The sequence below is a fragment of the Myotis myotis genome, unplaced genomic scaffold (assembly GCF_014108235.1).
Source record: "Myotis myotis isolate mMyoMyo1 unplaced genomic scaffold, mMyoMyo1.p scaffold_m19_p_11, whole genome shotgun sequence".
Lineage (NCBI taxonomy): Eukaryota > Metazoa > Chordata > Mammalia > Chiroptera > Vespertilionidae > Myotis > Myotis myotis.
Genome location: NW_023416315.1, coordinates 37564866 through 37636954, shown reverse-complemented (window position 1 = coordinate 37636954; position 72089 = coordinate 37564866). Strand labels below are relative to the sequence as shown.

The following is a 72089-nucleotide window of genomic DNA, read 5'->3' as shown; positions in this document are numbered from 1 at the left end:
CAACTACTTTTAACCTTCAAGAGACTTTTTAGTCTGAATTTCCATCTGCTGTATATCCTGCTAATCAAATTCAGTTGCTATCTTTCAGCGTGTTTTCTGGGCCCATTCTTTCTTCCAGCTTTCATTGTCATCTTGATTAAGGCCTTTATCATACCAACACAGAAAGCCTAAAATAGTTATAGTCCAACTTCATGCTCCAGCTTCTATAGTTTTTTTTCCCTTTCTCCATAAAACCACCTTTCAGAAAGCCCCGAGATTTGTAATCTTAAATCATTGTTTTGATACTCTTACTGAAAACCATCATCGGAATTATTATTATTGATTAGGTGGGACTGGTTGTCTTATCTGACAGCCAAATGCCTTCATGACTCAGGCTCAACTTATTTTTAAAGCTTGTGCTCAAGTCAAGGGGATTACTTCCTGATTATGAAATTTGTCTTGGTCTTTTCTTTTTTTAAAATGAATTTGTGTCTTTGTTTTGCCATTTTCAATATTGAGATTGATTTCCTCTACTTCTATACTTCATCTTGTCAAATTCTACTCAACCTTTGACACCTAGATCGAAAGCCTGAGTAGTCACCTTAAAATAGAGGTTTAAAATAGTCACTGCTAAGTAATGTGACTGTAGCATAATATGAAAAAAAAAATTATTGGAATGCCAACAAAGAATAGAAGCAAGGTGGGTTTATTTTCAAGACCAAAGAGATCAAAATATCAGGACATAGATACATTTAGAATGTGACCAAGGGTGTTACTGAAGTGCTGTATAATGGAATATATCCATTCTGATTAAGAGGAAAGTGGAGGAAAACAGAAGACGTGTGCTTTTTTTAAATATGTTTTTATTGAGTTGGGAGAGAGAGATAGAAACATCAATGATGAGAGCAAATCATTGATCGGCTCTCTTCTGCACAACCCACACTGGGGATCGAGCCCACAACCCCGTCATGTGCCCTGACCGGGAATCGAACCGTGACCTACTGGTTCATAGGTCGATGCTCAACCACTGAGCCATGCCTCGTCTGGCAAGACTTGTGTATTTTTAAAAAATGGTTTATGATACTGGTGAGAGTCAGAAGGGTCTTTGATGCCTTACCTGATTACCTCAGCCAGAAATTCTCTTCATCTCACCTCACTTAGCACAATGATTTGAACTCAGCTTATCATTCTTTTTAATATTACCCACCATATTTCAGTGTAGTGTCCTAGCCTCCTAAAGTGGGCTGGTCTCACAGTATACATTGCCACATGCTTTGCCTTGTTCATGCTCAAAAATTTGTTGAATGAATGAATAAGGGAAGCAAGGAAGGAAAAAAGGAATAAAAGTAAGGATCATCTACTTTCTTTTGGCCTTTATTCAAAGGTTGTTGTCAAAACATATTTTCCTGATACCATTTCCTTTTTTTTTGCTACTTGAAGAGTTAGTAGAAAGTATTTTAGTCTTTTATTGATCAAAAGATTGAAGCATTAGATTAGGTGACTCAAACCAGCAAAACAAATGTTTTATTTGTTCATTAAACATACATTTGCACTTTTTTTATTATTGACACCATGAGGCAGAAATTGCGAAATTTTCCAGGAATTACGATTTTATCCAGAGGGCAAGTCTGGGAATGAGTCACTGGCTTGTCTGGACAGCAACAGACCATTATTTACATGGACAGCCCTGTGGCCAGGCCTGTAGCTGACCCTGAGTGGTAGCAATGGCTACTTTTCCAATTCATTTTTAGTCTTCTTTACAGCAGGATAGGACTACACTGAACATCGTTGTTAAGATAATGGCTTTCTGACTTTGAGGCTAGTGACCTGAATGTTGTTCCTATTAGACTACTAATTAGCCACCTGCCAAAATATTTCCATTTTTACCTTTGAATCTATAAAGAATATAAGTAAATCTATCCTTTATTAGGATTGTATCGATATCTTTGAATCTAACTTATATTTATTGTACCCTTTCCTATTTAAGGATATTTCATACAGTGTCAAGGATATAGTTAAAAAGTTAAAAAAATTTTAAATAAACAGCTTTTGTGGTGTTGTTTTAATGACAGAACTGAATCAATATCTGATGTTTTATTAATGAATTGAGGGAAATTTTCACTTGCCCAGATAATGTCTGTTCATTACAGAACATCTCAAGAAATTTTCATACATGATTCCTAATGGGCTAGCTGAAGTAAACAATATTATGTCCTAAAAGTATAACTTCCGTCTCTCTTTTTTTCCTGATACTAAAAGTAATCATTCTTCTTCATGATCATGATTATCATCAGGTACCTCAAGGCCACTGCCATTGTCAGCAGGTGATGTTGCTTATCTTATTTTATAAAGGCCTTATGACAAAAGTGACTTAATAATCTCTCAAAATAACAAATTCTCCCCATTGCTTTTTTGCTATCTAGTAATCTTTTGGAGATTTTCAACTATCTAAAGAAGAGTTAGTGTGCTGTGCTATAAGAGGAATAAGGAAAAGATTTGTAATCAGAGTGGTCCAGGTTTAAATCTTGGATGTCCTGTCTGTTTGATTCTGAGTGGATTATTTTGGCTTCAGTCTCTATTTCCTCATATATAAATCAAGGATAAGAATAGCTAACGGTTCATTCATATCGTTCATTCATTCAGCATCTTTCTTAGATCTCTACTATGTGCTAGGTCCTGTGAGCAAGATAAATAGTTGGTGGCTTTGTGAAACCTACAGTTTAATGAAAACATCAAGAAAACAATTTTAATTTGAGTGGCACTCTTTAAAAGCTGAAAGTCTGTACCCAGTCTACCTGGATTCAAAACTTAGCTCTGCCACTTATTAGCTAAAGCACTTTAAATTGCCTAGTCTCACTTTGACTCAGTCACCTTATCTAGAGCATGGGGATAATACTAGTATATCACTAATATCCTATCACTGTAGTGAGGATGTGAATTATTATGGATAAAGGTGGGTTCTTGTTGTTTTTTTTCTTTCTGATTAAAGAGGACTAAAGTTTAGAGAGTTTGAAATAAGGCATTAGGGGCAGTCTCCGACCCTTAAGGCAGCTTTTTAAGGAAGAAAACGTCTATCTTCCATACGCCTAAAGAGAAATAGAGAAATACTGCACTTTTCTAAATGGGTCTGTATTGGGAAACATTAGTGGGACACTCAGGTCCAATTGGAACCACTGAGCCATCACCTAAGTATGTGCTTTAGTGATACCTGATGTAATTAACTCGAAGCCTCATTCAGACAGACATGTAAAGCAGGAAAAAATACAAAAGGACTTTAATATGCAGAAAAGATTAAATACATCATACACCCTCATTTCTCTCAGAAACACATATAGTCACACCATCAGACAACCTATAGTTTTGCTGCAAAGATTGTCAGTCTATGAAAAAAGGAAGGCATTATCCATTCTTCTGGGGAGAAGAAGAAAATAGTAAAAGCATTTAAAAATAACTTTATGGCCGAACTGGTTTGGCTCAGTGGATAGAGCGTTGGCCTGCGGACTGAAGGGTCCCAGGTTTGATTCCGGTCAAGGGCATGTACCTTGGTTGCGGGCACATCCCCAGTAGGGGGCGTGCAGGAGGCAGCTGATCGATGTTTCTCATCGATGTTTCTAACTCTCTATCCCTCTCCCTTCTTCTCTCTGTAAAAAATCAATAAAATATATTAAAAAAAAATAACTTTATGACTCAAAATCTCTTTTCCTGTACTAGAGTATTCGAACAACATTAAATTTCAAAACCAAATATAAAGAAAATTGCTAAAAGAAAGTAGTACTCAAAAAACAAAAACAAAGAAAAGGACATCTATTGAACATCTAATTTTTGTCAGGATAAAAGTTAATATTATATTATAAATTTCCATAGCATGTAGTTACTTGTAGCATTTCTGACAAGACCAATTAAAAACTCGCATAATTACTTTATTAGAAACCCTTCTGCAGTACTTACTTTGTACCAGGCACTGTTCAAAGAGCTTTATGCACAGTGTTATACAATTAAATGGGAAGTTAGCTGTCGGTTTTTTTGTAGATGCCTTTGAAAAAATTTAGAATTTTCTTTTCTACTCCTACTTTGGTGGGAATTCTTAACGTTAATGAGTGTTGAGTTTCGTCAAATGCTTTGACTACATCTATTAAATGGATCTTATAATATTTTTTCATTTTGTTAATATCATGAATTGCATGGCTGAATATCTATTGCTCAATCCAACTTGGCATTCCTGGGAGAGATCTCATTGGCCATGATGTATTGTCCTTTTATATATAAAATTAGATTATTCAATATTTTGTTAAAATTCTTAAGATATGAGTTTGTGAGGGATACTGGCCTATAGTGTTCTTTGTCTGTACTATCTTTATCAGATTGGTATCCAGGTTATGCTGGTCTTCTGAAATGAGTTCAAAAGAGTTCCGTTTTCCTTTATTTTCTGAAAATGCTTGTGTTGCATTGCTGTTATTTTATCCAAAAAGTTTAATGGAAGCCATAAATGGAGAAATCTGGGGCCTGTGTTATCATTTTTTATGGTAGTGAATTCAATTTCCATGGTATAGTGGTCCTTAAGCTTTAGCATGCTTTACAATCACCTGGCAGCCTCCTTCCAAGATTCTGTAGGTGTAAGTGAGAGCCCAAAATTTGAATTTCCAATAAGTTCCCTGAGACACTGCTGTTGGCGATGGTTTTTAAAGCAAACTCAGAACTACTGCTTGAATAGAGAGCTATTGATGTTATGCTGTTCTTACTGGTCTATAGTAATAGTTATTTTAAAGCCCCAGTCTGATCATTTTTACAACTGTTTCATACCTGAATTTTTATCTATTGACTGTTTATTCTTGATTATGTATTTTCTTGTTTTTTAATGTGTATTATTATTTTTTATTGAGTGCTTGTCATTGTGTGTAAAAAAACATAAAGTAGCCCCTCTTATCTTTAGAGGATATGTTCAGATTCCTGAAACCGCAGATAGTACTGAATCCTATATGTACTATGTTTTTTTCTAAATATACATACCTATGATAAAGTCTATTTATAAATTAGACCTAGTAAGAGATTAACAATAATTAATAATATAATAGTCCAATTATAACAATATCCTGTGATAAAAGCTATGTGAATGTGTGTGTCACTCTCTCTCTCTCTCTCAAAATATCCTATGGAACTGTACTCACCCTTTCACTTAAAGCAGCAGTTTTCAACCAGTGTGCCACAAGAATTTTTAAAATATGCAATACCTGACTATTTAGTCAGGGGTACTGACCTCTTTTCTCTTAGATTGTCTAATAGAAAATGACAACAGCCACAACAATAGCCATCCAGTGTGAATGAATCAAAATTATACTTATTGTTGTCATATTGGCAAAAAATATGTTTTAGTGTGTCACAGAATTTTAGTAATTAGTTTATGTGTGCCCTGTGATGCCCTGAGCAGAGTTGATATGAAAACCAAGATGGCTATAAGTGACTAAGGGGGTAGGGACATGTACAGCCAGGAGACGCTGGACAAAGGGATGACTCATGTCCTGGGGTGGGAAGGGGGGGAGGCAGGGCATAATGGGACAGTGCAAGATCTCCCAATACTACTCAGAAGGGCAAAAAAAAATGTAAGACTTATGAATTGTTTATTTATGGCATTTTCTATTTAATATTTTTGAACTGCTGCTGGTAACTGAAACCATGGGAAGTGAAGCCACGATAAGGGTGACTAACTATATTTAATGTAGGGTAAGGAGAGCAGGAGAATTTTTGTCGTGTTTCGTCCACCCTCAGACACAAAAGGACTTAATTTTCATGCACCTTATTGTGGGTTCCTCTCAACACTCCTGCCCTTCCCTCTGGAGCAGACCATCACGGCCTTGAAGTTGACACAGACCAACACCCAGGGAAGTTATTCCTTGGTTCTCCTGCTCCTCCTTCAGTCCCTGTGGCGAAGGCAGGGCTGTTGCTCCCCGCACCCCTTCCGCATGTCTATAATGAGGCTTTGCACCGGCTGTGGTTTGTGTGGAGACTAATGTACCGAGCTTGGTTCATAGCTAGGATCTAAGGCAGTGGTTCTCAACCTTCCTAAAATGCCTCGACCCTTTAATACAGTTCCTCATGTTGTGGTGACCCCCAACCATAAAATTATTTTCGTTGCTACTTCATAACTGTAATTTTGCTACTGTTATGAATCATAATGTAAATATCTGATATGCAGTATGTATTTTCATTGTTACAAATTGAACATAATTAAAGCATAGTGATTAACCACAAAAACAATATGTAATTATATATATGTTTTCTGATGGTCTTAGGCGACCCCTGTGAAAGGGTCATTTGACCCCCAAAGGGGTCGCGACCCACAGGTTGAGAACCGCTGATCTAAAGCAATACGAAGGAGGGAATGTATGCAAAAGACTATTTTTCAATACATAAGATATTGCAGTACTGGGAAACTGTCCTTATTTGACAAGAACTCCCCCACCCCCACCCCTGAAGGAAGACTAGGAGAGGGAAAGAGATTTTCAGTTGTGTATAGAACTGCGCAACTGAAACAGGGAGGGACTGGCTTCAGAGGACTGTACAGAGTCTGATCTCAGTGCTATTCAAAGGAAATATGAAGGAGACACGAAGTCTCACCTGGGAGAGAAATTGAAAATTGGATAGAGAAGGGGAAGGGCAAGATCATAGGGGCACAGGACTGTTGGATGAGGCCAAACTTTTGTGGTGTTGTGTTTTTTTTTAACTTATTACATGTGGGTCATGGCCAGGGTCTCAGACACAGAGCAGCACTCCTTGGGGAGGTTACAGATAGTACTATGACTTCATCTTCTTTTTTAAAAAAATATATTTTTATTGATTTCAGAGAGGAAGGGAGAGGGAGAGAGAATCATTGATCGGCTGCCTCCTGCACACTCCCTACTGGGGATCAAGCCTGCAACCCAGGCATGTGCCCTTGACCGGAATCGAACCCCGCGACCCTTCAGTCCACAGGCCAACACTCTATCTGCTGAGCCAAGCCAGCTAGGGCTTCATCTGCTTTTGAGATTTGAACTAACCAGGGAGCTCTGCCACCCTGAAGGGCAGTGCCAGCTATAACAGGTGCAGCATGCTATTCCTGATCAAAGCGGCTTCTGCAGGTGAAAAAGTGCCTGACATTCCATCACAGGAATTTACAGAAAAGTTCGCATCCATAACTTTAATCCTTATAACAGCCTTGTAAAGTAAAAGTTACTCATCACATTTTACACATTAAAACAAAAATGGAGGGTCCACCATATCCAAGCACACAGATCCAATCGAAGGCAAAACGGAGGCTTTAAATTAAGATGAGTTGCATAAATCTCATTTTTCCTTCTTCTTTGTCACCAGTTCTTTCTTGCAGTTTTTAGGTATCCCAGATTGCACACTTGCACTTTAAAATGTATTTTTCCGTTTCTGCAGTTCCTTTGCTTATTTTCCTGTTGTTTGTTAGAACAGTTCCTTTTGGAAATATATCCTGGCTTGTCTGTGCTGAGGAGCGAGGGTCAGGGAGCAGGGCATTTATGGAGTTCTCCTTGGGAGACTGGATGGGGCGAAGAGACTGCTCTTACCTACCCTACGCAGGGCAGTGCTCTTACAAAAGCACAGGTGAAAATGGTAAAAAAGGTCAAAGTACTATTTAAGTGTGCCAGATATTACATTTTTAGTGCAGTTGACTGTGGGGAGCTTCTGTCTAAAAGAGCATGATGGTAGTTTATGCACAACAGAGTCCCTTAACAACAAAACAAAATAGGAACTCTAGCAGATAAAACCTAAACACTGTGCATTTAATGTAGTGTAGGCCCTGTATGATGCACTTTTAGGCTCCCAGCAAATGGAAATAATTTCATTTTTATAGTTGTGATACCTAAATATATAGTTCTCTAGAAGAAAAAAGAAGTAGAAAATTCTATTCTGTTTCAAGTACATATACATCCCTAAAAGGCCATCCTGACTCATAAACCTTGAAGTACACTTTTAACCCTTTGTAGTTACAGATTTTAGTAAAAAAAAAAAAAAAATCCAGTCTACCTCTTGAAAGACTGTTAGCATTCATCTCAATTTTACTGATTGCTTGACACCTTATAATTTCCTTGAGACTTACATTTTGGGTTCTTAATTCAAATGAGTTTTGCCACTGCTCTCAGCTTACTGATAAGATGATTATGTATTCTGCATCTTAGCGTGCTTTCTGGTGATAAATTATATTATAATTATCCCCGCCAGAGCTGCTTCAGTTAAGTGCCTGGTAGCATTTTGATTATACAAGTCATTTTTCTCCCCAAGGGTTTGTAACTTTACCCTTTTAAAATATGTTTTTGTTATTCTGTTACTAATAGAATATGCATATTGGAGAAGGGCAAAACCAGATATCCGTAATAAGTAGACCTACTCTCAACAGAGTACTTCTTTCATTAGAACTTTTATGATGGAAAGGGAGAATTCCTCCCTCTCCTTGTTAAAGTAACATCGATGGAGGTTGACTGGGTTATACCTGTTGTTGGTTTGAGAAACATGGGAAAGGGCAGAGTTTATTCCATGCCTCGGTGTTCTCTCCCTCCTACACACAAAAAATGTGTAACCAGGGACCGGCTATTGGCTGTCTTCACAGTGGTTCATCAGAATTACATAAAGGATAAAGAGAATCGGCAGGATGTGAAAAGATGGGCCGCTCATCAGAACAGGTTATTTTATGGACTGTCAGCAGGGCACAATGGGCGTATGACACCACTTTTGTTGAAGACAAAATTGAGTGCACCCAATGGAGCACAGAAGAGGAGATGGAGTGCCTGGCATGATATGAGGCATGATATGAGACAGTAGTGGAAAATCACAGATATATATACTTTGAGGAATTTCCATGTGTTTTATGTAACACCTTATCACAAATACTGAAAATGAGTTGTAGGTAGAAATTTTACAGGGAGATACATGTGTTAATATCTAAATATAACAAAATTTTTCTGACCAAACCATTTGGTCTAGATAAATGGCAACATAACTTGACATGTATACATTTATGTTTGTATATAGGTGTGTATGTATACAGGGTGAGCAAAAGGAGGTCTACAGTTGTACATGTGTGAAACATGGAGTTTATTCTTGAATTATTGTTTAATTATTGTGATTTCCATACAAACAATTGTAAACCTGCTTATTGCCATCTCTGTATTGTATATCCATTTAAATGGCCTGAAAATTAATTTCTCCTTCCTTCCTTCCTTCCTTCCTTCCTTCCTTCCTTCCTTCCTTCCTTCCTTCCTTCCTTCCTTCCTTCCTTCCTCCCTTCTTCCCTCCCTCTCTCTCTCTGTCCCTCCCTCCCTTCTTACTTACTCTCCCTTTCAATCTATCCTATCTATTTCTTTGTTTAGATTAAGTTTATACAACTGTAGTACTTATGGATGAAGATATTTCTAGTCTCATTCCTCTTCAAAAATTTAGCCTTTAGAGGCCTATTTAAAAAACAGCGTGAGATTTTTAAAGTGACAATACATACACACAAACATACATACATATATACATAAATACATATAAGCAGGTTGTGCAAAAATTTATTCCTTCAAATTCTTATGTCTGTTTACTCATATGATTATTCTTTGGTGATATTAGTATTATTCTTGGTGGTATTCTTACAAATACTAAGGTGTGTCAGAACAATTGTAGAATTTAGAATTAGACAAACTCAGGTTTGAATCCTTACTTCCTACATAAGACCACAGGATTACGCTATCCTTGGAGTTTTAGTTTGGACTTTTAGTTTTCTCATCCATAAAGTGAGTATAATAACATTTACCGTGCAGGGTTGCTATATCGAATAAAGTACCTAAGCCACATGTACTTCTGTTTGGGGCACTTTTTAGGTGAAAGAAGAAAGAGGAGTGACCAAAAGCAAGTTACTATACTGTAGCAAAGACAAGGCAGTAGATTCAGTACACAGAGAGGCATGATTTTGGAAAGGGCACAAGACAATTTTCCTCCAAGATCACAGGGAAGAAAGGAAATATGAATGCCAATGGGTGAAGAAAATTGAGGCAAAAGAAGTGATATTGTGAGAGTTTTTATCCTAACAGTTCTGCTCACAAGGAGTGGGAAGAGAGCAGTCTTCAACCTGCTGGGCAGCTTTTAAACACACCAATGCGGGATTCCACTTCCAGAGATCCTGATATTAGTACGTGTGGTCTGATGTGGGGCCCAGGTGTCAGTGTTTTTAAATATTTCCCAAGTGGTTTTGCTCAATCAGGGTTGAGAACCATGAGCTAGAGTGGAAGGCTGGGGTGCCCGTATTGTAGGAGGCAGAGAAGGTTTGAATAGCTTCTGAGGTTAAAGAGCCATGTAGGAATAACATCTTTTGACTGAAAAGTGAGGAAATGCTGGGACTGGAAAAGGAAAGAACAATGAAAATGCAATTTTATTATCTCTCTGGTGGGTGCAGTCTTTTGCATAATTCTCTTATTTATTTCACTCCCTTCTTGGGACCCCCACCTGTTTTCCTTTCTTCTGACCAAGCCCACCTTTTCTGGCGGCGTTGGCATTACCGCCTTTTTACCATTTGCTTTCCTTATAACTTTCATTCTTCACACTTTCCAACTTTTCCTAATTTGCTGCCCATTAGTTCCTTTCCACCTTTCTCCAGCCAAAGCAGCAAAAATAACTTGGGCCTGGCCAGGAACAGCGAACTCGACAGTTGTGATCCATGAGCCCTGCATGCCTGAGCGGCTGCAGAAGGAGCAGGCCTGGGGGACCTAGTGCGGCCGCAGCAACTTCAAGAAGGTGGAAGCAGGAGGCAAAGGGCTGAGGCCCGCTTTGTTCATTCATCTTCCGAGGTTGACTCTCGGGCTCTATGGGGAGAATACAGTTCCATGTACCAGTCTCCGAGCGTGAGCAAAACACTGGCGATCGGCCCCTGCTTTCTGTTCCAGTGGGAATGACTGGGAGGTTATATTAGTTGGGACTGTTTTAATTATAAGTGACAGAATGGAACTTGAAATAGCTTGAGCTAAAAAGAAAATCATTAAACAGAAATGCCCTAAGGATGCCAAATACAGATAAGGACACAAACCAGGGACTAAATTGTTCTGCAGACTGTTGCTCTGTTATTCCTCCCACCTCCATTCTGCTGTTTTTGTTTTTGTTTTGTTTTGTTTTGTTTTGTTGTTATGTTGTTGTTTTTCCATTCCCTCTTGCATACCAGTGTTCTCTGCTGCTTCTCCATCTACATGGTGGAAACTGTTCATGGAAAACTACTCCAGCCAGAGAATGTGTGTGTGCACGTGCAAGAGAGAGATGGGGAGAGAGAGAGAGAGAGAGAGAGAGAGAGAGAGAGAGAGAGAGAGAGAGAGAGAGAGAGAGAAACCTAATTTTAGCCCACTGGAGAAATAATCCAATTGCCTTCAGTGCTGGTCATCTGCAGCTAAAACATTCAACTCTTCAGTATCCACAGGGGTGCCAGGTTTGCACCCCTCTAAATGAAGGGGGGAGTGAAGAATCTGAGCCACCAAAAGACAGTTGCTTCAGAGATTGGCTTGGAATCTTGTTTGGTCACTGATGTTACTTCCCCCCAAAGGTCTTCTAAGATAGATAATAAGGATAAATATATTTGAACATCCCATTGGTAGTTTAATATATAAAATTTCTTCATTTTGAAGCAAAATAAATAATGTATTTCATAAATCAATTCAGGATTCACCCTAGAAAAATGCTGTGTTTTGAAATGTAAAGAAAACTCTATGTGAAAAAATTGCAAATGTGGTAAATTTAGACAGGCACCAAATTTCATTTCTACTCTCTGAACGTGAGGCAAAAGTTGGGGTAGGGCTTCCAGAAGTGTGTTGCACCCTCACCTCACACAAAAGTGTAAAGAAGAGCTATTTAGGGGACAATCATGTGTTTGAGGACAGGAGCACAAGTTTACACTTAATGCTTTTACTTCCCATTCCACCTCCTATTAACTTTAAACCATGTGGCTTCATTACATTTATGACATACGTATGTGCAAAAATGTAAGTAATAGTACTAGTAGCAGTAATGACAGCAAAAGAAAAGTTTTTCTTGTTCATATGTTTCAAGATTGGGTTTTGTGTCACTGGTTGAGGATAAAAAAAAGTTACCGTATTAGAAAATATGGAATGTCACTTCATTTATTTACTATATTATCCCTAAAATGACTGTTAGATCAAAGAGGAAATACAAACTAAAATTACATAATGTCTATAACAATAGTAAAACCAGTATATGTCAGAATTAGTGGCATACTACTAAATCATTGCTCAGAGATAAATACATTAAATATTTATAGCCACTTAATATAAAAAATAAAATAATAAATTATACATCCCCATAAAGAAGCTGAAATGTAAACAAAATAAACAGAAATGAGGCATTAATAGAATAAACATGGAATTGAGTTGGCAAACAACTAAACTTTTTTCTTTTTAAAATACTAATCTAATCTAATAAAAGAGAAACATGGTAATTAGTGTACGAACACTACCCTTCCCATTGGCTAATCAGGGCAATATGCAAATTAACTGCCAGCTAAGATGGCGGCCGGCAGCCAGGCAGCTTGAAACTAACATGAGGCTTGCTTGCTTCAGTGATGGAGGAAACCAACGTTCCCCACCTGCCTTGCAGGCCTCTGAGCTTGCAGTTTAAGAAACATTGTAACAAATATAGAAGCTAAACAAAACCCCAGAAACCTGCTTTCAGCAAGCCGGGATCTCAGAGCTGGAGTTATACATTGTTTGGATTATAGAACCTAAACAAACCAGATACCTTCTTTCAGCAGTGGAGGCCTAAGAGCTGGAGCCTCAGAGCTAAAGCTGGCCCAGAATTAAAAAAAAAGAAAAGAAAAAAAGGAGCGATTGGGAGCTTCCGTCACCTGCCAGCCTGAAAACAGCCCTCAGCCTCTCACCCAGGCTGGCCAGGCATCCCAGTGGGGACCCCCACCCTGAAGGGTGTGTGACCAGCTGCAAACAGCCATCATCCCCTCACCCAGGCTGGCCAGGCACCCCAGTGGGGACCCCCACCCTGATCCAGGACACCCTTCAGGGCAAACCAGCTGGCCCCACATGTGCACCAGGCCTCTATCCTATATAGTAAAAGGGTAATATGCCTCCCAGCACCGGGATCAGCGTGACAGGGGGCAGCGCCCAAACCCCCTGATCGCCCTGCGGCTCTGTGTGTGACAGGGGGCGGGGCCACAACCTCCCTATCCGCCCTGCTCTGTTCCTGACAGGGGAAGGTGCCCCAACCCCCTGATCGGCCCTGCTCTGTGCCTGATAGGGGGGAGCTCCCCAACCCCCTGATCACCCTGCGGCTCTGTGTGTGACAGGGTGCGGTGCCCCAACCCCCCCACCCCACAGGCCCTGCTCTGTGTGTGACGGGGTAGAGCCATAACCACCCCATTGGCCCTGCCCTGAGTGTGACAGTGGCGGCGCCCCAACCCCCTGATCCACCCTGCTCTGTGTGTGACAGGGGGCGGTGCCCCAACTCCCCTATCGGCCCTACTCTGTGCGTGACAGGGGGCAGCGCCCCAACCCCCTGATTGGCCCTGCTCTGTGCGTGATAGGGGTTGGCGCCGCAACCTCCCCATCGACCCTGCCTTGAGTATGACAGGGGGCGGTGCCCCAACCCCCCAATCAGCCCTACCCTGAGCATGACTGAGGGTGGCATCGCAACCTCCCAATCCGTCCTGCTCTGTGCATGACAGGGGGTGGCGCCCCAACTCCCCAATCGGCCCTGCTCTGAGCCCGACCAGGGGCTGCACCTAGGGATTAGGCCTGCCCTCTGCCACCCAGGAGCAGGCCTAAGCCAGCAGGTCGTTATCCCCCGAGGGGTCCCAGACTGCGAGAGGGCACAGGCCAGGCTGAGGGACCCCCCCCTCCCCCCCCCCTCCCGAGTGCATAAATTTTTGTGCACCGGGCCTCTAGTAAAAAAGATAAAGAGCTAACTCACTTAAGCAAGAGAAAAGAAATAGATGCTCAAACTAGCACATAGTCAGGGGAGAATAACCACAGAGGAAATACAAAGAAGAATTAGAAACGGCTTTTCTCAACCCTCTACCAATACCTTTGGAAATCTGGATGATAACTGCATTTTTCTGTTGGGAAAAGAAATCTGTTTCCTTGTGAGAGTGACCTGGAAACCGCATGTTGGAGCCAGCAAACCCTCAGGCAGCCTGGGTGCACACATGACTTCATGGAAGCGAGCTGCTTCAACAACCCGTTCTCCTGCCCAGAACTATTATGTAAGGAAAAAGTACCCTTTTATTGTGTTTGGTTAGTCACACATTTAGGAGCACTCTATTTATAGCAGTTATCCTATTTTCACTGTATTTGTTTTAAATCACTTGCATAACAAATTACTCCAAAATGCAGTAGCTTAAGACAACATAGAATCATCTCACAGTTTCTGAGAACCCAGCATTCAAGAGAACTCAGCTGGGTAGTTCTGACTCAGGGTCTGGCTTGCGGTCACAATTTTGCAGAGGCTGCATCATCTGTAGCCCTGACTTCACGGATGGAACCATTTCTAAGAAGGTTCAGTTACATGGTTACTGGTTAGTGTCTGATTTGCAGAAAACCTCACTTTTCAACATCTAGACCTCTCCACAGGGCTGCCTGAGTGTCCCAAGACATGGAAGCTTGCTTCTCTTGCAGTAAGTGGAAAGATAGATGATAGATAGATAGATAGATAGATAGATAGATAGATAGATAGATAGATGCCACCATGCCTTTTAATAATCTAATCATGAAAATGACTTAACGTCACTTCTGCTAAATTCTCATTGACACAGGTTATCCCGGGCACAGGCAAAAGGGAAGGGCTTATTTCCCGGGCTTCCCATTGATGTAGCTGTAGATGCCCAGTGCTCAGAGGGCATCACATTTGATTTACACGCTCCATCTTTAAAATCTTAATTTATATTTGAATTTATGTTTTGTAGGTGAAGTCTGATGGAGCAATTTACAATCTGTTCAGACCGCAGACAGGAGAAATATGTGATTATTTGGTAACAAGGGTCTCCAACAGTGAACAGCTTTAGGAAGGATCTGACTTTCCTGGAAAAAATGCTTACTCCCCTAAGGAATACCCCTCCGTTGTAAATCGTTGTAACTTGGCTATCTCTTTCCAGCTACCTATAAAACAACTAAGCTCTTGTGTTTGTTTACTGTAGCATTGGTGGATATGAGTGACCAGGAAGGAGACCTAGATTTTAGACCACTTTTTTCTTTGGATGGAAAGACTCGTTTATGACCTGCTTTTGTCTGGAAAGCAAAAAATCCTTGAGTCATAAAAGTGAAGACAGTCCCTTTAAAGTATACTCACTTCATGTGGTTAATTTTCTACTTCCTTCAATTTATAACACTGAAATCTCGTGAAACATAACTTTTTATTTTTGTGGTTACTTTAATGATTTATGTTTATTTTTCATATCGCTTATCTTGATTCCCCATCATTTTGAAAATGACAGTGTGTTCTTTTCCCACTTGGTTTATGATTTTAAATGCCTTAGTCAGCCTCACTGAGTTCAGCTATGAATTTTAACCTTGACCTGCAGGAAATTTAACATATTATTTTAAATCAACCTTGGAAAAAGTCAGAGTACCCAAATATATATTAATTTGATGAATATCTATAAGTTGTTTTTCTTTTGTTTTTGCAGGAAGAGTATAAATTAATCACTCTCAGTCAATGGCTCTTTGTAAGTAAAATATCTAAATTCATAATTTCTTCTACAAAATTAGTGTTACACAAGAGCATTTGCATTAAAGATATTTTACTCTGAAATAAAATTTTGTACAGTCCAGCATTTGTGAAGGAGGTAAATAGGTGGGTTTTGCAAAGACCTTTGTTTAATAGAGGGGGGGAAATAAATAATTAAAATTAGTGGAAAATTGGGTTTCCTCTCTGGGAAATGCACTCATGCCTGGCATCCCTCTGAACAGTCAGTAAGCACCTCCTCTTGTCGGGCAGAGTGGCAGTGCATGAAGGAGCTAATGAATGCATAGCCAAATTAAATCTCTTTGCTTGGCAGATTTTCCTCCATTTCTATTAGCCGTTGAGAGAAAAACACTTCTTTTGACCTTTTAAATAGCTAGACTTCAAAATAACGTTAGAATTTGCATATTTTGCACTTTTTTTTCCTGAACCCCAAGTACTAGTACCTATACCAATCTAGAGTCATAATCCTTACCCTGTTACTTCATTCTACCAGTAAATAACAAAAATGGGATAGTGAGCACCCTGAGACAGGGCATACACCTTATTCACTTGGGTGTGCTCACAATGATGATAGTGGCCAGCACATAGAAAACAGTTCAAAAATACTACTTGGATTATAAAATAGATGCATCACCTCAAGAAGAAGAGAAAAATGAATTTACAAATAACAACTGGGCATAGATGTGTTACATAATATCTGGCTTTTGACAAATAAAAACTTAATCGGGTTTTTAAAATTCAATCATTCTTGTTAAAGAATTTATTTTAGTGTCTCCTGTTGAATACTAGCTGGAAGCTATAGCTGAGTGGTGAATTTTCAAAGTGAACATAGAAAGCTTTTAAGCGACAGGACATAGAACAATAGGCCTTGTCTGATTCCTGCAAAGGAGAGATGCCATTATCAAAACATTTAAAGTAACTGTTCCTCATGATAACAATCAATGAGGGTGTTTCTGTAATGTTATTAAGCAAATACCTTGGCAGAAAGAATATTGCACAATATTAAGACAACTCCCACTAACTACACCTAATTGATAAATCCAATAGACTTAAATGTATAATGCATATACTGTAAGTCATATTTAAACAGAAATAGCTATAGAATGTAATATATATTTAGATGCTCCTGTTCCCCTTCACACTTTATCTGCAAGCCCAGATTTGTGTAAGCCCAGATTTGTGTTTAATAACATATCCTCAGACCCGCTGAAAGCAATGTAGCCCTTTGGTGAGGAGAGGGCTGCCACACAATGAGGTTCAAATCTAATAATCAAAAAATCACATCCTGTTTCAAATGCCTTAGCAAACAATAAATCCAAGTCCAGGCCATCAATACAGGAAATTTATTCCTGCTTTGAAATTTGGTGACAATACAGAATTTTTCTTAGAATAACAGTTAATGCTAAAATAAAAATGACATGAAAAGCTTCCAATTCAGGGAAGAAAAGAATCAGTATATGCTTCTGCTTATCTAAACAGCCTCACTTCCTTCTGCAGTTCCCTTGTGCATCAGACCTCTTAGATTTCAGGGATCAGGCTAGTCAACCTTTTCTGGAAAGTTAGAGCGACCCTCTGTCCAGGTATTTCTAAGACCATCCCTGAATATGCTTTATGGTCCCTGCATAACTCACTAATGAGGCCCACATTCACTCCCCAAATTCTCTCAGTCTGGGCAATAAATGATATAGTTACCCTATTTGTGGTTAAGGCAACAAATAGGAAATTTTATTAATGATATGGGTGTGTTTCTAATGAGATGTAACTAAGAAAGTTTTAATAATATAGCAACTTTCCATGAAGTAAGCTGACTTTTAAAGGGGCAGGAAAATGCTTTATTAAATAAAATTCCTTTTGATATTTTGCAGTTATTTGCAGCAGCTGTGATTCTTTAAGTCAAATTTGTGGGGATAGGGAGAGCAATTGAGAAAATTCCTGTAAGAAGCTTTGTTTTTCTTAAAATCAGGCTTTTTTTGAAGCATCGAGTTCTGATTGTTGTTCCTTCCTACCTAGAAAGGAAGGAACAAGTCGTTGGCCATAATTCTGCTGTAGACACTAGTGCAGTGATGGCGAACCTTTTGAGCTCGGCGTGTCAGCATTTTGAAAAACCCTAACTTGACTCTGGTGCCGTGTCACATATAGAAATTTTTTGATATTTACAACCATAGTAAAACAAAGACTTATATTTTTGATATTTATTTTATATATTTAAACGCCATTTAACAAAGAAAAATCAACCAAAAAAATGAGTTTGCATGTCACCTCTGACACGTGTGTCATAGGTTCACCATCACTGCATTAGTGTATTATTCTGTTCGTATGTGCTTGAGTATGCAGTGTTAGCACTAGAATGTGAGTTGCCATCCTTCTGAGACAAAGTTTATTTCCCCTGTGTTAATGTCCATGACAATGCCAAAGTAGCTGGGCGACAAAACCAATATACTTGAAATGCTATCCCTAGAGTTGGCTTCAAGGCAAAATATGTTGAACCACATATAACCACAGTTATTTTCTCATTCAATGCCAGGCATTTCAACACAAAATTTTTATTTGATCCTAATAAGAACCTGTGAGGCATGTATTACTTTACAGATGGGAAAATAGAGAGCCAAAGAGATTAAGTGACTTCCTTAAAGTCATTTAGCTGGTAATTGATAGACGGTTGATTCAAATTAAGGTTGATTGATTCAGCATGTGTGTTCCTTCTGCACTCCCCACCCCTGCTTATGTCTCTACCTCCAGTCTTTGATATCTGGCTGAGAAGAGAGTTTTCAGATGAGTAGAAAACCATTTCTTAATAAGAATCCTTATATGGAAGTAAAATAGAATATTCCTATTTTGTTTGAAAAAAAATCTTCAATGCTTGCCTTAGAAAAAAAGTGGGCTGACAGCATCATCCTTATCTTTTCTTTTCCCATCTGCCCCTACCAATTTTATGAAAGTTATTGTACATTTCAGGCTCTCTTTTATTGTAGCCTCAAGACAGCCTTATCTTCCCCATTTTATTCACTTATTTTTTTTGAAGCTGTAAACTGGCGTTCTTCAGTCTTTTCAACTTCAAAATGAAAAGTTGGCTCCAAAAGTAAAGAGTATCAGGAGTCCGAAGAAGAGTGGGAAAAATTGAGATTCTTTTCATTTCGTTTTTAAGAATCAATGAGTCGTTTGGTTTATAGAGCTATTTGAAGTGTAGTTAACAGATATCAAAAAAAGTCCTGGGCTTCTTGCAATCATGGCTGCCACAGATGTCAAAACTTCTTCGCATGTGGGATGAAAGATTGCCCAAACTTCGGAAACAATCCAGAGCCTGTTAAAGACTCTGCAGCCTTGCTGCTGTCTGAGAGCCTGCCATTTCAGAAAGCCTCTCACGCTGGTCAACAGGCTTGGGTAGTCCTTGGATCATAGCCACTGATGTCCCTGCAGTGCTGCCTGATGACTAAAGCCTAGGGACTCGCTTGCCTCTAGGGAGGTTTTGGGAGCTTCAGTTCCCCCTAGCTCTTTGACCTACAAAAAAGCAGGTCATTCCCATCACACCAGAACTAGCTCTGGGCAAGCAAACAGTGGATTAGACATTTTAACAAAATATATTTTCAGGGTTGATTACTGGAACTGACCTATGAGGGAACATGGGTCGGGGTGAGGGTGTTGAGCGGGGATGGGAATGATTCATATGCATATACACCCTTACATTGTAAAGAGCTGGTGGCTATTGGTGACGGGGAATTTAGCGGTAAGGACACCGGTCTTGAGGCTTCCTACACACACCCCTCATCATGGGCCCTGAGTCCTGTGATGAGCACATGAAAAGCAAGAGGCCAGGGAGGTGTATCTTTTTTTAAACAAGACTGCTCTGGAGCGTGCCACACACGGGCTTCTCAACTCGCTTTGGAGACTGGGGGTTGAAGGTACATGTGTGTTCTATATCTCGACTGTGGTGGTGGCTATAAGACTATGCATTTGTCAAAATTCACAGAATGTTACAGCACAAAGAATAAATTATATAGTATGTAAAGTGTCTTTTAAATCCACCAGGATGTGAATGAACCCCAAATGGGATAGAAACTGTAGCAAATGAATTTCTAACTGTATTACAGATGGGTAAAATAACACTGAAGAAGATGAAAAAAGAAAGAACTAACCTAACTTTCTTTCCAGGACTTTATTTTGAGTGAATTGGTGTAAAGCTAAAGATAAAAAAGAACCAAACACAAATAATGTACTTCGTAAATTTGTTTCTCACATGGGCATGGGTTCATAATTCAGAAACTATTTCTGTGTATACTGGAGATAGGCAAATAAAAACATATATTGTAGACAATGAGAACCAGTTTTCTGTCAATACTTGAAAGAAGTGAAATATAAGGATAGGGGGAAGACTAGAGTAAACCCATATATGGTGTTGTATTGGAATTGTAGGCATCCGTATGACCTTATGGTTTTAATATCTATACAAATATTAGATTCAGAAATAAATTTGGTCTGTGTCTACATATAGGTTAGTATACATACATATATTCTCAAGCTCTGTCAATTGAGAGGGACTAGGAGTGACACTCAAGTAACAATGCGCATATGCTACAACATGGATCTTGGTTTTTAACACCATGATCTACTAAAAGGAACCAGGGCTTTCGCAGGGATTTGGTTGGTTGCAGGCCTGGGACAGAAAATGTGCAATATGAGTTGCTTACCTACTGCAGTGGCAGAATGAGAGGCAGTGCTCTAAAAGAGATAGAGGCAGGTTGAAAGGGCACTGGAGCCCAATGGAAAAGATTCCCAATGGTCAAAGCTAGAACAATTTACAAAAGAAAAAACTGAATTGGAGTACAGCCCATAAAATTAAATAAATATCCGTAAGACGATACTGATATCAATAAGCATTTGAGTAAATATATAAATGGAGAAGAGACAGCTCTTCCTTAGAGAAGGATCCCAGCTAATAGATTTAAAAAGTAATGAAGGAAATAGAAAATCACCCTTAGAACACTACAGCAAATTACTGCAGGCAAGCTCCACCGATGGATCCTAAAGTTAACGGTGAAAGTTTGAGGAGAAACACAATATTTGCATTTGAAAGTACCTCTTCCAAAATATGTATTAATTACAAAGGGGGAAATCTTAACTATAGAATGAAGAAACCTGGCAGACACCACTTTTACAAAGTGATGAAGGTTAACGTAACCCACACATGATGACACTGTATGCTCCCTAATAAGATATACTGAGAGGAAACCATCGCATCTGTACTATTCTTGCCCAAAACACATAACCTCAATCTCATCAAAAGAAAGCATCAAACAAAACCAAACGTTCTGCAATGTAACTGACCAGTACTCTTCAGGAGTGTCAATTTCATCACATGTCACAGGTCAGAGGAGACCATAGAGACATGACAACTACATGCAGGATGAGATCCTGAAGAGAATCCTGGAACAGCAAAAGGACATGGAGAAATAGAAATGAAGTCTGTGGTTTAGTTAATAGTCTTGTGCTAATGCTTATTTCTTAGTTTGAGTAATTGTACTGTAGTTATGCAAGATATTATTAACCTTAAGGGGAGTGGTGTGGAGGATATTAGTTTACTTTCTGTGCTGTCTTTGCAACTTTTCTATAAGCCTAAAATTCTTTCAACGTGAAAAGTTTTTAAAACTGGAACAAAATGTGCCAGAATATTAAGAGTAGATATCTTTGAAAAGTGAAAATATAGACTATTTTTATTTTCCCTTTCATACGTTTCTGTTTTCTAAAATCTCTATAATGAGCATGTGTATTTAGGACAAGATAGGCTATTCTTTTTACTTTTGGTCAGGAATTTTCTTATGTGTGGCTTTATGAAAAAAGAACAAATTGGTTTTTATTTTAATAAGATAATGCAAAATTTTTCTATCACATGCTAGAAAGTATCTGAAAGCTTTAACAGCAATTTTGATAGGAGAAATATCAGCCGGGTTAATACTGTTTTTGTATAGATTCTTCAATTGCCATCGAGTCATCCTTTATGATCTAATTATAAGCAGACAGCTACCATTTTTGAAAGCTGAAATGATCCCAGATATAATGAGCATATGTGGAAAATGCTGCTTTCTCTTGAATAGTTGAAGACTGTCATGATACTGTCTTTTAATATTATGCTCAACCATAACGCCATATATTGATTTTCCGTTTTCAAAGTAGTATGTGTCTACAAAATGTACTTGTAAAAGAAAAAACTTCCTTCTTTCTTAGAAGTTTTGGAAGGCACTGTAGGATTTCACAGTACCTCGGAGTCATTATTTTGACATGTTATTATATAATTCTGTGCCTGTGACAGATGGCACTGAAAAGAGCCTGTTTCCTTTTAGGCTTCTGAACAAATGCCAAGAAGAACCGAAATTAGCAGAAACAGACTTCCACTGTTGTCATTACTTGGAACCTGAAGGATCCACTGTGGGGAAAAACATACACGTACACAAAAACCCTACATCTTAGTTTCTAAGTAATTTGAAAATTTTGGTTAAAGATGAAATAAATACAATCTCAGGAGAGTTGCAGAAAAGCCGAGCAGGTAATCAGTGGAAGGCTTATGTGACAGAAAACCCAAATCATTTTTTTAGCCTTGCTCTTCCTTATCCCTCTTATATCCAGAGTGATTTATCACATTGTGAAGGAAGGATAAACTTTGTACTTTCAAAAGTAGAGCAAAGAAAATACGACAAAGATTATTTTGAGAACTTAACTAAACAGGATACATTTGAAAGGTATCTACTTATGGTAAACATACATATATATATATAATATTCACATTAAGTGGTGTAATGACAATTTAAATAATTTAAAATAAGAATGCGTTGGTGCTATCAGCTTTATCTAGTAGTCAAGCAGAATGCAGGCAGGTTTGTACAATAGTTTTTTGGGTTACTGTAAAAGGAAAAAAATCAATTTTATTGTAATTTTTAAAATAGGAATTAGCTTAGCATTACAGTGCCTTTTTGTCTAACATTTTAGCTCATCTTGATCATCTGCGGTTAATAGATGAACACTTGGATACAGTCTGGTCTCCTGTAGATCATCTTTGTCCAAGGATGGGAACATGGGATACGGATGTGTTCACTGTTCACAGAACTTTCAGCTCAACAGTGATGGAGCAATTCTCTTTTACAGTGACTGTAACATGCTACAGAATCTGCTATAACATGTAAACGAGGATCCGACTTGGGATATTTCCTGTCTTTAATACAGGTCTGTCTTCATAAGTCTGAATTTTATGTATGCTGAATCAGGAGGCTGTTGAAGAACAACATTCATTGAGTAAATTTGAAGATTTGATGAATCAGGCAGCATCCCATCTAGCAAGCAGAAGGGCACTCCAAAGTGGAAGGATTTCATAGGAAGAAGGCTGGGGCAAGAGAACTATTAACAAAAGAAAAGGAGGAATTATTTTTAGATCAGGACAACCTTTTTGGAGGGGAAAGGGAATGGCAAAAGTTTTTATTGCGCACATTGCCTCCTTGGTTTTGACCAGAAAATTCCAGATTGGTTGATTAAGATGATGTTTCTGGGAGAGGCTGAAACAGCAATTAGGTCAAGTATTAAATCTAGGTTTAATATTTTGAGCTTTAGCCCCAGTGATGCCTTCTTTGAGCCCAGGCTTTTCTCTTTAACAGGACTAGTGCCTGGTGCTTGACAGGAGTACTTGATCAAAATGTTCCATGGAGCTTAGTGGTAGAGTTTAGTTGTTGCATCATTTAAAGACGATTCTGTTTGGATGGTCTGCGGTCTCCTGTTTTTCCCAGAGCCATTTTTCAGTAAAGTTAACAAGACACATAAAGTATACAAACCCCTCCAGGGACATCAAGCTGAAAACTTTTATAGTTTTTTGCTCAGCTCAGCCTGGATAATTTAGCAACTTTTGCTACCACTCTGAGATCGAGTAACTGAACTCGGATATTATTTTAATATGTTGTTAAATTACTTATTGTGGTGAAAACTTAATATAGCACAGGCAGTTAACTATTAATTAAATTGTAGAAAGGCAAATAGCAGGCTCCTTTTTATTTGAGTGTTCTAGAATTGATGACCTATTCCAAGATTTCACATTCCTAGCTAATTGCATTCAACATGATTTTTTTCCCCCCTTCCTTTTTGAAACGGTCTCAGGCAATTAGGCTTAAATGATTACATTACCACTAATAATGAATTTCCCTAAATGCTTTTATTGGTTGCTCTTTACTCACTAGATTTTATGCCATTGAAATTCACCACAACTGTTGTTGCATGTGCAGTGAAGCGTTTGTCTGCAAAGCAGGATGACTACCTAAGTGTGAGTAGGTGGGAGTGGGTAGAGCGGTGAGGGAGAAGCTGGATGTTCTGGAGGTGTAATTGTTTTTTCAATCCTCACCTGAGGATTCATTTTATTGATTTGAGAGAAAGAGAGGAAGGGAGAGAGAAAGAGAGAGAGAAACATCATGTGAGAAAAATATCGATCGGTTGCCTCCCATAAGGCCCCCGACCAGGGACCAGAAATAGAACCTCCAACCTGGGTGTGTGCCCTGACAGGGAATCAAACCTGCAACCTTCGGGTGTACGGGACGATGCTCTAACCAACCCAGCCACTCCACCAGGGCTGGAGTTGTTTTTTTATGTGTCATCTCATTGAGTCAGCCTCCATACTATTGCGCTTGACTATTTCTTCTGCCCAACTGGCCTTTCCCCCCAAGCTCTTAGCTTGGCTGGCTCATCTCCATTCTCACAATCTCAGCTCCTCAGAGAGGTCATTTCTGACTATTCTTCCCACGAACTCTTACTCTGATTATCCAACTTATTTACTTCTTTATCAAAATATGCTTCTTTTGTTTATCTAAGAATTTAGCTCCTCTATGGCCTGCTTTCTGTTTCATTATATTCTGAATGCCTGAGTAAAGTGCATGGCATATGGAGAGGCAAATTAAATATTTTGTTTAATGAGTGAATGAATGATCCCCTCAACAGTACTATGATATAAATAAAAGTATCCCCAGTTCAGAGAAAAGAAACAGGGCCAGAGAGATGACATGACTTGCCACGCTGATAAAATGGAAAAGCTAAAATTAAAACCTGTGTGTTTCTGACTCTAAGTTTTTCCTGTCCCACCAAAACTTCAGTTAGTTGGCTAGTAAGACTTTTGGGTAAATTACATTCTTAAAATTGTCATAATACCTTTAATTTTGTGCAGGTTATTATTCACAGGCAATTCAATTTATATGATGATCTCTTAGTTTTATCATTTTTAAAGTGGTGGCCTGGATCATATTGCCCCTAAAGCAGTGGTTCTCAACCTTCCTAATGCCACGACCCTTTAATACAGTTCCTCATGTTGTGGTGACCCCCAACCATAAAATTATTTTCGTTGCTACTTCATAACTGTAATTTTGCTGTTATGAATCATAATGTAAATATCTGATATGCAGGATGTATTTTCATTGTTACAAATTGAACATAATTAAAGCATAGTGATTAATCACAAAAACAATATGTAATTATATATGTGTTTTCCGATGGTCTTAGGCGACCCCTGTGAAAGGGTCGTTCGACCCCCAAAGGGGTCGCAACCCACAGGTTGAGAACCACTGCCCTAAAGTCTCATAACCTTTGACTTAAAAAAAAAATTATTTTACTGTTTCTTGTGATAATAGAAGCAGATAAGTGTTAGAAATAATAATTTAAAATTAACTATTTTATTTCTTGTGGAATAGAAACCTATTGTGGCTTTGATTTTTCTTAATGATACATCTTTTCTGCAGTTTAGTGGTTTTAGACTTAAGGATTTTTAAAGGTTGATATATTTAATAAATGTGTTTATTATATGAGTTAAGACTTTTATATCAATCTCTCATATATTTATAGTTCTCAACTTTTAAGAAATATTTTTCCAGATAGTGAGCTTTACTGGATACTATTGAACTTGAAAACATTTTATCTAGCCATTTAAAACATTTTAATATAAACTATATTTCCCCTCTTTCCTAAAGAGATCTTTACTAGTTACTCTGGGTACCAAATATTGTTTATTTAAATTGTGATTGTAAAATAGCGACACCTACATAACACAAAATAGTTCCAAATAATTAGATGTGGACAGTTGCATGGATAGGGATTGTGTAGAAGTATAATAACTGCTGAATGGTGATTAGGGTTAAGTCAAAGGATAGAGCCCATTTTTTCTTCAGATTGAGTACTGGAGCCAATGAACAATTCATTCTTCCTTTAAAAAAATAACATATTTTCTTCTCTGTTATTACCCAGAATCACAAATTCACAAAGATGGATTGAGAATCAAATTAGGAATAAAGCATTTTTTCTTAAAACAAAACAAAACAAAACAAAACCCAATAGCACAAACACACAGCAGCAAAGTCATTGTTTTATAATATCCAGGCATGAAGCATGTTTTATAATATCCAAGCACCTTCCCGTGTTTCTTCTCCTCAAAAAAAATAAAATAAACTAGTGGACCTAATACTTTGTGGAATAAAAAGTCTTCTATGTGACAAAAATCCCATTGATCAGTATATTTATATTTGGGCCCTTTGGAAAATAAACATTTATTTCATTACATCTTCCTTTCATTTAAGATTGGGAATATTTTTATTCTCTTTTCATTATTAAAGTTTAAATTTCTGTTGACCTGAAGATGCCAACAGACTTAGTGAATGAAAGGAAATTTAAGCACAGCTGTGGGTATACATAGAATCAGAGGATTCTATATGATAGAATATATACATTATATAATTCTCATTTCTTTTTCCCCCCTCTCCTACAGCAACCAGAGACCATTGGAAATAGCATCCAGTTTTTTTCTAGAACAATGATGTTGTGATAAAGCCTTTTAGATTACTGCAGCATATACAAGTTAGTCTGTTGATGTTTATGTATGACCCAGAGGATGTTCAGATGTTGAATTAGCATCAGTATTGTCCTAATCAGCTAAGTAAAAATAAAGTAACAACAGTGTAGAGACTAAAAACATCAATATCACACTCTCAGGAGTAAGTTACCTAGTTAAAAATGAAACAGCCTTTGTAATAAGGATACATTATCTGAAAGACAAAGTATACAATTCAGCACCATCAGATGTTGATCTGAATAGAGTCATTGCTGCCGTTACAGTCTGCATAGGTGGTTATACAGCACCACAACAGATGAGAAATACTTCTTAACAAATTGATTAATTCACCCCACAATTCACAGAACTTTTTCTTCTCCTCCAAGTTGAGGTGGCAAATATATAAGGTAAAACAGATATGTCTATTCTGTGTGTTTTCTCTTAGGAAAATTAAAATTAATATTTGAACTTGTATCACGAATGGCAAGGTATATCAGTCAGAGTTTTCTGTTAAGAACACAGCTTTGGATCACTAGAAGAGAAAATTAATCGGTTTGGATGTTGTCAACATAATCATTCTGGAAGGTGGGGGATCAGGAACAGAAAATGGATCGGGGCAATGAGAGAGCAGGAAGCACGGCCAGCCATAGCTCATGAGCACTCTGGGTTGGTTGCCACTGGCATTGCTGCTAGTGGACACCAAGGCTACTGTTTTGTTGTCTTTGACAGATTACTCAGCTCGGGATACTTAAGGCTGCTGCCACTGGACTATACATCTAGTTTGTTGAACAATTGATGCTGAGGCTTCTGCCATTGGTACTTTCTCAGCTACCTGCATCATTGGAAGTCCTGCTTGCAAGTACCCAATTGGTTAAGCTTAGATTCTGAGCCTATAGCCAGGGTTTCAGAAGGGTAAGAAGAGAGTGTCTCTAGCCCCTTTGGATTCTGGGATGGGAAGCAACATTCATACCATCAGAGTATGCCCCATAATGAGCCGAGTTGACCCCTCTACCCTGCTCCCCTACCCCAGTCTTTCATGTGCTACTAGAGGCCTGGTGTACAAAATTTGTGCACTGGGGGCAAGGGGTGTCCCTCAGCCCAGCCTGCACCCTCTCCCATCTGGGACATTCCTCTCATAATCTGGGACTGCTGGCTCCTAACCACTCACCTGCCTGCCTGCCTGCCTACCTGATTGCCCCTAACTGCTTCTGCCTCCCAACCTGATCACCCCCTAATCGCTCCCCTGCTGGCCTGATTGATGCCTAACTGCTGACCTGATTGATGCCTAACTGCTGGCTTGATTGATGCCTAACTGCTTCTCTGTCAGCCCAATTGCCCCCAACTGCCCTTTCCTGCCTGCCCAATGACCCCCAACTGCCCTCCCCTGCCAGCCCAATGGCCCCCAACTGCCCTCCCCTGCCGGCCACCTTGTGACAATGTGGGGGTGGCCATCTGGTGATGCAAGGACATGAGGGTCAATTTGCATATTACCTCTTTATTACATAGGATTGTCTGTGTCCATGGGTTATGCATATCCAGAGGCAAACCAGTTAGAGCAATATATTTTATTTTTGATAGTTAACATTTTCTTTTTTATGAATCATTTTCATGTTCTTTTATTATTAGGAATTTATAGCTCTAAAAATATAGAAAAACTGAGTATATGGGATATGTGGTCATTAGAAACTGCACAGATATTTTTTGGAGATGTACAGTTTCTAAAAATTTGCTCATTGGAAAGGAAGAAATGAGTTTTAAATACCCAATGGTACAGCTCCAAGAGAAATGTATTTACGATTCTATGTACGTACTAGAACAAAAATTTGAGTCATGAGAAAATACTCATGGTTATATGAAATTATAACCCATTTTGAGTTAACTTGGCATACATTAGTACCAGTAGGAATTGTTCAATTAGAAATTAAGTTTTCTGAAAATACACATCATCCCATTACTAGTTACAAAAGCAAAAGTATATGTTGAATAAAGCAACACTTGCACACTCAATTAAAAGGCAAACTACTTGCCCTGGCCAGTTTGGCTCAGTGGATAGAGTGTCGGCCTGCAGACTGAGGGGTCCCAGGTTCGATTCCGGTCAAGGGCATGTACCTTGGTTGCGGGCACATCCCCAGTAGGGGGTGTGCAGGAGGCAGCTGATCGATGTTTCTCTCCCATCGATGTTTCTAGCTTTCTATCCCTCTCCCTTCCTCTCTGTAAAAAATCAATAAATTATATTAAAAAAAAAAGAAAAAAGGCAAACTACTTTACATAAAATTTTTATATTGCCTGTCTTTGGAATGGCCACATCCTTCAAAAAATTTAATATAACTTAGATCGAAAACTGTATAAATACAAAGATGACTAAAGTTTTTCTCTTTCTCAGTATTTTATATATGCATATATATGTATTATATATATATGAATATATGTACAAATATATTGAAAATATATACTTTTTTTCTTTTCACTTCCTTACATATTTAATTTATATTAAACTTTATTTCATGAGAACTTCCTGGAGATTTTAGGTTATATGAAGGTACAAGAATTAAAGCAAGCGTATTAAAATCATAGTAAATATTAAAATGCTCTTGTTTTATGAATTTTTGTAGTTTACATTTTGAAGAATAAATTAAAATTTGAAAAGTTTGAAAAGAGAACTTTGAGCAACTACCCTGAAGGCAGTACCATTGAGTTCTAGGAACCCTTCTAAATTCTTTACAAGTAATATTATCACAATAACCCTCTGATTGTGTATCACTGCTTTAGATTTAATTGTTTTTCCTCTTACAAATAGAATAACTAGAGTGGCGAGGTCATCAACCCCAAATCATCATGTGAGTAGTGGAGCCAGGATTTATGCTCAGATAGTGTGACTTCATACCTTTCAGTCTTAGCTACAATGCTAATTTGCTTCCCAATAAATATTTAGTCAGTTAATTCATCACTGTGGCCTGATGAAGTTATTTACTAACTAAATGAACCCAAATTATCAAGCACTTTTTCCACTTTCTCTACAAGGAAGCAAATTCAATACATATGATTTGAAATTTAAGAGCATAGGAAAATTAGGAAAACTAAATCATTTCAGAGAACCAAAAGCTTTCTATGGGTGCAGGTGCCAGGGTTTTCTGCTCTAGAATTCAAATGCTTAAAATGTTGCATATTTGTTTTAGATTTAACAAGTATTCTCTACTCAAGTAGTATCTAAGAATTTGCATGCTAATTTAAATTCTAGCGATAATATGTACAATTGTCCCTTCCCTCATTGTGGAGACCTATGCCTCATATCTGTATGGGATGGTGCAGATAAGTTATACCTTTTATTATTTCCAAATGTGTTAGCACACTTCCAAGGACCAACTCTTAGTGAAACAAAGTAGATATTTTGCAGAACATTTCAGACATTTGGGATTTGTTTACATTTTTATGAATTGCTTTCTGAATCTGCTTTACCATTTAAAATATGGGACTTACAGTGCGTCCCTACCACCCAAACATATGCAAGTCATGTGTGGTTTGAATAAAAATTATAATGCGAATGTTTTGCCTTTTTATTAGAATCAACTTCCCAGATACATCTAGCAATAATTTTATTTTCAGAGTTAGCAATGAGCTTGTAAAGGATTATAAAGGATTAGAAGTTTTCCATATTTGATGTTTCCCCCCAAGTTTTATTTCTGGGAGCATTATTTCCTAGTGGCTCCCCAAACACAAGGAAGAAAAGGGTGCTAGCAAATGGACCCCTGATGGGACAGGGGCAGGTCCTTTCAGGAGCTGTCTGTCAGGAATCTCAGTAAAGGCAGTGATGAGAGAGGGGTTATATGAAATACTGGTTAGGGACTTGATTTTAGGCAGTTCTTAAAAAGAATTCTAAAATAAGAAATGTTGAAGAAGGCAGTGATAACAATCACATTTACATTACCCCAAGCCCCTTATCGTCACCTCCTTGATGATACTATCCAACATTTAAATAGTGTTTTAATATATTTTACAAAGTACTTTCATATAATAGCCAATACTTAATCTTGAATTCCATCCTTGTCTTGCTATCATTGGTTTTCCTAGGGCCTTGATCTTGTTTACTTCTTATTGATTCCCTTCTGTTTCCATCTTCCAGTTATTTTTCTTTGGCCTTTTGTTCTTTTCTTTTTGCAATTTTAATTATTGCAACGATTTCTGAGTCTTCCCTGAGCTCTAGCTGTCACATAATTGACACAGAGTACATAATTAAATAATTCTTGAAAAAAATCAATCTCTAATTGTTTGATAGAAATTTCCACTTAGAGGTCCCGTCATCATCACAGCCTGAAACCAACTTATCGTCTTACCCTTAAAATAATTCCCTTTTCTGATGTGTCTATAATAATAGGAAGAACTAACATTTATTGAGTAACTATCATGAGTAAGGTGCTTTCCAATATATTATCTGTCTCTCACAATGACCCTATGAAATGGGTGATTTAATGAAGAAACAGGTCCCCACACACTGAGCAAGTAGAGGAATGGATATTTGAACCCAGGTCACCTAACTCAAACCAGTTTCACATCAGCCTCAGGTTTGTCAGGCTGTTACTTAACCCTTCTCAGCTCTGGTGTTTTAACTGTCAAGCAGAGGCCCAAATGACAACAAATCCAACCAGAAAACATAGGTATTTAGAGAAAAGTACTGCAATGATAATAGATTTATAAATAGAAATATTTGAAAATTAAATATTTTTGAAGCTGCAGTTATGATTTATCACATTTGTTTGAATAAAGTTCCGAATACAAATGTGTTAACTTTTCTTGATTTTGCTTGGAACCGGAGTTTTTAGAACCATTTCTCAGGTTCTATGTAAAAATATAAGGGACTTGAATAAAGAAACAACAAAGTTCAACTTATTTCATTAAAAATTTATTTTTAGAGCTCATAAATGAGTAAATTCCAAAACAGCAATACAGAGTATTTAAGAACATTTTAATATTTCTTTCTACTCAACATTCTACCTTTGTTTTGCTTTCTAAAAACAAATATACTGGATCAAAACAACAATACTCTTACCCCTAAGTTCAATGCTGACTACTTTCAATTATCTATTTTGAGCACATAATAATGCAGAGACAATTAATTTTCTTGAACATGTTATTTCCAGTCAGAGTTTAGCAATTACTTTAGTTTCACATTCTGTCACAAATGATAACCAAATGGCCTAAGTAGCTAAAATCATAAAGCTATTTTAAGCCAAGTCAATGGTATGCATAAAGTTAATATAAAATAACAATTATACTGGTTCACATTTGTTTTGCACCTACTAGAAATATGTCAAAATAATAAGATTTATTAAAGAATGAGGTCCTTGGGCAAAGGGGGAAGAGGAGTCATATAATCAAAAATTATTAGAAAAACATCATTGGTAAAAAGAAATCTGCCTACAATTTAACCAAATCAAGGAGAACAGGGGAGTACATCATTAGGGTTGATGTCACTCAGGAAAATGATTATCATTCCACCACAAACTGTCCACCACTGCAAGAGCTCAGCGTCAGGCTCCCCATTCTATTATTCTCCCACTAAGTTTCTTTACATGGAACATAAACTTACATTTATGAGAACAACAGAACACTATTGCTATTTAATCTGATAGCAAACAATAGAAAAACAATGGTTCGGGCTGGACTGACTTTTGGCGTTCTCAATACCCCTGAAAATAGGGGCAAAATGAGTCATTAAGCGCCCAGCCTGTTTTCCCTTCCGGACGGAAAGTATAGTGTCAGTCACCGGTGACTGGGCACTTAATGTGTTAAGAAACAGTATGCAAAGAGCACTGTATTATGTAATGTGATTTATAAAACGGGTAAAATTCTGTAACTGTTAATGGAAAAAGCCATATTTGAAAACGAGGAATGTTTTGCTGCTGATTTTTTTACCAAAGTGGTACCCCAAACCACTTAAGTTGGAACAAATTCCAAACTGACACTTACTTGCATCACCTCAGTTTAATAATCCAATAAATGACAAAAAAGACAAACAATGAAAACAGCATCATATAGCACATCAGCTTGCTTTGGCTCCCTCTGGATAAAATCTTCAGTTTTTCCATAGTTCTACCTAGAAATCCAGTTGTAGAATCAAATTGTGAATCCTATGAGGAGAAAAGAAAAACAGAATATAATGCTTAGATCTAATACTCTACATATGCACTTAAGTAATTGGATATATTGTTATTAGAACACATTCTTAATGACATTTTTAGTGTTTAATCAATTCAGAAACCTGTTTATAACTTGGATAATCAGCCCTATTATTCCATGCAAAACTGAGTAATTCTCTCAATGAATAAAAAGCTCTTTTATTATCCAATAAACATTTCTTTCAGCCACAGAATTCTTCACAGTCCTAAACTATTTAGGTCTTATTCCAATTATGTGGATTAAAAACCATTAACAATAAACATAGTTTGTCTACTATCACACAGGTTTCCCCCCACTTTTTTGGGGTGCGTGAGATCAAACCATTTTACTGAGGACCTTCAGGGGAGGGTCAAAGGGCTAGGAGGACGAGAGCTGATGTCCTGGGCCGGCTAGGCTCTCCCCAGCTTCATAGCTGCCAGAAAAGCACTTTGGTGTTTTTTTTTTACCACTTTTTGTTGGGGCATATTCTCCAAGAACAAATGGGTCTGCTTACCAGTATAGCAATTCATCCAAAATGTAATATGGTTGGTTAGCAGTTAAATGTACCTTTACTTTTAAGATCCTTTAATTTAAATAGCTGACTTTGGAGTAAAAGTTAAGAGAATATCATATAGAAGTGGTGAGACAGAGTAATAACTACAAATATGGATGGGGAAAACTACCATATTAAAACATAGCTGGAAAAGGCCTTATGATGAGGACTAGGTATGGAATAGAAATATTGCACTTTCACAGGAACTCAGTATGCTGAGATGTAAAGGTCCTGGCATTATGATAGCTTTTATATGGCTCTGGCTATGTAGCTCAAGCACTTTATACATCTACTAGGAGCCCAGCGTGTGATTCGAAATCACGCGGCGCTGCCCACCCTCGTGTCACCGGTCCAGCCCTGCCTCCCTCTCCCGCCCTTGAAGCAGCCATGGCCGCTGCTGAGCAGGGCCTTTCCCAGCGCAGGCACGTGGAGGCCCCTGCTGCCCTGCCCCCTAGGCTGCGTGCGCAACCTCCTCCTGTCCACAACCTCCTCCTGTCCACAACCTCCTCCTGTCTGGTCGGCCCATTACGGTGTCCCAGTTAATTAGCATATTTCTCTATTTTATATATATAGATAGATAGTTCTTCAGCAGCAGGGCTATGTATCAGAGTCTTCTGGGATGCTTTTTATAAAATGCATATACCTAAATCCCTTCCCCTGATATTCTGAATCAGTATATTTAGAATGAGGACCAGACATCGATATTTTCAGAAAGCACCCATGATTCTAATGCACAATCTTCATAGGAACATTGCTTTCAATGCCATATTCATTTTTGGATAGTACAATTTTAAAAGCATGTGGAGAAACTGGGGAAGGTCTGGAGAAGCTTGACATCCAAAATAAATATTTAAGAATGGAGAGTGGCTTGAAGAAGAAAAGATATTAGTATATATTGCTGAGATTGTTTAGACTAGAGATAAAAGGTTCTAGATGTTACTATGTTCAAATCCTATTGATTTGTTCAGAAGTGATCCTTAGGATATCAAGCAAAAGAAATAGGCTTACATTAAGTACAAGGCATTTGGTTGATTAGACGTAAAGTGCTTTTAGATTACTTGGCAGTCTACATGCATTGAGATCTCAAAGAACGCTCTACATAGTCATTTATCCTGAGTCTTCAACTGTGTTTTTAAACACAGGATCAAAGATACTTAGTTTCTACTTTTTCCTCATACTTATGTGTGTTAGGCAAGATGAAAAATGTAAAAATATGGCAAAAACAAACTTTGTAGCTATTCAAAACCAATTAGATATAAATGGATTAAAATCCAGGACATACGATCCCTAGATCTATTCCAAAATGGATAAAAGTTAAAATGATATTATTCCTGCTTAACATGCTAACTTTAAGAATATTAGATCTCGGTCTTAAAGTTAAAATCTTACTTACCATTTCAGCTAATAATTTATTTTGAGTTTTAACTTCATGGCCTATCTCAATGGAAAGCTATAAAGAAAGCATATATATTACTACTCATATAAAAGTATTTAAGTGTTATAAAGCAAATATAATGCCATTTTAAATATACATTTTCTCAGAAACTGTATTCTAGAAGTAGAAAATATACTCTCTTCTTCTGATACATTTTCACTGATATTAATGGAAAATAAACTTAGAACTTTTACTCCTTCTCTATAAGGACATTGCTTCCCTGCTCTTCATTTAGATTTCATTTAATATTCAATTCCATCTTTGAATTTTGGTACATACTTCTGATTCACCTATCTTTGCATGCTTTTTCTCTCTTTATAATTATTCATACAACAGCATTTATCTATATATTTCCTTCTTTATGTTTTTAAAAATGTACATAAGTACCTGTATTATCAATTCAAATTCAGATACAAATATTTAATATTTTCCTTCTGAAATTGACATTGAATATATGCCTAGATTATTTCTTTAGATTCTAAAGGTATTTCTTTTTAAATATAACAAATTGAAAAAAAATTACAAGTTGTCATCCACATTCTAAAGCTATGCAGAAAAGAGGCTGAGCCAAAAAAAATCAGCGCGATTATGGCTGCTATTCAAACCAAAATGTGTTTAATACTTTATATGACAAATTCATCAAAGCCTTCATTTCCAAGATATTTGAATAAATATAATCACAACTACTAAAACAGCTTGGCAAACCATTGCAAATATTGTTCTCAGCTTATTTTGTGTGAACACAGTACGGGAGCATTTCTGACACAAAACCATACCAGAATTCTACAGATCAGAATATGAGATAATAAAGCAACTATATATAAAGCTTGATAGCCCAAATCACCTAACTGCTGTCTACAACTGTCATTTATGCCACGGAAAGGAATTTCCAGGGGCAATAGCTTTCTTCTAACAAGGAGCCTAAATATTCACCATTTGAGTTGTTTTGTTTTTTTTTAATCATCTAATTCTTAATTCCCTCTCAATGTTATATTTGCTAAAGTATTAACATTATACAATATTGCTTAGTTCACAGAATTTTGGTACATACTCCTTTTGATTTAGTATGACTTTGAAAACAATACTCATTTCAGAATATAATAGTCTCCAGGCTGAATACAATTCTATTTCCCAAGACTAGTGAAATACCAATTAAGTTTTGGCAATATGAGCTTCTACTGAATGCTCTGTTAGTGTACAGCATGTTTATTGTAATGCAGAATATATCACACACACTTTTAAAACCATCTTTTTCATTCCTTTATTTAATACATTTAATTCAATACAACTGATAAGGAATTATACTAGGTGTTGTGTAGAATATAAAAATAAGTACAACAGAAAACCCTACACTTAGTAAATTTCTTTTACATACAAATAATTCCAATGCAGATCACCATACAATAAGGGTGACAGAAATGGTACAAATGGTCTTATTTCCATAAAGAAAAATGTCACTTTTGACGTCATAGTAGGGTAAAGCGTAGAGGAAGTAAGGGGTGCAATGGAGTGGGGCCTTTCAGACAGGCAAAAGCTCAGCCACTGTAAGGAGGGAGAGGACAGTAAGGCAAAGGGATAGCACGATCAAAGATGTGGGAGTAGGAAAGTCAGTGTCTGGCAGAAAGTATATACACGTCCTGAAAATGCAGGAGATAAGGTCTGAGAAGTTATGGACAATCTTTAAAGAACCTATTTGATCAACCTACAGAGTGTGAACTTTCTTACTTCACAGGAGGACAGTGAAGTCTTCTGAGAGTGCAGGATATAATTTTAAAAATACACTAAGATGACTGGTGACAGTATGTAGCTCAGACCAGAACATGTTAAAAATTTAGGAAAAGATAGGTTAAAGGCTTTCCCAATAAAGAACCAGGGGATAGTATTAGAAATGGAAAAGCAGAAATAGAAAGAAGCATTAGAAAGAAAGACGCAAAAGACTTGGTGATTGCTGTGAAGTAAAAGGTAGAAACATGAAGGCTAAGATTTGTAGCTTAGGAGACTAGGAGGAAAGGTCAGAAGAAGAGCTGCCTGGGTGTGGAGGATGGACTGCTCAGAGACATTCCTACAGACATCACAGACAGTATTTTAGATTTAACCACAAAAAACAGCTGAAGTTTAAAAAGGATAAACAAATGTACCATATGTTTTCATTAGGCACATTTTTAAACCTACTCAAATCATGTCTAAACTTTGAGCATACCTCACTGAACTACACTATTTGGGTAACTGAATTCCTTAATATGATGCCAATAAAAGTGTAATATATATACACATATAAATATACAAATTTAAAAGTACTTAATGTATACTTACAGATTTTATAGCAGTTACTTTGTGTCTCAGACTTTCAGTGAGTCTGTCATTTTCTTCTTCACAGGCACTATATCCACTATTAGCATAGCCATAGTTCCCATAGTTGCCTTCACCTGCAAGGATCAGTCACAAGTCTAGTTGTAGCAAACATAGGCCACTTTTGAAACTTTGATTAAAAAAAGAACCGAAAAAGACCCCTGGAGGGCGTTGCAGACCACGTATGTCAATAATAGTCACATTTCAAATGAGTTTTTAAAATAACAAAATAGAACAATTTCTTCAATGCCCTCTCTTAAGCAAAGAATATTCAATTCATTTCAATACATATTTATTAACTGCGTATTGATTGCCCACAACACACTCAAATAAGTACTGCTATACATACAAGGGTATTCAGGACACATTTCCTGTTCCATAGAACTATACATTTTTAAAAAGGCCTAAAAGTAGTAACATCGACTCCCCATGGAAGAAGCCTGGCTCTGAAGAGTAAGGGAGAAAGAGGATACTATAGCAGGAGGGAGCTCATGGCAGAGGGAGGGTCCTTTATTGGCATCTCTCTCTTAAACAGAAGAGAGCTGGAATAACTTAATAGAGAATACAGCTGAGAGCTGAGAGAGGGGATCATTCATTCTTAACAAACATTTGAGAAACTATGATGTGTCAGGTCCATTGTTCTTCCTGGTGCTACTTTTTGGAGCTCATCTTCTAGAAAATAGCATTGAGATACAGGAATGCAATCCCTGCCACTGCCTAATACAGTACTTGGTATTCATCAGGCAATCAAACAGGTGGAGTGAGCCTTGGGCAGTGAAGACAATGAGAAGAAAAGATAGTTTAGCAGTGGTTGCCAACCAGTGGTCTGTGGACCACTAGGTGGTCTGTGAGGTCCAAAAGGTTGGCGACCGCTGGTTTAGGGTGTTATTTAACCACATTAAAAAAAATAATACCACCAATTTTCTCATTAAAAAAAAAAAAAAAAAAAAAAAGGCTGTCTCTGAAGGATGACAATCAGGAAAAACAGTAAAGAGAAGGGAGGAAATTGGGAATACACAGGGACATAAAATAAGCCTGGCTGAGGCAATGTATAGGAGCAGTTTCAATCCTCTCAGATGTGTGGAAAAAAAAAAAGAGCTCATCAGCCTGAGTTAGCTTATGAGAAGCTGGATAGTTGGATTGCTCAAGAGTTGGAGGTTTACAGTGTTGGGCTGCAGAAGGACAGAACACCAAGAGGTTGAGACTGCTTGCCAAAATAATGGTTAAAGATATGAATTATGGGGTCTAGATTGGACAGGGATTGAAGTAGTTTCAATAGAGGCCTGAGAATATGGAGGAATGGGATGATATAGAAACCAGATGTCTAGTAAACTCAAAGAATAGCTGGAAGAACAGGAAGTATTGGTCAGTGCTGGTGGTTGAAAGATGTTTGAGGCGTGCATAGAAAGTTCTTTTAAGGCACAGCACAAATCTCACTTTCTCTAAAAAGCATAGCTCTTTCACTTTGAATTCTTACAGCTCTGACTGTACAAAACACTAATATAGCACACCAGACCACACTCCAAGAGCAGAAACTAAATTTCTTTCATTCCTGGCTATATATCCCCCACAAACGCATGCATACACATAGGAAAGCACACTCAATCAACTTGTAAATGAATGAATGAATAGAATCTGAAATCATGGTTATTCAACTTTTAATGTGCCTGCCTTTGTCAAGAATCTATATATATAAAAGGCTAATATGCTAAGTGTCCCTCCAACCGTCCGACCAGTTGCTATGATGTGCACTGACCACCAGGGGGCAGACGCCCAACACAGGAGCTGCTGTGATGCGCACTGGCCATTTACAAAGAAATGGCACCGCGGACCTGGCACCGACAAAGCAACACTCGTCTTCCCCCAAGTGGGAAACAGGCCCCGCCACCACACCAGAGTGACAGCCCACCAAATTGCAGCCAACGCTGCCAAGACCCCATGGTGCAAATTGCGGCCCACAGCCCAGCCCAGCCTGGAAACAGTTGCTGTGGGTGCCACATTAATGACGCCATGTAGCAACACCTGGCTTCTGCTCCCTAGTGACTAGCCTCCTTGGAGTTTTTTCAGCCCAGGAACATGACTTGCTTTATAGCCAGGTGCAAACATTTTACACTTTAACCAAATGTCTGTGAAGCATTTTCCCATGCCTCATCTCATTTGATCCTCATACAAGTCCTGGATTGGTAGATATGAGACTTGGTAGAATCCTATTTTCATTAGCCAGAAACGGAGTTTTAGAAAGTTTAGAAACTTGACCTGACTAAAAAGAAGAAATGGTGAACCTTGAAAATGACTTCAGGTTTTCTCACTGTGCAGAATATAGTCAAACACTACTGCAGTTAAATATTTTACCCTTTGTTCTCCCTGCGTGATCTACAATAATAATCTGCTTCATGTTGATATTTACTGCTGTGTTGCTGACAATTACCTGAAAGAAAAGTTAGGGTGCTTCACTGGGCTGGAAAAAGTTTCGTTAAATCAGAAAGCAGGTCTAATTAAGCAGGTTTAAAATATATATATATATATATATATACATACATACATATATATGGCTAAGTTGACTCGCACATTCATGATACATATACTAGTAAAGCTCTCGCTGGTGCCACTGCAGGCGTGTGTTTTGATCTGTCATTGTCGATCATGAATTTGATTGACACTTTTATAGAGAAAAGGCAAATAGCAATATTAAAATATTTCTTCTAATAAATTTCCTTTCAATGTGCATGAATCCATGCACTGGGACACTAGTAGAATCATAAGCTTCTTTGAGGGCAGAAACAGTATCTCATAATCCTTTATCCCCTATAATGAGTACTTTATATGCAGCAGACACTTACACAATCTCTACCACCACACACACAAGAACACAACAACATGCCAAACAAGTATATTCCAGAGGAGGAGTTGCATTCCCCAAATTTTCCCTCTGCTGACATATTATCCATAAAGCTCTTCAAATGTGCTATTATAAAAGTGAAGAACTCAAGTGACTATGCATAGTATTTCCCCCACTCAGTTAAAATAGTTGTTTAAACATGCATTCCCATTCCATCAGTTAATGATAAGCTGTACAGACTCTACTTTAATGAGGACCAAAATCCTTAAAGAAAAGGTGTATGTCTTCTTCTTTTATGAGTAAGGTTCTAAATGTAGAACATTTGCCCAATAAGTAATTAATGACTGGCTGAATATAATCACTTGTCAACTTTACCAAGGAATTCATTTCGAAATGAATGGTTATTTGCTTTATTTTCTTTGTTTACCTTAATTTTAATTTTATAGTACTTCTATATCATTCCATTTATTGAAAGCAAAATTCTCATCACCCAGCAATCTTTCAATACACATTTCTTGTTAAAGAATTTCAAACTTTCCACATACTATCACCCACCCCAACTATAAAAACTACAAAAGTGTTAAATAAAATTCTAGTTGCTATTCCAAAGTTAGCCACTTCTTTTTGTGTGGACCACTGCTATGAAAGTTCTAGGAAAGCTAGTGAGTGCCAGCCATCCATCATCAGCCTTTGTCCATTAAGACAAATGCTACTTCTTTTGGGTAGTTTCTATCAGTAGCTGAGCCAAATCACTTAAAGAGATTCATGTGAAGTGTTGCAGCTCCTCCATGTGAATATCTATCAGATTCACTATTTCTTTTTAAAAAAATATATTTTATTGATTTTTTTACAGAGAGGAAGGGAGAGGGATAGAGAGCTAGAAACATTGATGAGAGAGAAACATCGATCAGCTGCCTCCTGCACACCCCCTACTGGGGATGTGCCCGCAGCCTAGGTACATGCCCTTGACCGGAATTGAACCTGGGACCCTTCAGTCTGCAGGCCGATGCTCTAGCCACTGAGCCAACCCAGATAGGGCTCACTATTTCTTTATTCCAAGTTTAAAATTCCAAGTCAATACACATTGCTACTTAAAAAAAAAAAAAAAAAAAAAGCCTGCCTCCCTTACCAATGTAAATGATAGCAATGGACAGACACCTAAGTCATCATCTTTCCTCTCAACTACAAGGGAGCTTGAAAGAAAAAAGGCTCTATCCTAGAGATTCTAATTTAATTAGTCTCAGCTGGGGGGTCCAGGTAGCATGCCTTGAAAGCTCTCCAGGCGATTAGGTGATTCTAATGTATAGTTAGGGCTGAGAATCACCACCTGTTCCTGCAATTTATCACGACACACTGCAGAACAAAATATTCCAAGGGTTAATAGGCCTACTGATAAGATCCAAACTCCCTGACCTGGCACTCAAAGATCTCCACAAGGTGGTAGTTCTGGTTCCACGTCTCCTACCTCAGACAAACTGACTTGATCATAATCCCTTCAACGATCATTCATAATTCCAGTCCTACAATTCTTTTTGGGGGAGTGGTGTCATCCTTCCAGCTGGAACTTACCGCTCCCACCCTGTATCTTCAAGCTCTAGGTCAAGTTCCTATGTCTCCACAAAGTCCACAGCACTCTCTCTCTGACAGGCCTAAACATTCACTATCTGTAGAACTTACCTGGCATTTGGATGTGTAACGACCACCTTGTACTAACTAGAATTTACCTCTGAAGGTGTTCCTACCCCCAATAGACTGGAAGCTTTGGGGAGGATAAACAGGGCAACAAACAACTGCCTAGTGATGGCGAACCTAGGACACGCATGTCAGACGTGACACGCGAACTCATTTTTTTGGTTGATTTTTCTTTGTTAAATGGCATTTAAATATATAAAATAAATATCAAAAATATAAGTCTTTGTTTTACTATGGTTGCAAAGATCAAAAAATGTCTATATGTGACACGGCACCAGAGTTAAGTTAGGGTTTTTCAAAATGCTGACACGCCGAGCTCAACAGGTTCGCCATCACCGGCCTAGAGCTTACCCAAGAACACAACGAATGTTTGTTGTTATCAGTAATGACACAAAGGAAAAACATGTAGGCATATAAAACTAAGCATGCTCAAAATTAGTTATTTTTTTCTCTATGATTTAGCTGGCCAACTTTTTCTGATGCAAGCATTCATCAAAACTATATTTTTCCAAAGTGGTTTCTCATACTACAATGCACAAGTCTAGAGTTACTGTCAACTTTCACTAACTTTAAATACCTGACACTTTTGAAAAGTTTTTTCCCCCCTTTTTTCCATCTTATCATAACAACTGAAAAATGTAACAACTTTTTTTTTCTTCTTCAAATATTTCATACATTTTTTCCTCAGGTTACTGTACGATGATTTAGCAGGGTTCTTTTCTTTCTTTTTTAAATTGTCTCTTAATAGAGAACTTCAGAACCAGGAAATGCTGTTTTGACCGCTGTGCATTAAACTGGCCGGGTAAGAGTCCTGGTGCCTAACTTACTCCTGCTGGCTGGTCAACAGGCTTCCTAAATAAACCAAAAGGTCAAGAACAAATGCCAAGCGTTTTACTGCCTTTACGGTGGAACGAGGCTCAGATAAGAAATGTTCTGGGCAAAACGGCCTCTGACCCCGATGTCAGAATCGGACTTTAACAGCAATGACACGTACATTCACCTTTGTAACTCGCTGTTGCCAGACTAACATTATTATTAGTAGTATTATTATTATTATTAGTGTGCTGCGCATGCAACACTCTCTCAAATTTGGCTTCTGAAGGAACTGAACATGCAGGGCCAGCAGGGAGGAGAACGGGAGCCAGGCTCTGGGGAACAAGCACGTCTCACCAGGATGCCGTCGGTCACCACCACTGACGCCCTCACTGCTGAGCTGGCACCTGCGCCCACGCCCCCCCCCCCACGCCCCCCACTACTTACTCTCTCTGAACCTACCATTCAAACTTGGGGCTGAACCGAACTTAAGGAAACCCCTAGGGCCCGAGACAAATGACGCGTTTCCACTTGGCACCGCCTCCAAAGACCTCTCCTTACACCTGCTTTCTGGCCCAGGTTCCAGTGACACGCGACCTGTCCGACTTCGTCCCGCGCCCCCGCGCCCAGCACGGCCGGCTCCAGGACCCCCGAACTTCGGCCCTCAGCCCTCTCCTTACCCAGGCCTGCGCGCCTCATCCCGGCAGAAGACAGAGGGAAAGGCAGGCGGAGGGGAGACAGGAAGGGGCCAGGGGTCACCGGACCTCGTCTTCGGGGCCAGGGCCCGGCAAATCACCAACTTCTTCCCCGGTAGCGCCACGACATCAGTGGAGTCTAAACATCGCGCGGGTTGATGGCGTCATCAAGCGCTCTTTGGCGCCTGGCGAGGCGGCCTGAATGGCATTCTGGGAAATGTAGTTCCTCCCAGGGAACTAGGGCAGGGAGTAGGGCGGGGCGTGGTGTGAACCCGGCTCCTGGCTTGTGTAAGAAGGGTGAGCGTTTCTGTAATTACAAGCATCACTTGGATCTTCGCTGCTGGACTCACTGCTCTCGGTTTAAGCGAGTATAACCTAACAGATCGGCCCTTCCCAACCCATGAAAGGACGGTTGACTTACTTTTCTGATTCTGCCTCTCTCTTCCTCTCACCTCCAAAATTAGTTCAGGGAAAAGCGAAGAAGCTTTTTCCAAGTTTCTGGTCACCTAAGTAAGAAATCTGAGACCACAGAGTAGGGAAGGAAGAGGGTTAACGATTTGTGTGCCGGGTTGCCCAGTAACGTTCCAGGTTGCTTGCATTTCTAGAAAGAACCATGGTATTAGTTGTTCAGGGACCTAAGGACCCCTAAACTCTTTTGACCTTTTTAATTTACACAGAGGATTCGGAAATACAATTTAAGTAAGAGTTTAAAAGCTTGTTGGTGGGTAGGGATGGTCCTGAAAACGAGGTTCGTCCTAAATTTCATTTTATCTCAGGGTTTTCATGAGGATTAAGGAAATAACGTGTGAGTGTGTGTGTGTTAACCTGAAATACAGTAAATGCTAAAACAAAAACAAAAACAAAAAAAACACTACTGGGTTTTTGTTTGTTTTTGCTGCTATATGACAGTGGAATAATCTCCATGCTAGAGATTTCTGAAAATGCAGGCTCTGATCATTTCCCTCATAGTTTCCCAATATGAGCATCGACTATAGCAGTGGCAGAGAAATCTCTGCCTTCAGGTTGTTTTTGTAAAATCCACACAAAAACAGTTTTTAATAACAGCTATTAACCTGGGAAATAAGCTTAATCCAATAGTATTTTGAGAGAAAACAGTCTTCATAAAAAAATAAAACAAACCACTCTTCTCTAAACACAATGGAATTAAATGAAGATTGCATCAGACACAATTTTTGCAAATAAACCCCTAACCCTAACCCTAACCAAATTTCATGGCTAATCCAAGGGAAAATAGCACACAAAGTTCTCAAAACATTAACAAATTTTCTAATCATGAAGCAAATAAGAGAAATGATGGCAAAGCTTTTTTTTTTCTTTACAATCTGTGACAGGCTCTTCTTTTGCAAAAGTACACATGTTCTATAATCAAAACATGTCAGAAACATCATCTTATATAAAGAAGGGTCTTTTCATATAAATACAATTTTTAAAAGTTGCATGTTAAATTTACCAAAACAGACTATTTAAATTACATGTGTACTCATCCTCTTTATCAACCACTTTCTTTACATGGTAGGGAGATATAAGGATAAAATACAGTTAAAGAAAAAAAATAAAGTCTATCAAGAATATAACTCAAGACAGGCAAAGCTGGTTTATATTGAGCTTGGGACCTAAAAATTCAAATAGTTGTTAATTGCTACTGTTGCTAGTCAGTTTCAAAATAGGATAATCTCATGTGAGAAGATTGTAAATTCAAAAGATGAGGCAGATATGATGAATTTAATATACAGAAGAGTAATTATTAAACATGGTCAGAGTAGACATAGAGACTAGAGGGAATTCTTTTCACTTTATTTTCTATTTTTCTTTGCCTTTTAAAATGAAAATTCCTAACTCTTCTTGCTGATGGAAGAAGACCAATAAAATTCTTAGAGATTAATAGCATTTAGAAAATTCTCTTTATTCTCATAGGAAAATTTCATAGAAAATATCTCAACCTTAGGGAATCTTTAGGAAATTAGTGACTAAACATGACTTAAGTATTTCTTGTAGTAATTACAGAAGCAAGAATATGAGCAGGTCTTATCTGAATCTTGGTACAAAATATGAAACTTTCTTTTTCCCATTTGTCTGCTTGCTGACCATTTGTCCTGCTTCTTCCTGACCAAATTTCATGGCTAATCCAAGGGAAAATAGCACACAAAGCTCTCAAAACTGGCTAAATAAACATTAACAAATTTTCTAGTCATGAAGCAAATTCAGTGCATCAAGTGTCATATTTGAACTGTAAGAAAATGCAAACTAAAATCAGATCTTAACTTACAAACAGGTTATGAGACAAAAGTTAATTAGTAAGTCAGTTAAAGTTAACTAGTAAGTCAGTTATTTTTGTACTTAGAACACATTTATGCTGGAGAATAAAATGGTGGTAAGGTTCCCAACCCAGCCAGAAAACACAGGGTTATTGTGGTTCCTCTGTTGGCCAAAGTCTATGTCACCTATAATACAGGTGAAATGCTATATATTTTCAGGGGAAAGCAGTAGGAAAAATAATTTTTAATCCTAAAATAATGCAATATCATTAAAGAAGACACAAACTTTTAAAATTATTTTGATTATTCTTGTTAGAGAATTACTTTTGCTTAAAAGTTCTTGAGAATTCAAAAAACTTTTTCCAGGAGTTTTTAAAGAGCCACCAATTTGATCTTCCCTTTCCATAATTCAGGAATATTGTAGCACTGATGTAATGCTTCTTAGCCTTAATTGATAAAAATGAGGCTGAACCTCATTGGTAAAATCTTCAGCAGAACCAACTACATGATTGTGGGACCTAGTGCAAAATGAAAACTCAGTATCTCTTATTCAAAAGCAGGAGGAAAGCTCCGTTAAAGGTACTAAAAAACAAAGGGTTTTTTTTTTTGTTTGTTTGCTTTGCTTTTGTCACAATCTACACACCGCCCCTCCCACCAAATTGTCATGGTGTTTTGTTTTTCAGCTGTTCTCAACCTGTGGGTTGTGACACCTTTGGGGGTCAAAGGACCCTTTCCCAGGGGTCGCCTAAGACCATCGGAAAACAATATTTTCCAAGGTGATAGGGCTATAATTGGTATAGAAAAAGAAAGGGAGTGAGTGAATACGGAAGACAGACATAGCCACAGGGAGAGATTGATCAAGGTAAGCTAACTGAGTGGTGACGTTTACAGGGAAGCAAGAAAATAGAGTAGAGTGGGGCCTTGACTTAAGAGTTTAATTCCTTCGGAGACCGAGCTCGTTAAGGAGCTCGTTAACTCAAATTACTCTGTCAACTCAATGCAAAAAATCGGTGGGAGAGATAGCTGGTGTCTCAAAAAACTCGTTAGTCGGGACACTCGTAAGTCAAGGCCCCACTGTATATTTATTATACTCCAATTGAAATTTAAGGAAGGAAAGAGGTTGTTAGTTGCACAGTTCTCCCAAGCCACCACCAGATTGGTTTGTGTCATCAGTAAGTGGTTACTGGGCCCCTGGTGAGTAAAACTGTTGTGTCTTGGCATGCACAGGCAGTAGAAGAAATGTCCTTGAGATGGCCATGATCCTAGCAAACCTGAGTGATGGGGTGTGATTGCAGGCATGGAGCTTTTTCCTGTGTTTCACTCCAAAATGTTTCATCTTCCAGCAATTTTGATGTGTTACTAAGACCTCATTCTGGGAAATAATTCTTTTTTTAATGTCAGTTAATCAGTAACTTTGATTCCACCCCCCCCCCCCCAAATATCTGGACTCACAGTAGAGCTAAAATGGGCACTTTGCATAGACTTCCCTTTTAATATCTCAAGTTTAGAGACATCTTAGACATTTCTAAAACATGTTAGATTAAAGATGAAAGGTTTAATTTCCATTGCCTAGGAAATTCTGGTGTTTTAAGTTTCTTCATTACCTATCATTCAAGACTAATTTAGTCAACTTGATAGTCATTTTTCATAGCATTTGTTATTCAAGAAGTATATTGGATTTTAATATCAATACATTCAAAGCACGAAAGGAAAAATGAAGTACACAACTCAGTTTTATTTGCACAGCACCGTTAGACACTTTGACAGACATGTCATTTTATTACCCCATTCACTGAGTGTTTTTTCCCAATTAGTGCAGATTAGATGTATATATGAGATGTATATATAAGAGACACACCATTTCAAAAAGTTGTTCAGGGCTTGAGATATGCCATCAGTTTTTATGTAGGACACATTCCCCTAAGTTTTCTGTTTTATTGCACACAATGATCTCATTACCCTTGATTTCTAGAATTGGGCCAAGACTGTGTCACAGCACAAGTTGTTTCAACGCAGCCTTAGTTTATTGACACAGAAGTACTCTGTATCCAAAGCCCAAAAGATCCAGTTTGTCACCTTTTCTATTCTTAATCATAATCCTAGAGTTAGCTGAGATGATCAGATTTGTATATCTTCAATATTTGTTTTTTTTAAAAATGTTTACATACTGGATTTAACAGCTTCAAAGCATGAGAGAGTATTAAAATGATTTAATCCTTGTACCAAAAATTATTGTTGTTTGCTACCATATTCCAGGAGGATCAAGTCTGGCATTTCTTTTAAAATGTATTTGTTCTTTCAGTATTTTCCCCCCCATGTAACTGATTTGTACTGACTTCCTCTTCTTGATTTGCTTTGTGGTGCAGCTATGTCAACAGACCTCAATTCTGTAAAATGTATATTGTCACTTGACTTATGCAAAGGTGATACTTGTAGTACAATGGAGCAAAGGTAATCTTTTCAATAAATGGCACTAATTAAATATATATTAACATACTAAAAAAATAGTTATCCCTACATCTCATTTATACAAAATTAATTTGAGATGGATTATAGATCTAAAATGAAAGGTAAAATAAAACTTTAAGAAAAAAAGATATGTATGTTTGGGAGAGAAAGAATTTCTTAAACAGAACACAAAAATCATTAACCAAAAAGGGGATATTTGATAAATTTTGCTACATTAAAAACAAGAACTCCTGTTCCTTAAATAACATCGTTAAGAAAGTGAAAAGTCACTGAGTGAAATATAATATTTGGAATATGTGTATCTGGCGAAGGATTTATGTGAAGAATACATAAAGAACTTCTGCAAATTAAAAAGGAGGACAGTCAATTCAATTAAAAAATGGGCAAATAACTTGAAAAACTCTCCACAAAAGAGGTTATCCAAATGGCCAATATATACTTGAAATGTTGCTCAACATAATTAGACATCATAAAAATGCAAATTAACCCATTAGGTAATACTACACCTCCTCCAAAATGACTACATGTATATATAGTATAATATAATATGATATGATATAATATAATATAATATAATATAATATAATATAATATAATATATAATATAAATAACATGGCCAAATGCTGATAGAGATGTGGATGTGGAGCAACTAGAACCCTCAAATGCTACAGTGGATATGTAAATTAACCACTTGGGTAAGTATTTGACAACATCTACTAAAGCTGAAATATACACATATTCCCATGAACCACCACTTCATTTTTTTTAGGCATATACTAACAGAAAGGTATACATGCATACATTGTCCACCAAAGAAGAAATGGATAAACTGGATAAAATACATTTGAATTTTATGGGATGAGAATGAAAAACCTCATACAACATGCAACAGCAGAGGAATCTCACAAATGTAATATTCAGTGAAAGAAACTAGATTGAAACAAGTATTATTTCATTGACATAAATTTCAAAGATAAGCAAAACAACCTTTAGAATAACTGGGAGGTGGCAAAAGTAGCTCTGGGACACAGGTAATGTATTACATATTTAATTTTGGTGTACTACATAGGAGTATTAAATTTGTGAAAAGTAATTAAGTTGTGCACTTATAATTTGTGTACATTTTGTATACATGCTATACAACAATAAAAAGTTTACTAAAAAGAAATCCAGAATTAAACTCCTTATGTCGATATGGAACACACAATAAACAGTGCAAAAGTTTAAGAAAAAAGGAGAAGAAAATTAGCAAGGCTTGGGCCTCACCTCAGACCATTTAAATCAGAGTAGGAACAAAACATTATCATAACTCTTAAAGAAGTTTTAGCAGATGTCATTTCAGGCCCAGCATCATTCATGTGATACCATATCAGTTGCATGGTCCTTGAATCCTTCAGGGAGGTTTTCAGGCTATCATAGGGACTACACTCTTATTTTTGGATATTCCATCCACCCCAAAATAGTAAAATCCAACATTAATTCCAATATTAAAGTGCAAAAGAAGCATTAAATAAAAATTTTAAATGTATAAAATTTTCAAAGGGTTTTTGTAATTTAACATGAGTTTCGCAGGCTAGTAGTGATTCGAGTAATTGACTATGATAAATTGATAATCATTCATGCTCAGAAATACTTTGGAAATCAGAGTATCTAACTTACAAATTGCTTTAAAAGGTAATTGTTAAATGAACACTAAAGTTAACAATGAGTAAAAAATTGTTATAATGTTATTTTTTTCAGGACATTTTAGTTTTTTGCATTTTGGAGCAGACAAAGTAGATATAGATAGCTAGAGAGGGATGGAGAAAGAGAGAGGAAGGAAAGAAGGGAAGATGGAAGGAAGGGAGGAAGGGAGAGAGAATTCCAAGGGGGAAATCATGGAACTCAACTGCATAAAATTTAAACCTGGATGCTTTGTGGAAAGACCTAATGCAGCTAATTTTGTCCCCCTAAACAAAATTAGTTTCTCATTTCTTCTGTCACCTATTTCATTCTTCCCTCTAAAGACCAGATTCCTATAACTGTCCCCAAATGAAAGCCATAGCTCCATGTGTTTCTGATGCTCCAGTTTGATCCCTATAGCAACGTCCTGGAAAGAGAAAGTCAGATGAGTCAAATGTGAGTAAGGTGTCTGTCCTTCGCCACTCCAATCAGTTAATGCTGAGTGACAGGGACTCTAAAACTGGGCTGAGCAGTTTCTCTAAGAAGTGTTTGCAGGGGTAGGGGACAATATTATTTATTAGTACATTAAAGCTTGTATGTGGTTGAGCACTTGTGTAAACAAATTTCATGGAATAGCTTAGAAAAGTAAAGGCTGTGGTGCTCACTCACATTACTGGGGCCTTTATGGCTCTCATAAACTGGCCATAAAAGTTAGGGTTTGTTAGTAAGGACAATGACTTGTATTTTTAACTAAGGTGAGTTTGGCCCTATACCTTCACTCCTGTTTTTTATTTCATTGAATTTTCTTTACTGGGGTTCAAAGACCATCTTCTCTTGGGAGCCAAGGATAAAGATGATCTTCTTCCCTGAAGTGGAGAGTGAAACTGAAGTTGTGACTTTCACAGAGAGTCCACAACTCCCTCATATCTCTTTAGTAGCCCATTGGTTATCAACAGGCATTCTGACATCAAATCAAATCCCAACATTTTAATGAAATAGAGCATTTTATTAATTTTAAATTCTTTTGTAGCAAGTTTTTCTTTCCCATAGGAAGACCATTTTGGGTATAAATATGGACTCATAATTTATACTCTACAGTCATAAAGTAAATGCCATCTTTGCTTCATTTTTTACTCACCTGTAAAAACTGTTTATTGCTAGATGGGAGACACTACAAATTTGATTTCTTCTTTTGCCAAAGTACTTCTCCCCTTCCCCCACTCTAAAATTCTCTTGAATAGGGCCCCAAGGTCAAAAAAGTGGTTTGATCACAGACTATTAGCAAGGAGATATGTGAAACTAAGAATTCTTATAGAAAGAATTATACAATTGATTTTATAGGAGTGGGGGAGAAAGAATTTGCCACTGTAGCCCCAGCACCCTAAACTCTATTAAAGTGTTAACGTGGCACTTCTGAGTACTTAGCATGGATGCTTGATTCTAGACCAGCGTAAGCTTTTATATCTCAATGAGAAAGCTTTGAAAAATGAAAGATGTTTCTAAATGATAAAGTGTTACATAAATACTCATGTTTATGCATTCCTCTGAAATCTGGGTCTCTTCCATTAAAGAATAACTTTGTGTGTGTGCAACCATGTGCCATCTATTAGGAGGGATGGTGGCCAATGACCTTCACCACCAATGGCCATGAGTATTTTTAACTAGTGCCTTATCCCTGTACTAGAGAGAGTAGGAAGAGAAGAGTTACGAAGAGAATTTTCTTCCACAAGAGGTGACTAGTGCCCTCCCTTAGCCCAGCTGAAGAAGTGGATTTTGGTCCTCAGACCTTGCTAATATTCTTGGGGTGAGGGCTTACTTAAATGAAGGAAGAAAGTACCTGACAGATTCTACTGCTAGTGACATAATGAAGTGGCCTGCCAAGTCTATTGAAACATTTCCTTAACTAGAAGGTCTTAAGATAGGGTTAGTTCAAAATTTTCTCCATATGCTGTGTGACTTAAGAGTTACTCACAGGCAACCGTCAGCAGACGCCAATCTCTGCTCACATCAGCACTTGTCCCTTCCCCTCCATTTCAAAATCATCCTAGTGATCTGCTTACGCAGATGACACCACAGTTGTAACTCAACCAATGGATAGGAGAGAATTGGGACAGACAGTGAGTAGCCATGTGTCATTTATTTGCAGACACTACTGACGTCCTAATCTATCACTATAGTCGTGGCCCCTTTCTTTACTTCCAGTGAGTTATTCTTTTGAGCATTTCTGTTTAGATATGCCACAGCATTTCACACTCAATAGTTCTCTCTCTCAAACAGCTTGCCTGCCTGATTTTCTATTCTTGTTTATGATCTGATTAAGTCTCAAAACGTCTGGGCCATTTTGACTTTTTTCCACTTTGCCCCCAGCATCAAACCAGCTATCAAGCTCTATGGACATGTCTTACTGATTCACCCTTCTCTTTCCATTCCCAAACTAACAATATTGTTATAAGGTTCAAACACCTCAAATCTTTCTGGGGCTTCTTCAACTTCCTTGCATTGAGTTCCACTCTCCTCAAACACTCCAAAAATCTAATCTTCTCTGATCATGATTTCAGTCCCATTTAACAAATTCTCCATGATTTATTGGGGGAAATGGGTGAAGAGCTATGTTTTAGTTTCCTTGAAGTTGTTTGGAGATAATCCAAGCTAGAGGCTGTATCTGATCTTCACTATTCACTGTTGAGGCACAATAGTAGACATGTGAATCTTTGCAGCTCTCTAAATTAGTAGTGTTTTGTCATTTACATTTATGTCTATACTTGAGTTTGTGTATATATGAGATAAGAATTAGGTTGCATTTTGTGTGTGTGTGAATATCTAATTTTTCTATTTTTGTTAGGTATTGAAAATGCTGTCCTTTCCTCCTTTCTCCTAATCCCTCCTCATACTAGTCAACCAAGGACTTCTATACCTGTGGCCTTTTAATAAGCTCTCTACTTATTCCATTAGTCCATTCTTATATCCTTGCATCAGCAGCATGCTATTTTAATACAGACTCTATAATAAGACTTAATATTCCGTAGGACAAGTCTTCTTACAATATTCTTCTTCTTCAATAATTTCTTAACTATGTCCCCTTTGCATTTCCATATAACTTTTCATAAACAATTTGTCAAGTTTCGTTTTAAAAAAATCCTATTGGTATTTTGCCAAGGGCTGCATTGCATTAGGGGGGAAATGATATCTTTATCATATGGAATTTTCCAATTCTTAACCATTATGAATTCTTCTAATTATCTTGGGTTTCCTCAATTTCTCAGAATAATATTCTACAGTTTTCTGTGTAGAGATCTTTACAAAATTTTTACTAGATGTATCCCTATGTATTCATATTTTGATGTTATTTATAAGTGGTATCTTTCTTAAGAATTTATTTTTATAACTGCTGCTGGTATGTAAAAATAAAAGTAAATTCTTATAGATTGTCCACTTATTCAAACAAGTTTTCTATAAAAAGTAGATAGTTTTCTTTCTTCATATATAATTCTTAGAACACATTTATTTTCCTTTTTCCCCCTCATTATTGTACTGCTAGGATCTCCAGTATATGTTGTACAGTGATACTTTCAATATTGTAACATTAAGTATAATGTTATCTTAGGTACATTTTATAAATACTTTGTCAGATTAATAAAATTTATATTTTGAGTTTGCCAAGAGGATTTTTTAAAAAAATCATTAATGGCTGTAGAATTTTATCATATTCTTTTTCTGAATCTATTGAGATGATCAGCTTTAGAAATCTCCCTATACAGTGGTGAATTAAATTGATTTTCAAATGTTAAACCACTCTGCATTCCCAGAATAAACTCAACTTGATCAGGAAATATATTATTTTTATTTGATATTTGTTAAATATTTATATATCTATATTCATAAGAGGTATTTGAGTGTAGTTTTTCTTTCTTGCATTGATTTGTCAGGTTTTTTTTTATTAAATCTTTATTGTCCAGATTATTACATTTGTTCCTCTCTTTTCCCCCATAACTCCCCTCCACCCAATTCCCACCCCACTCTCCTCCCTCACTCCCCACCCACTGTCCTCATCCATAGGTGCACGATTTTTGTCTAGTCTCTTCCCGCATCCCCCATACCCCTTTCCTCTCCAAGAATAGTCAGTCCACTCCCTTTCTATGCCCCTGATTCTATTATAATCACCAGTTCATTCTGTTCATCAGATTATTTACTTGATTTTAAGATTCACTTGTTGATAGATGTGTATTTGTTGTTCAAAATTTGTATCTTTACCTTTTTCTTCTTCTTCCTCTTCTTAAAGGATACCTTTCAGCATTTCATATAATACTGGTTTGGTGGTGATGGACTCCTTTAGCTTTTCCTTATCTGTGAAGCTATTTATCTGGCCTTCAATTCTGAATGATAGCTTTGCTGGATAAAGTAATCTTGGTTGTAGGTTCTTGCTATTCATCACTTTGAATATTTCTTGCCACTCCCTTCTGGCCTGCAAAGTTTCTGTTGAGAAATCAGCTGACATTCGTATGGGTACTCCCTTGTAGGTAACTGACTTTCTTTCTCTTGCTGCTTTTAAGATTCTCTCTTTGCCTTTTGCTCTTGGCATTTTAATTATGATGTGTCTTGGTGTGGTCCTCTTTGGATTCCTTTTGTTTGGGGTTCTCTGTGCTTCCTGGACTTGTAAGTCTATTTCTTTCACCAGGTAGGGGAAGTTTTCTGTCATTATCTCTTCAAATAGGTTTTCAATATCTTGCTCTCTCTCATCGTCTGGCACCCCTATAATTCTGATGTTGGTAAGCTTGAAGCTGTCCCAGAGGCTTCTTACACTATCTTCGTATTTTTGGATTCTTTTTTCATTTTGCTTTTCTGGTTGCGTGTTTTTTGCTTCTTCGTATTTCAAATCATTGACTTGATTCTTGCAATCCTCTAGTCTGCTGTTGGGAGTCTGTATAATATTCTTTATTTCAGTCAGTGTATGCTTAATTTCTAGTTGGTTCTTTATCACAACATTGAGGGTCTCATTAGATTTCTTGTAGATCTCATTAAGTTTATCAGCAGTTTCTAGAAAATTATTGAAAGACCTTAAAAGTGTGGTTTTAAACTCTATATCCAGTAGTTTGCTTTCCTCCATTTCTGTCACTTATGTCCTTTTTCTTTGTCTCCGCATTTTTTATGCTTCCCTGTGTTGATAAAGTGGTTTTCTGTGCTAAGTGTCCTCTAGGGCCCAGTGGTTCAGCCTCCCCAATTACCTGAGGAGGACACTCTTGGTGCACCCCCTTGTGGTCTTTGTGCATAGTCTTGTTGTAGGTAAGCCTTGATTGTTGTAGGTATCACTGGGAGGAATTGGCCTCCAGGCCAATTGGCTGTGAGAATCAGCTGTGTCTGCAGTAGGAGAACTTCTGTGCTGGAGACACCCCCTGGGGCAAGACTTGCTTCAATGGGGCTTTGGTGCTCACTGAGTCTGCCCCCTGAGTGTGTCCTTTATGTTTCCACGGAGCTGCAAACTGGATGGTCCCACTCTGACTTCTGGGCTTCCTGGCTCCTGGATCTCTAGGGAGGTGCTAATCTAGCCTTTGCCTGAGGCTATCCAGCAAAAGCCTCCCTGCAGGGCTTGGGCTGGGCGGGTCCCACGGGATCAACAGGGCGGGGCTAGCAGTTATGGCTGCTCTCAGTCTTGCCCTCAGAGGCTTTGCTTCTCAATGTCCCAGGATTTTTGCAAGCCCCTTGGAGAGAAAGCTGCCCTCGAGTTCCAACTGATGCCAGACAGTCCCGCCTCTCCCGTATGAGTCTGGGTCCCTAGAGACTCGCCCAGAACTGGAGCTCAGAGCCTGAGACTCCCTCCCGATTGAAAATGACAACTGCGCCCTCAGCCACCAGCCTGCTCCGCATGCACCTCCACATCTTAGTATTTTACTTCCGCACTGCGCCTCCTCTGAGTCTCGGTATGCTTTTCTCTTTTCTTCTAGTTGTAGAATTTCCACTCAGCCAGCCTTCCTGTGGTTCTGGGTGATGTCTGTTCCATCTTTTAGTTGTATTTTTGAAGTGGTTGTTCGAGGCAGCAATCTCTGGTGTTTACCTATGCCGCCATCTTGGTTTTTCCTCGACATGTCAGGTTTTATAATCAAGGTTGTATTGGCCTAATTTTTATGTATTTGGAAGAACTTGATGACTTTACTACCAAGTTCTGATGATTTTTTGTCTAGGTTCTTGAAAACACTCATTATAGGTTATTAATGTATGGGTTAAATATCTGGATCCCCTGTGTATCTACTTATATTATCTTTTTTCTCTGTGTTTTCAATCATCAGGCTTGTTTCTTAGCATCTCTGTTACCACTTAATTGTAGAGTATATGGAATGTCATTCCATGAAATTAGAAATGTTTTTATTTTTTTAAAAAAGCAGACAGACTCAGAAGGACCCTTTGACCCTCTCCCCTTTCCTGCCAAAGATATTCAGACAGAGAAACCTGTTTCAGGAAGGCTTTCTGAGGATGTCGCCCTTAACTTAGTGAATTAAGTATGGTAAACAAGAGGGCTTCAGGCCTGTTAGCTAGATACCCACTGTGTCCCATTTTTTCCGAGTCACCTCGCCATGTATGTTCTGCTCTTTTGCTCTTCCTCAACCGCCTGTAAATTCCTCGTTCTCACTTCGGAAATCTGATGTCCTGTTTTCTCCCTTGTCCAGAATATCTTATATACCCAACATTGCCTCATTGTCTTTGAAATTTTCATGGAATAATCATGTCTATGTGAATTCCCCATGTGCATGTATTAACCTTTGATTTTTCTCCTATTTAAAAAAAAAAAGCATACAAATTCAGCATTTTCCATCTCAGTGTATAACTATGTTACATTTTCTGGTTTATTCAATGCTTTTAAAACATAAAAGCTCGTCTTTAATATATGCATGGTCCTGAAGCATCAAAGATTTAGGTAAACAGGTGAGTCTCAGTTAAAATTAAAATGGAACAAGTTAGTATAAAGACAATGCATATTATTATACATTGGAAAGGTAAAATACCCATAATGTTTAAATCTGTATGGGTAAAATGAAACCATTCTGGAACTGATCCACAAATTTCAGAACTGGTTCTGTTACAAAAAGATGGAGTGAAACTGACAAACTATACTTAGATTTAAAATCTAAATATAACAGAAATCCAGAGCTTAAAAATGTATTTATTTTTTCTGCTTTATGATGACTCTAACAGTTCTTTTAGGAACTAATTATAAAATATTTCAAATAACTACACAATAAAAAAACACACTTTCACGAATATCCTTAAGGCAAAAGTATAGATCAAAAGTAGTTATTTTCTCCCCACATAACCCATAGGATTTAATCCACATTTATAGAACATATTTTTATGTTTATATAAATGCCCAGCTATTTTAAGCTGTATTTGGTATGCCTGGGTACTCTAATTCCTGTATGTGTGTGGAGGGATGTGGGTAGTTTCCATTTCAGACCAAGGAAGTTATTTTGATGCCACTAATTAGCCTAAATTTTAAATTGGACCCTTACTTTCTGTACACATATCACACATACACACACAATTTAATTATAATATGTTGCATGTAAGTTTAAATACAATGGGATACAAATATAATGATAGAAAGTCTCTTCTGCTTTTTTTGCTACACTCTTCATTTCCAGAATCTTTTAAAAATCCATTTCATTCGAGAAATAAGTGTATTTACTAAGATATAATTAGAAATTCATTTCCCTCTTCTTTTTCCCCCTAAAACACACACACACACACACACACACACACACACACACACACACACACACATTCTACAAGGCAGGCTTATTTCCTTCTTATTTTTGTTAGAAGCATAAAATATTTTAATTTCTATGTCTTTTCTACCCTTTAGCTTTTTTTCTAAAAAAAATTAAATGTAAGATATTTTCAGAAAATAGGTGTATTTTTTAAAATTAATAATGTGACTTCAACACAAGGAAATTGACATATTTAGTGTTTATGACAGAGAGCAAGTATGAAGTATGTATAGTTGAGAAGTAGAATGTATTTTTGCTCCCAGTTGTACAGCCACATTAAATAAAGGAGTGGGGCTATATTTTCATATTAAATACCTAAACTAATTGCATGTTCTACAGTTTGTTTTTAAAAGACAATCATGAATTTTTCATTTTTTAAAATTCCAATTTGTAACCAAAGCCACGTCAGACACGGACCTCCCAACTATTCCATAATTCCAGGATTTCCAAGGCCACAAGAGGTAAAAAGAAAAACATTTTTTCTAACATCTCACAGAGTCTGTGTAAGCCATGGTAGTACAAGCAAATCATATCTGGAGGACAATTAAGTAAAAGCAGCCTACTGATGTAAGGCTGTTCGCCAGCATTTGTTCAGTGTTCCAAGGAAAACCAACAGGTGAAGGGAGAAGAGAGAAAAATTTTCAATCATTTTGGGGTTCCTATAACTAGTTTATCACTCTACTCATATACAGATACAGAGAGCTTTTCAGAGGAATTGCCAGATGTGTGTGTGTGTGTGTGTGTGTGTGTGTGTGTGTGTGTGGAGAGATTTAATTTCATTATGGTTATATCCAGTTGAACTATTCTATTTTTGATCTGCCTTTAGTCCTACATCAGGCTCTCATTCTTCCTGTGCCTGGGTCATTTCTCCTTGGTGAACTAAAAAGTCTGTCTTCCTAGTACCATCTAATCATTGTGTAATCTGCTTAATGGTTTAGCCTTTTAGAAGCTGCGTCCGTCATGGTTTCTCAGAGCCACACTTGAACTGGGTGAAGTCAGCAAGTGCACTGCGGGCAGATTATATACAGAAGTTGGACTCACTTCTCTGCAGGTCCCCTTTTTTTCTGAAACCATGGTCCTTCATGTCCTGGTTGTCTTGGAGGCTCTGAACTCCAATTTCTGTCTCCCTGGCCCTATGAGACGACTGTTGTAAGTTCGAGGCTACCACTTTCTGCTCAGATCCCATGTCCCCAGGCAGTAATCAGAAAATAATTTGCAAAGAAAACTTAAAACCTCTGCTTTCCAAAACATCTCACGCAAATTATATCAGAAATTGTATCCGTCTGCTAGATTTTGCTCATCCTTTCTATACTATCCAGTTGTAGATGGGAAGTAACAGCCTAGTCAGGGGCTAAACTTCCCCATCCCATTTGCTACCAGGTGTAGCCAATGGAATATGAGTGGAGGTAATTCATGCTAACTTCTGGACCAAGGTTTATGAAAGGCAAGTATACTTCCTCCATGGTGTCTTCCCACCCGGATGTATATGATGATTAGGAAGGAGCAGACAGTGACGTTATAAGATCAAAGGCACCTGGGCCCAAAAACCACTTCATTAAATTGAGCCATGATAAATGTAGGGGTCTAATTGTTACAATAATTTAGTCTACACTAGATAATACACATTAAGCTGAAAATATATATTGCCCAAATATATGTTATAACCTGAAATAAGCATTAAAATTCAAAAATAAAAAATAAATATTTCAATAACTATTAGGATAAAGGCAATTCTCTAAAGAAGATATTATTAAGTTAACAATAATGTTCAAACTAATTACTGATGTTCAAAAAACTGATGTTGATATCATGTATGAACAATAGGAAATGATAGATAGCCTATGAGATGAGCAAAAATTTTAAATGAAAGTGTCTAGAGTTGATTGATTTGAGAAATATACTGTTGATGGAAATGTGAATCAGTAAAACCTCTATGACAAATAGTTTGGCAATATGTGTCAAAATTTTAAATTATTATATACTTTGAGGCAAATGTATAATGACAATTATCTACCACTATAGTATCATATGAATAGTTTCACTGCCCTAAAAATCTTATGCTTCTAAAAGTAAGATAATTCTCAATAAAAGCCACAATTATCTTTTCCCAAAAAAAATTGGACATGGAAAATGGACCTATTTGGATAAATTTGTAGGTAATGGCAGGACTTTTAGGCTGCCTAACATAAGAGTTCCTGCTCTTGAACAGAAAATTGGATTTAGGCTCAGAGCAGTAGTGCCTTCTAGGGTCTTCCCAAGGGCAAAATAGAGTACTTATGTACAAACTATCTTCTGGGTATCTCTCAGGACATTTTATACACCAGAAGAAAAATATTCCTACACTGAAATTTCCAAGTAATGTTTGCTGATAATGATAAATTATTTAAAAAGTATCATCATGGCAAATAGATAAAATCTAGTTTGCCTGGGTAAGAAAGATAACATGGAAGCTTCCTTTTCCTACTAAAAGCTCTCCATCTATTATGTAGCTTTCAAGAAGAGTGTCCTGTCTTCTGTTGATATTTCTGGCAGAAATCTAGGAAACCTGAGTGCATTTAAGCATTCCCAGAAATACATGAATCATTATTACAAAGCAAAATGTTCACTTTTAAATTGAAAAGTGGATATGTTTGGACATTGCTTGGGTAAAGTTTTGGGGTATATTTGCTGTAATATGAATTTAGCATATTTCTGGTGATTTATTTTTGTTTATCTCTTTTGCAAAAATTATAGTATTAATTAGCCTGCAAATTTTTTTCTTCTGAAGATCCTACCTCCAAATCACCATTCACTACTTCTCCCTCACTTTCTTACTCAGGTCACATTGACATTTATTCATACTTTACAAAAATAAGTTCAACCACAGCTGATATGCAATATTGTATTAGTTTCAGATAGCCAACATAATCATTAGAAATTTACATACATTACAAATCTTCACCTTTTAAAACATCATGTTCCTGTCACTCCCTGGGTCTTCACATATGTTGTTTATGGAACCACACATGTTTAGAATGTTCTTTCCCTAATTTATCTACATTAAATTCCTATCATCTGTAATAAATAGAATGCTATTTGTAAAAAAGATTGGTATCTTGATCCCCAGAACCTGTGAATGCATCCAAGCTAAGGGGTAATTAGTTGCAGATAGAATTACAGTTGCTAATCAGCTGACCTCCATTAGTCTGGATTATCCAGGTGTTCCCAATGTAATTAGAAGGGTCCTTAAAAAAAAGAAAGAGAGGCAGGAGAGGAGTGTAGGTTAGAGGACGATGGGACTCTGAAGACAGACATAGAGAGTGCAGTTTTGATGGCATTGATGATAGAAGAAGGTTAGCATGAGCCAAGGATGAGAGCAGCCTCTAGAAACTTGAAAGGGCGAAGAAACAGATTCCCTTTTATTGCATCCAGGAAGGAATAGAGCCCTGCTGATGCCTCGATTTTGTACGTGAGATCCCTGTCAGAATTCTGTCCTACAGATATGTAGGAAGAACATGTGTTGTTTAAGCCACTACATTTGTGTAATTTGTTACAGCAGCAATAGAAAATTAACACATCATCTCTCAGAGTGCAAGCTGAAAATCACTTTCCCATTTTCCAAGTCAGGTTCCCCAGTTAGACACTTTATTAACACAGCACTATTTTTTAGGACTTTAAAGCATGTAAAACACACATAATTAAAATTTATTGTTTCATTATTGGTGGTTTATTGTTTTCCCTGCTGATATGTAAACTCTAGGGGTGTGTTCCTTGTCTGTTTCATGCCTGCCACACAACAGGTGTCAATAAACGTGTTCAGGGATTGACTCTCCCTTTCTCTTCCAGATAGATCTAAAGGAAATAAAATTCCCCCAAACAAAATCACGGGACAAAGATAGTCACATTACATTTAGTAATGCATTTAATTCATATGGTTTTATCTTCCTAGGTCATTAGTTCTCAAGTGTAATCCCTTGACTGGCAGCATCAGCATCACCTGGGAGCTACTGGATTTGGATTGATTCCAACACCGGGTGTCCAGGGGATTCTGAGGCATACTATCATTTGGGAACTACTGGTTTAGCCCCATTCAAAAAATTTCTGACTTAGTAGATGTGAAGTTGGACCTAAGAATTCGCATTTCTAATACATCGTAATTAAGTGATTCTGATGTTGCTGCTGTTGGGACCTCACTTTGAGAATAACTGACCTAGCCAATGGGTAGGCCAGGGAAGTTTTGTCTGGTGAAATTTGACCAGCCAAGATCTCACAATTTAAGAGGTCTTTATCACTTACTGGTCTGTGGTCTATGTGCCAACCTTAACCAGGGGCTGTCATTGTCTTTAGAGCAAGATAATATGACCCTTTGTAAAATCCAGCTTAATTCTATATGAGAGTGGCAATTAGGTTGAACAACACAACCAAAACATCTAATAGTATCTAGTTTACAATTGTAATATTTAGGGTCACTTAATTGTTCTTAAACAGCCAATGGGCCTTGCAAAAACATGTGAATAGTGACTACAAAGTGTCTTGCTTCGCTTTGTGACTGACTGCATAATTACTTCCTAAAAAAATGAATGTAAAATTCCCGGATGTCATTTTATTTCTGACAGAGTGACAGCAATTGCTTATAAAATATTTAATAATGTGCTTTAACAACTAGGAAAAACAACTTACTGAACATAGATTACATTTTAAGAAATTATTTTGTTAAACGCAAGATTAATAATGTAGAGTGTACAGATGGTTTTGAAGTCAGCCTTCACTGGAATGTTTCTGTAACTAAGAATGGCCATGGCACGGGTCCTGTGGAGGGCGGGGCCTCGGGGCCTGCTAGGTTATTGTCTTAAATCAACAGCAGGCCAATGCTTGTGAAATTCATGAGACAGCACTCCAACACCCACAGCGACTCATGGGGAGCTCTCAGGCTGATTTCATGGTGGGAACAGGATCTCTATGTCCTTTATTCGCCTGCCTTCTGCAGGGAACAAGTCTTTACCTTTCATAGTTGAGGGATTAACCCTCCAAGTGTCAATGACCTGGGATAGGTCAGTATCCGATTGCTTTTCCATCCTCTGATGACAGATTTCTTTTGAAAGAGGAAGAGGTGAGAGCACACTTCCAAGGGAAGCCAAAAGACAGAAAGTAAATGGAGGGAGGATAAAAGCATAATGAGGCATGAAAATGCTGGGAAACAGGAGTGCCTAGTTGACAAATTTGAGCATTTTGGAACAACTAGTGACTGGTTTTGGTGAGGCATGCAAGTTAAAATGAGGCAATCATGAACTCAAGAGAAAAATAAAAATAATACAATTGTCTCAAATGGACAAGTTTTACAAAGTTACATTAACGTATAATGTGATTTCCTATAACTGAGATCATGATATAATTAAATTGACCAGGGAGACAAGGGATAGTGGGAATGTGTAATTAGGCTGTATCTATCCTAACACCAAGGGTGCAGTTAGCATCCAAAAATTATTAAATCAGAAACAGTAGCGTAAGCATATTATTTAGCAATATGAAAATAAATACAACATAACCAAGAGCAAACACACAGCTGAAAGGGTTCAAAGCGATTGCTCTGCAGAATAGAAATGATGTGAGGACGGGTTAGGGTGCAGGTGCTTTTATAATAACCCATTTCAACTATGTTCATGTACTGATAAAATGAAACAGAACACCTTAAAATAAATACTGTATTTCTTTGTTTTGAATATTTCAAAAGTAACTTTCAAATTTATTCCACTTTCGCTTTTAGAAGTATTTCATCTTTAATTTAAAAACAATTAACAACAAAACTAAAATCAAATATCTTTGACATTTGGTGCTAGAACTCATTCTAGGATCGTGTGAGCTTGGGCGGGTCATCTTGTCTTACTTCTCCAAACTTTAATGTCTTCATCTGCAAGAGTTGCTGTGAGGATTAGATAAGGTTATATCGGGAAGCACTTGTAAGTTTCCTGGCACGCTATTACTTCAGCCACTCCACTCTCATCTGTCCCTCCTAGTTTTCTGAAACTTATGTCACAAAAAACAGCTTTTAAGTCCATGCCCATAAATATAAAAAAGCTGTAATGTGACTTCTCAGTATCATTAGCCACATTTTCATTCCTTCTTTTATGGTTAGAGCATCTGTTTAATTGCAACCTCCTCTGATGCCTTCTAGCTCTGTGGTCATATATTCTCAGTCTTTTTAGGTTGTTTCTCTTCCTAGAAGCAGTTTCCTAGGGACTCTTGTCATTCTACAGCTTTTAGCCATATGACCACAGTTATGTTCATGCTGTCAACAGCCATCCACGGACACCTCTCATGTTTGTATTTCCAGCACAGACCACTCCTCTCAGCTCCAGTTCTGTATATCTAACGGTCTATCGGAGATCTCATTCGGGATAATCCAGGCGTACCTCAAACTCAATCTGTCTAAAACCAAACTCATGATCTACTTCCCCTAAATGTACTCTTCCTTTGTTTCCTAGTTTCATGAACAGCACTTTCATCCAGCCAGTTAACACATCCAGAACCCTAGGAGTTTCTTAACAGCTTACACTTGGAAATTACATTCTGCTCAACCCCAAATCCAGTTCATCAACATAGACTATTGATTTTATATCCTAAGTATCTCTCTAATCTGCCTCTCTTCTCTTCCTCCACCACCAATGTCACTCTAGTCTATGCCACAATCATGTCACAACTATACCACAACAGCTTTCCAGCTATTCTTCTCATAGCCCCTCTTGCACCCTATAATCCATTTTCCATAGAGCATCCCAAATTGTTGGTCTTTTATCACTCTCCCTTCTCCTGGCACATCAGGAGTTTTCAATATATTTTTTCGCATAAATATATTTTTGTCTGGGGTCTACTTAGTAGTTATAAATGTCAAATAAAATAATGTATATAAACTATAAAGCAGGATTCACCATGTTTGCTAATACTGACTTTAATACCTTAGAAGTAAATTCCACTGTGTTAAAAGCTCTACTACATTTTGAGGGAAAGCAAATTCAGTTCAAATATATGGGGAAAATAGGGAGAAAGATGAGATGTTTGAATAGGAGAAGGTCAATCTTTGGACTCTTGCATTGCTGTTTGTAACAGTGTTTATATGCGTGTGTGTATTTCCTTAGGTTCTCCCTTTAAGCCTTCAGGTTTCTGAAGTAGCTATTGATTTAAGACATTTGATGTGAACATGCTCATTAGTGTCATTTTGTTTTTGTTGTTGTTGCCAATCCTCACCCAAGGATATTTTTTAGAGAAACATCCATGTGAAGGAGTCACATCAATTGGTTGCCTCCTGCAAGCGCCCTGACCAAGACCAGAGATCGAACCTGCAATTCAGGTACGTGCCTTGACTGGGAATTGAACCCTACCTAGACCCTTTGGTGTGCGAGTTGATGCTGTAATCACTGTACCACACTGGGCAGGGCTGAGCCACACAGGCTAGGGATCATTATGGAGAGGTTAGAATTCAAGTGAGCATGATGAGCTGGCAAATTGTCAGAATACACAGCATAAGGAAGGAAACACTTGGAAAGTTCAAGGAAAGAGTACAAGGAGCCATGCATGGTGGGGTCAGGGGCTGGGCAGCTGGCCGTGTGAGAGGAGCCCAAGAAGAATCTGAGTTTGATTGGACTTCAGGAGAACACAGAGTCTGTGGCCGAGGGGCAGAGTCTCAGGGCCTACCTGAAAGCAAACTTTATGGGAACCATGAAAGAACTATTCCATTATGCCCCACACTGAGCAGACCTAGAATAGTCTACTTTCTATTTTTCAAGAAAAGCAGGATGTGAGGAATGTGTGTGGGAGTTGGGAGGAAATCCACAAAGATGAATAGATGCTGAGAAAATTAAACCTGTATGGATTATTTCCATACTAAAATTTTCAGAAGGTTCACAAAAGGGAAGACAAAATTTTTGGAGCTAAACTTCCCTGTTTTCAGAAGGAACGTCTCCTAAAACCACTTGTAGTAAATCTCTAATGAACCATTCCTTCAAAAGTCATAGTTGGGTAGATTACATAGGTTGGTAGGGGCCTGTGGTTTGGTTGAGAGGCCTCACTGGAATGATTGAATGACATAGCTCTGCACTGTGTATTAATAGCTGCTGGGGAAAGGCAGTTGGTCAACATGGCATCTGTCTGAGCGTGGGATTATTGTGCTCATGCTGCTAGGACCCTTTGAAAGACATGACTAAGAGTGATTTGGTTAGTTATCGTGTGGATTCAGAGGATCCAAGAAAATATGTAAATCACAGGGGGGATAATCTTTTGGCACAAAGCTGACTTTTTAAAAAATGTGTTTTTATTTATTTTACAGAGAGGCAAAGGTTGTAGGGGGGAGAGAGAAACATCAATGAGAGAAAACCATTGATCAGCTGCTTCCTGAACATCCTCTACTGGGGACTGACACCATAACCCAGACAAGTGCCCTTGACCAGGAATCGAACTGGCAACCGTTTGGTGCTTGGATGCTACTCAGCCAACTGAGCCACACTGGCCAGGGCACAGATCTGACGTTTAATAATGTCTCTTTTCATATCAGTTTGTAATACTGACTGGGATTGGCTAGAGGATGGACAAGCTTTGGCTTTTTTAGTATGGCTACACAGGAACCTACAGGGAAGAGACAAGGAATAACTTGAAAAGGATGAGGGAGGGCACAATCTGTAATGAGAGGTTGGCCACTTCATGAAGGAGGTTCCTTATTTTCCTTGATTTTTAATTTATAACTTGATAATATTTTTCAGTTTTTATCCAGTAACAGAACAAAATATGACGTTTCCCCCTCAGATTATATAGCATTTTTTTTTCTTTAGGTAGGTCATTTCAAAAAGAAAAAGGGAAAGAACAAGAGAAAGAACCATTCTTTTAAGGTTTTGTTCCTCCAATTGCTACCCATTCCCACTGAACCCTCTACCATCCATCTACCCTATTGTTTGTCTTTGATCATTAGTGAGAGACACCATGTAGAAGGAGTACCTTAGGGGAGGGGGCATTGCACTGTTTATTTCTATTAGTTACACTGTGCTTTGAACACATGACAGTCCCTGTAGAGTGGGTGCAGTCCATGGTGAAGTACAGGGGCAGGGAAAACTTCAGAGAAAAGCACAGCAAAATACTAGTGTTCTGGAAGAACTGTAGTAATAAATTAGAGATTAGAATGAGATAATAAGTAGTCAATATACCCATCTCTCTCCCAATATTATCTCTTGATGTTCTCACCATCTTTTAATGTACATAAACATGTGCATGTGGTTATGCTAGGGTGAGGTGAGAGTAGGATACCGGTGTGACAACTCATCCGAGAGGTTTTTGAGCCTGAGTCTGAGATACAACTGTTCAATTGGCTTTGCAGAGAAGAAATCTAAGAGGATGAGGTCAGAGGAATGGGATGGAAAACATGCCCATGGTGCAACTTCTTCACTAAGTTAGGCAACCTGCTCTCTGGAAAAGGACTACTAAGCCAAGGCTTTCTTCAAGACCGAGGCTGACCAGAGATGTCTTTTAGTCCACAGGGAGTTATCCTGTTATTCTTTCAGAGTTTGAGAAGGCTTATCAGGAGCTAGGCACACATAACCTTATTCCCTGTCTCTTCTCCCCAATTTTCTCAGGGGAATATTTCTGAATAATAGAGACATGGAAAGAAATTACATATTCTCCTTTTGTCTCTCCTCATGTAGGGATTTCACAATTTAAGTAGGGGCCCTGTAGAATTCTTTCTCTCTCAGTGATCAACAAGAGGCAAATGTGAGTGCTTCAACCTCAACAAGTGGTCTTAGTTGAATCTACAGAAAAAAGGTGATTGAAACCCTCTACTTTAGGCCCTAAAAAAAAGAGAGGAGAAGAGTGCAAATTGGTTTGCCTCAGTGGATAGAGCATTGGGCTGGGGACTGAAGGGCCTGAGGTTTGATTCCAGCCAAGGACGAGAACGAGAGAGAGAGAGAGAGAGAGAGAGAGAGAGAGAGAGAGAGAGAGAGAGAGAGAAAGAGAGAGATAGAGGCGAGGGAAGCAGGAGTGCCGCTGGGGAGGAGGGAGGGAAGGAGGCGCTGCCTCTTTTAAATGTCTGCAATTCAGGTGGTGTTAGTTCTGGACTTACCCTTCCTACAATCTTATTGACTTGTTTTCAGGAAGGTTATCTGGCTTTAAAATTACCATCCCATTGTTATCCAGGACAGTTCAGCTGGAAGGCCAAGAATCCTAATCCTGCCCAGCTAGTGTGGCTCAGTGGTTGAGCATCAACCTATGGAATAAGGAGTTAACGGTTATATTCCCGGTCAGGCACATGCCTGGGTTGCAGGATTGATCCCCAGTGTGGGGTGTGCAGGAGGCAGCCAATCAATGATTCTCTCTCACCATTGATGTTTCTATCTCTCTCTTTCCTCTCTGAAATCAATAAAAATATATTTTTAAAAAATCCTAATCCTCTCCATGGCTCTAGCTGATCCCTTCCCAAAGCTGTACACTTGGTCAGCAAGGACGATCTACCCATATAACAGATACTCTTCAGTATATAAGTAGGATCACCAAGAGAAAAGGATGTTTATTTAGCATAGGAACATAGTTTGTGTTAGTCAAGGCTCTCTTAGTTTTAATTCAAATGAACTTAACAACAACAAAATGTATTAGCTCACTGAATCAGAAAGTCCAGAAACAATGCCTTCAGATACAACAGCATCTACAGTTTAAAAATATTTTCTTTAATGGTCTCTCTTACCCGCCATGTAGACTAGAGGAAGTATTTTTCAAGAAATCAGAGGATAAAAGAAGGAAAGTAGCCATGGCCGGGTGGATCAGCTTCTTGGAGCATCATCCCATACACCAAAAGGTTCGGTTCCCAGTCAGAGAACATACATACCTAGGTTGCAGGTTTTGTCCTGATTGGGGGTGCATACTGGAAGCAACTGATCAATGTTTCTCTCTCATATCAATGTTTCTCATATCAATGTTTCTCTCTCTCTCTCTCTCTCTCTCTCTCTCTCTCTCTCTCTCTCTCTTTCTCTCTCTCTAAAAATCAATAAAAAATATCCTCAGGTGAGGATTTTTAAAAAAAGGAAAGTATGCTGCACAATATAAATTAGAGATACTACAGTTTGACTCATAAATTATCTCCCAATAGAATTATTCTTACGCTGAAATATCAAGAGAGCTTGGAAGCTCTCTGATGATCAACATCCTATTATGAGTTGATTTGTATGATGGTTAATTTCATGTCATCCCCGACTAGGCAATGGAGTACCCAGATATTTGGTTAAACATTATTATGGGTCTATCTGTAAGAATGTTTCTGGATGAGATTAACTTTGAGTCTCTGAGTAAAGCAGCTTGCCCTCGCCAGTGTGGGTGGGCCTCATGCAATCTGCTGAAGACCTGAGTAGCACAAAAAGTAGAGTAAAGGCCCTAATTGGTTTGGCTCAGTGGATAGAGTGTTGGCCTGCAGATTGAAGGGTCCCGGGTTCGATTCTGGTCAAGGGCATGTACCTTGGTTGCAGGCACATCCCCAGTGGGGGGTGTGCAGGAGGCAGATGATCTATGTTTCTCTCTCATCAATGTTTCTAACTCTCTATCTCTCTCCCTTCCTCTCTGTAAAAAATCAATAATATATATATATATATATATATATATATATATATATATATATTTTAAAGTAGAGTAAAGGAGAATTCATGCTCTCTACTTGATGATCTTTGAGCTGAGACTTCTCCTGCCTTCAGCTCCTCTGACTCATTGGATCTCCTGGACTGTAGGTTGCCAACTGCAGATCTTGGGACTTTTCGGATTCTATAATCATGTAAGTCGATTCCTTATTTGTATTCTCTCTCTTTCCATATATATGTATAATATTCTGTGTTTTCTGAAGAGCCCTGACTAATAGCATTAAGAATATTGGGATGACAGAGGAGAGAAGAGATAGCTGGACTAAAATCAATGTTGATGTCTTATGGTTTAGAGTCAATTTCTGTTACTGGGATATTTTTCCCTATCTTCAGATTTCTGAAGGTAACAATTTTGTGGGGTAGCAATTAAAAGTTCAAATGAGAGATTTTTGTTTTCAGCTTATGCTTTTTAAATTCAGTTTTATATATTATGATGGGAAAAAAGAATACTACAAATATAATATGTTGAAAAATTTTCATAGCTCCTATATGATGTGGTCTGATTAAAATTCACATTGCTTTTCTAAGAACTCAAGAGAAATGTAGAGAAGAAAATCCAGTGCATTAATATTCCATGAATACTGGGTATAGGTAAATCTAGCAATTTTCTTTCAACTATGTGGTAGGATTAGACAAATATCATGTGCAAAAGACAATTCTGGTTTAAACTTATAATGCATGAAAATGTGTAAATTATAAACTTGGAAAACACATTTTCCAATTTATAAAAGGTGTTTAGAAATGAATCCTAAAGGTCATCAGTGGGAAAATATAGGAAACATTCTTACATTTTGACAAGCTAGGAGATAAATGACAATTCTAAAATGTCACCGTGTCACATTGCCAAAACCTCTTTCATTAACATTCCCTACCAAAAGTTTCTTGGAAGCTTAAAATCTGAGAATCAGAGTTGGTGTCATTCCTAGAATTATCCAGGAACTGGTACAGCTGTCTAAAGTTCTTAGTTTTTTTTTTTTTATTTGGTTTTGATTTTCCCAGCTGACTTGATTTTTCTTACTGCTTCCCTAATAAGAAAAGAAAAACAAAACAAAACATGCTTTTTGACCTGTGGTTACAAAATTAACCATTTACCAGAAACACGGGTTGTTAGATCTCTTGTCCCAATTTTTAAACATGGATATGCAATTTAATATTTAGGATTCTTAGTTCATCAGACTAATTACAATTTACATCGGTGTACATTGTATTGCAGTTAGAATTAATTGATAAAATAGTGGGTAGAACAGTTTTTACCATGTTAATTTTGGTCATGAGTTGGAATTAAAGAGAAAAACAGGCAATCAAACTTTCTGAATGATTAGGGAAATGTTACGTGAATAGTAAATGTCAGGTTAAGCAATTAAGCCAAACAATCTATAAATTGGGGGATTATCTAAATAATTCAAACAGGTCTGCCTTTACTCATGTGAGTGGGATTGGGAGTGAAATTTCTCAAATCAGAGTTGCGTACTGATCTTTACTGCCTGAAGTCATCCCACTGAAATAACTTCACCTTGTCCTTAAAAGACCTGACAGAAGTGTGGCTCTAGAGGACGCATAGTCTCATTCAGTGTTTCGGACGCCATTTGGAGGGTTTTAACAGGGTAACACGCTGAAAGAACAGGCACCTGAAAGTGCATGCCAGTCCCCCAGGCTGCTAAACGGACTGAACTTGATATATTGAAAGAGCTTCTTCCCATTTCCATATGGGAGAGAGAGGATGAAAAAAACAAACACCAAAATAAAAAGGGAAAGCTCCTCAGGGACTCTCTGAGATGAAAGCTTCTCTGACTGCAGGAATCGGTGGTGGGAAAAGTGAGAGTAGTACCAGGTGCCCAAGACCCACATGCACAGGACCCTCTGCACACCCACAAGCGTGTGGCTGTCGGTCTTTACTTGGGTGGCAGAGATCTTGACCAAATTGCCATACATCTATTAGACCAGCAGCTCTATCCTTCTCAAGTTGAAGTCCGCCCTCCCACATACACACCAGATTTCACAGTGTTGTGTCAAAGGTTACATGATAACCCTTGCATCAACATGGTATCATCAGCTCATATATTTTAAGTAATAAGAGCATTAGGTTTTTGTTTGTTGTTGAGCATCAGTTTTATAAAAACTTTGGGGTAACAGGTAAATAAGTAAAAAGTAAAAAAAAAAAAATGTTATGTGAACTTTTTGAAGTTAAACCTGAGACTAAGACGACAGTTTGTTTCTGTAGCTGTGTCACTTCTGGCAAACCTCCACATGTTCTGGAGGTGTTGCATGGCAACTGGCCCAGAGGAGTATATCCATGGATAAGTTGAGAATCACTGGAATAAACCTAAGGGTCCATCTAGTCCTACTCTCACGGAGAATTATATGCTTTTTCTCTAAATCTCATAACAGTGTGGTACATTTCACACTGAATGAACCCCTGGAAGCCTATATTTCCAATGCTCTTAGAAAAAATAAGTCCTGATAATGTCTTATCTCTATGCTCCTGTTTGACTACTCTCACATCTAGAGTAATTTGGGATATGCATTATCTTTACTAGTTTTGTTTTAAATTATTTTAGATTTACAGAAGAGTTGCTAAAATAGAACAGAAGAGTTTCCATATACTTTGCCATCCAGTTTCCCCTAATATTAACATTTTATATGATCACAGTTCATTTATCAAAATAAAGAAACCAATATTGGTACGATACCATTAATTAAATACAGACTTCATTCAGATTTCCCTAGTTATTTCAAATGTGACCTTTCTCTGTTCTAGGATCCTGTTGTAGTTAGGAGCTACAGATTTTTGCTTTTCCCTTTTAATCTTTAAATAACACAATGAACACACATAACTCTTTTTAAAAGCTTTGATCTTTCACAATTACTAAAGGTTATTAAAAGCTCCATATTTTTTCAAAAATAGTGTCAAACTCAGGCATTAAATAGGCTGATTTTTTTCACAAATACAATTTACTTTCAATGTTAATTTTGTATTGGTTTCAGGTGTATGCATATTGATTAGACAATCATATACATTATAAAGTGTCACCCCCAATATTTCCTGGCACCATGCATAGTTATCACAATATTATTGACTATACTAGAGGCCCGATGCATGAAATTCGTGCAAACGTAGGCCCTCGCAGTCCCAGCTGGCTTGCAGCCCCAGCTGGCTCTCGGCCCTGTGGCCCTGCTCCCCCATTCACTGGTCCTTCCGGAAAGTCGTTCCTCCCTCTGGTCTAATTAG

The 72089-nt window shown here is 37.9% G+C and overlaps 1 protein-coding gene across 1 annotated transcript; it reads right to left on the bottom strand.

The window, feature by feature from the left end:
* Positions 1-31411: 31411 nt before the first annotated feature.
* Positions 31412-58410, bottom strand: BET1 (Bet1 golgi vesicular membrane trafficking protein). Its single transcript, XM_036328988.1, has 5 exons — positions 58266-58410; positions 42827-43027; positions 36985-37097; positions 34630-34686; positions 31412-32655 (listed from the first exon to the last, which is right to left on the bottom strand). Exons 1-5 carry the CDS (start codon positions 58408-58410, stop codon positions 32500-32502), a joined length of 672 nt encoding a protein of 223 aa, XP_036184881.1. The 3' UTR covers positions 31412-32499.
* Between the last annotated feature and the right edge of the window lie 13679 nt (positions 58411-72089).

Bases quoted from the DNA above. Each gene is read 5' to 3' on its own strand.
- BET1 (XM_036328988.1), bottom strand. From the start codon at position 58,410: ATGGGATCTGAGCAGAAAGTGGTAGCCTCGAACTTACAACAGTCGTCT. The intron at 34,687-36,984 runs GTAAGTATACAT...CTTTCTTTATAG, and splicing joins AAGTAACTGCTATAAAATCT to CTTTCCATTGAGATAGGCCA. The intron at 32,656-34,629 runs GTAAGTAAGATT...TTCTCCTCATAG, and splicing joins ATAAATTATTAGCTGAAATG to GATTCACAATTTGATTCTAC.